Source organism: Malaya genurostris, chromosome 3 (genome assembly GCF_030247185.1).
Source record: "Malaya genurostris strain Urasoe2022 chromosome 3, Malgen_1.1, whole genome shotgun sequence".
In the NCBI taxonomy this organism is placed as follows: domain Eukaryota; kingdom Metazoa; phylum Arthropoda; class Insecta; order Diptera; family Culicidae; genus Malaya; species Malaya genurostris.
In genome coordinates this window covers 94,706,059-94,778,147 of record NC_080572.1, presented here as the reverse complement: position 1 = coordinate 94,778,147, position 72,089 = coordinate 94,706,059, and the positions used below count along the sequence as shown (strand labels likewise).

The following is a 72,089-nucleotide window of genomic DNA, read 5'->3' as shown; positions in this document are numbered from 1 at the left end:
AAACAGGAAGCCGCAACTAGGTTAAAACAGGTTATAAATACACTAATATAAATAGATAAAGGCATCATTACACCACAGGTTTTTCTTCGATTTTTTAAAAACATTTTTTTTTCTGTTGGATCTCGTTGTCACCCTTTTTATAGGGAGAGAGGAGCTTCCATTTCCCTCCTGCGAGGATTGAGGGACACTTCGTTCGTGATTCGTTTCGTCATCCATTGTCGCATCGGTGATATTGTTGTTGATTTCCGTCTTGATTTCGTAGCTAGTGACTGTAGATGCGCCTTGTTGTACATTGGTTGCAGTTGCTGGTTGGTTGGCGGGTAAGTTGTTAACTGCAGCTTGTGTACTTTGTTCTATAGGGGATACTGATGGATTCGTTGAAGGGGATGCTTCATTGTTGCTGTCACAGGTGTACTGGGGTTGCTTGGGGTGGGTGTGGAGGAAGCACCGTTGTCCTTTGATGTAGTTGTCTCCTTGTCCAGTTTATCACATGGCTTACCGTAGTGAACAGCTTTTTGGCAATATTGACGTGTGGCTATCTGATTGTCATAGGTAACAAGTGATTTGCACGGGATTCTTGTATCCTGACCGAAAGTCACATAATAAGATATAGGCCTCTCCAAGCGCATGCGTAATAAACGTACGCCATTTAGGATACCGGGGAAAAAATTCTTCCACTTTTCTTTTTCGATAGAGAGAATCTCTCCGTATTGGGACATAGTTTTTCGAATATGGGGATCGATGACGCTTGAGAGAAGATCATGCACACGCACTTCTTTGGCATTATCTTCCATATATATTGGAATGTTGTACTTAATGTTTTCGTGCTCCACATAGTGCACATTGTTATTGTCTTTTGCGAATTGAATTGCATCGAAATCTTTATAAAACTGGATGTAAACAACGTTATTTGTCTTATTGCATTGAAGTAAATGTACACGTTTAATGCCAAGATGCATTTGCTCCTTAAGCAAACCTTCAAGTTCTCGTATCGAAGGTCGAATTTTGCACTGCCGCGAACTGAAACTGAATGCGAACTGAGTAAAACATTGCTGGGGTTGCCAGTTTTTCTTGATCTAATTTTCAGATTTAAGTGTTGAAACTGACATAAATTATGCATCTAGAACTAGCAAAGCAAAGTCTTGGCATTACATACATTCCTTTTGTGGAATTTTGCTTTGCTGTTTCAACAGACTTCGCAGCCGATTCTTAGTGTACAGAATCATTGCATGGCTAGTACTATGGATACTACTGACACTAAGAATACTTCCAGGTCGGGGCTCGAGCATACGACAACTGGCTTGTAAGGCCAGCGTCCTATGCATTAAACCGTCAACCCGAGACACTAGAACACTCCTAAATATCCCCTTATGTTTGATCAGAGCCGTAAATCGCCGCAGGAAGATATGCAGTTTCATACCACGATTTTGATGCCACAATGTTTTCCCGTTTTAATGGTGTGTAATGATTGTTTGATAAACTGAAGCTTGTCATCTGAGTCAAATAATCCCACTTTCCGACTGTTCAATGATGTGAGATAGAATCATCCTTTGCATTGATACAAAAAAAAACATTCGTGCGGTCATTGAATTCTTTGAAATACGACTTATGAATTATATTGGGGTAAAACGGATTAAACAGGCTAGTACTGTCATTCTCATTGTTTTTAATTGGATCACACATGTTTTGAACGTAATATGAACCAATATTAGTAGTCATATTGGATCTGCTTCGGGATTGTAAATCTGAATACAACATAAAATTATACTTCTCGGAAAATTGTGGTAAAACGATGTAACACGAAGCATGCGATCATGAACACTATCTGGAAATTATTATTTGAGGTTATATGCGAAACATAGAACTGTCTTGTTTAACCAAAATTGGTCCAAACACCGATCAATAGAACTTTTTTTTCTGTAAATTCACGGAAGAAGATGACTGGGGTAAAACAAAATACAGTTGTTTGCGGTCAATCTTATTAAAAACAATCCATTTATCTAACTTATGAGCATGTCAGGAATACCTTCCTATTGGTGGAATTGAATTTTTCCTGAATTTCACAGTTAGTTTTCAAAGTAAAGTCGGAACAAAGAGGAATTGGAGCAAAACGGGCATGATAGCGAATTTCGCAGATCTTCTAACTATCATAAATCGATTCTACCGAAAAATTCGCATAAGAAATACTAATTTGGAAAATATTTACTCATGTTTTTATAAAGTTATTGAGCAAAGTCGCGTTTTTGATCGATTTTTTCCCATTGTGCAATGAAACATTTTTGTGAAATTTTGACGATCACGAATTGATCGTGGTGTGAGTAGAGAAATGCGTGGCAAAAGACTTTTTTCATACATTGTCGAAAAAAAACTATTTATTCACAAATTTTTAGGTTTTCTTATATAGATAAATCTAATAGTACCAAATATAGCTGATGTGGTTCGGCCCTGTTTAGGTTAGGTAAATGTAAGGCAAGTTAGGTTATAATTTGTCACAGAAAAAGATGTTTGAATCTCTCCGATTTGGTCCTCTCCACTTTACCTCAAATGCACGTTTGCAATTAAATATTTATTATTCAGTGAGGAATTCACTTCGTCACCATATTAATAGTTTAAGTGCAAACAATAATACGATTGCTTAATTGTGTTTTACTAGCCTGCTAAAGCGGGAATAAAGGCTAGAATCTTGGTTAGCTTTCCACAAAGAAACAACGAAGTTCACACTGTCTGTGGTAGATAGCACAGTATAAATCGGGAGTAACTCATTGCTCTGTTGATGAGGAAATGGTAGGCTCCAAACATATAACAAATTCTCGTGTACTAATCTAATGATGTTATTTTGCAAGATAATAATATGCTCTACCGTTATTGAGCTAGGTCATACATGTTGAACAAAACACAGCTAAGCATTTTGATTTTTTCATATTACAGCTCATTTAATAATTAAAATGGCCAAATTTAACATATATTATTCAACCCAGCAGTATGCCGCCAAGATTTGGAATGTTTTCTCATTGGAACGTAAATCCTATTAGTTTGAACGGACCCGATTAGGAAACGCGGTATATACGGTTTTCATCTTTCTCACATTTAATGATTGTTCCAAAATTGCACTATGACACTTCAAAGCACAACTAGTTCAAACAGACTCGTACAGTTCGACAAGTTGCTTGTGTCGATGTGTGTGTGTGTTTTTATTAGTGATACCGGGAAATCCCTCACAGCATCGCTATTTCTTGCTATGCCAAGTGTGGGATTTCCATCCACCAACGTTCAACTCCGGATACGAGTTTTCTGGTTTTGGGAACAGTACCAGTTGCTATCGCTTCCAGACATTTTTGGAACGTTCTTCTGAACATATCACCATTCGTCTATATTGAAAACCGTACCATGTTGGGCATTCCATCAGATTATAGGGTTTTGTTCAATTTCTGTTTCCTTGCTGTCGCTATCAATTCGCCATTCGGGACTCTATCAGTATTTTCTCTCTGGTGCTCATATGGTGTAGGTGGCGAAAATATTGTATAATACTGTTGGAATAGACATTTTTTTTAGTTTTTAGTATCTACTAGCATGTTTCTTTGAAGTAACTCTTTCTTCGATTGAATATCTTGCATTGAATAGTAACGCCTACGTGATGAGACTTAATTCGTCAGCATTTCTTGTATGGCTTCTCCTGTTCATTCACACGGAACATGTTGTGTTATGGTAAGCATACACGTATCATCTAGGAGACGTACAAGATGATAACCAAATATCTTTATCACGTCAAAAAGAGTGATTCCCGCCGGCCCCTGACGAAGGTATGCTTTTTGCTATTTTCCCCACTTCTACTGGTACGCGATGTTGCACCTTAGAGAAATAGGTTTGCTTTTATGGATTGCTATCCAACGGGTTAGAGAATAGGAAAAATTGAGGATATATATTTTAGTGACAAAGGGTGATACTCTCCAGATAACTGAAATTTGGGTTTCGAGTTTACGAATGAGTGAGTTTTCAAAGGTTATTAATAATTTTTATGTGACTTTCATAGGTTCGATATGAAATATTCAAGGAAATATCATACCTAAAAGTCTATAGTACTCCACGTTAATTTCCAACAATTCACGGAATGCTTTACGAAACCCTATAAAGAAGTTTGCAATATCGCTGCTCATCATGTCCAGTCGTATGCAGTGTGGGGGAAATCATGATCAGAAAAAGTTCATTTGATTATCACTCGTAAAACATCAGTTCAAGAGATTTTCAGAAAAAAATCAGTGTCTGAAAAAATCACTTCAGAAATTTTCATTCATGAAACAAGCATCCACAAAACTCTGAATGTCGAAGTTCACAAGTGATTTTTGTATCAGCGAAATTTGATGACGAATTTTCACCAATAGAAATATCGCTGAAGAGATATTCGAATGAGAAAAGAGTCTCCGATTTCTACTATGTTTAAGTTCGACAGCGAAGTGATTCGTGCAAGACTTAATTGAACTTAATTTTTATTAATAAAACATCTCTACTGAATAAATTCGCAACTGAATCGCAGCTGAGAAATAATGACTGCGATGTTTTCGATGCACGTAGAGTGGTCAACATTACATTGATTACACTGCACTATTTAATAATAGTGCGCTAGTTAGAATGAATTGGATTTATAAAAGCCACAGGAGTGCAGCATTGTCCATGGTGGCGCGTTTGAATTGGCGAAAGGTGTTAATTATTAACCACAGCATTTGTTGTTCCTATTGATTATATTGCTCCGTCACTTGCCGAATAAATTAAAAAAAACAACACCACTATTCGGGTACGTACGCAGAGGGGAGCCCGAGGGGCCCTGACCCCTCTTGAAATCAGATTGTTCTGTTACAGACTATTTACACAGCCATTTGTTAAACCATATTATGAATTTCTTTATCTAACGGCGGAAGAAACAAAACAAAAAAAAAATAATAAATATTACACTAGTATAGATAGTGGTTTCGAGAGTTTCGTGATGGTCGAATCTCCAATTATTTCCTCATCCACCTTGTTCACCTGATTTGGTGTGAAAGCTACCTCGGACCATTTCTTTCCGTTCTACTCGCGAATCATCTATTTAGTAAATTGTCGTCATTTTAAGTAGGATTTTATGCTGGAGTTTGATTTGTGCTACTCTAACCATGATCAATTAAAATAATGAATACTCCATCTCCAGCACTTATCGTACAACAACTAGAAGAAACCGAATATATTGGCTTATAAGCGCCTATAGCGAACCATGGAAGGATTTTTTTAAATGTTTTAATCATTTAAATCCCACGAGTTGCGAAGAACGAAATTGTTCACTTTGCCAGAGCTTCGCTTAATCGCCACTTGTTTCAGAGCTTCGGCACGGAAATGCAACTTGACTTAGGAGTTCCTATTTTTGTGACCTTCTACGACATGGAACAGCGAACCAGTGGATCAATTCCAGTTGGAAAACCGCTACCGACACTACACGGCTATCTAGGCTGCTCAGGAAGGGAAGTTGACATTGATGGTCAACTTCCATGGGTTGCCGAGCAGCCGAAAAATAATGGTGACCATTAAGATTTCCTTAATGCGAATTTCACTTAACCAAAGAAGTAATAAATCGTATAGGCCACAGCAATTGTGTCATAAGTGTACTTTAGAACTATCAAATTTGTTCTGAGTGAAACATTCATCTAATGATCACGCACACACACAAAAGTAGATGTATGAATGAATTGAACTGACAATAATGTTTAATGAGACTGTTTGAAAGCGATATTAAGGGTGAACAAGGTTTTATTCTAGTGCTGGTTAGTTTATTTTTAGTTCAACTGTTATTCTGGGTAAAATGTTTTATAGAAACTTCAAAAACTATAATACTAACGGCTGATTTTTTAAGAATCGATAGAACGAACAATATAATTTAATGTTTGAAGATGATTTCATACAAATGTTGTCCACGGCTCCGCTTTAGATGGCCCATGTGCAAGGTCCAATTTTGGCAAACATTGACTTTTTGGGATACATAGAATGCTTCTGGCTAATCTTTACTCCAGATGTGGTAATTTTGCTTGTTGACATATCCATGCAACCAGAAGTGAGCTTCGTCGCTAAACACAATTTTTCGATAAAAAAGTGGATCTTCCTCCCACTTGGCCAGCGCCCATTCATGATGAAAGTATAGACCAAACGACGATTCATGATTAAATTGTAGACCAAACTGAAGAAGTTTGACAATGACACAAGACACGATTCAGGCGTGATCTGTCAAAAACAGTGTTGCCGAAAAGATACCAGCGAAAAAATCACTTGTCAAAAAAGGCACTATTTATAGTTATCAAAAAACTGGTAATTATTGTCGAATCAATTTCAAAACTCTTACAAATTATAATCAGAACCATAAGGCATTCGAATTGTTACTTGGGCTATCTAATGCCAGGATGTGTTTTCACCAAATAGGTTGCTGTCGGGTGGAGGATGCATCTGAGGTGGTATCCCAAAAACAAACCGACTTCTACTGCAGCGGCTTCCAGTTGCCGGCTCCAAAACGGAACTCACTTCATATCTCAGAGTTGACTTAGCCAATAAAAATGAAAGATCTCATAGTTCCATAGATTACTGTTGAATTTCATCCGACTCAGGCTGAAAATATCATATGGAAAAAAGGCTTGTGAGTTTATATGATTTGGTTATCTTACTGATATATTTCTCCACAGCGTTCAGTTTGGGGTTTACTGTATACGAGATTGTGCAAACGTAACGTAAACGTTGTGAATTCACAAGAAGGATAAACCGAATTGGCTCAATCATGAAGTCGTTTTTTGAACAGCAGAATATTCCTGAAACAATACAGTGGATAGATAAGTTGATTGGGGAAGAATAAATTACACTGCATGCTATCGAGGATGTTCCGAAATCGGAAAGAAAGTACGGTGAAAGAGTAAATTGCCCCAGACGTGAATTATTCCATGGATTCAAATTTTCCTGCCACGGAAGTTCCGAATCACGATAGAATCAGTAGCACAATAACGCAATTGGACTAGTTTATGGATCCGGCTGTTGCACAATCGTACATGGCTTTGTACCGTACCTACTTGCTTGTTCAATTGTGGCCAAATTCTTGATTGTAGTTATTGTCTACTTTGGTATTCGAATGCAGAGTAGATTAGAGTCGAGAAAGGAATGTATATTTTCCCAGAAAACCAGTATTCGATCGGAACATATGTTGGCTATTGATTGAATATTTCGACAAAGCCAACATAAGGTGAACTTTTTCTGTTTCCGGTTGTTGTTGAATGGTGAATCGGAGTGCTTTTTCGGGTAAGTTAATGAATGAATGTACCAATTATACTTTGTTTATTTTTTCTTGCTATCCTGGTATTATATATCGAAGACGTTTCAAACATGCTCTCGTATTTATCGTATTGGGTCTCGACTTTATGCAAGCACTTTATTTTTAAGTTGGAAAGTGCCTTGGCATTAATGTCAATCTAGCTAATGGTAAATACAATGCAAATACGAGGTAAATAAACCAAGGGGAAAACGGGAGAAGAGAAAAAAAAATATCACTGTCCAGACTTCTGTTCCCCTTATTCAATAATGCAACTCAAATACACCCTCTCTGGTCTCTGGGACATCAGACAGTCAAAATACTTGGCATCAGAAATGTATCACGTTTCGTCAGACTCGGTGACTAGACACTGTGACAACAAATGTGTCGTGTTCAATTGCGAGATATCCGAAAACGAACAGTAACCTACAGTCCTCATGATGGGGAGATTAAATTGAAGGTATTAAAACCATACTTTATTTCGCTTTAGCTGAATTACGGTTCGAGGCGAATTTCTTTTTTTGCAAAAACACACGTCGCCTTAATCAAAATAGATGCACCATAAGTAAATGTCTTTTTGATAGATTGGGCACTCGAATGATTGTAGATATACTTTCACTAACGGGAAACAGTTGTGTCATTCAGTTGTGTCGAATTTTGCGTTTTCCATAGTTTGCTTCATATTGCAAACAAATAGTATTGCAGACGCCTTTACCAAACGTTCTCAGCTGTTGCAAATTTTATGTTTAACACGTACAAAAAATTGCTTTGAGAATTCTGAAGCAATTCTCAGTGGTTTAAAATGTACGTGCTACGCTGTGGCCGTGACGGAGGATTGATTGCAATCTTTCATCCAGTACTCGAACGGAGTACAATCCTGTTTGATTGGCGTGTATAGAAATAAAGATTCGTTGAAAGCCTGAATTTCAATATTTTATTTCAATTCAAATTTTTTCAGGGTTATATTAAATATTATCTCAGAAAATGCTCACAAGCAAACCAGAAGCATAAATAAAATAAACCTAGATTCCCCAGTGTAATAGTAGTGTAGTTGAGCAACTCGTGACACCAAAAGCGCCGTCTGATGTAGAATGGGTGCGTAAATGCTCCTAAAATGCATGTACAAAGTTGCCTGCGCATTTAACACAACCACAGGAGCATAAATCAAATAAACCTAGATCAGTTCGCTTTGACATCTCATCCAAGTCAGTCGATAAAACAAAACCGCTTACGTTCGGGACAGAAGAAACCAAGTACAGTATTGTGTAGTGAACAATAGAACGACCTCGAAATGAGTGTACCAAACGAACAAAAGCTACCGCCGACACGAAAGAATACAATTGTTGTTGACATCAGGCAGTGCAAAATTCGACCTGCGATACGAGAACTTCAAGGTTTGCTTAAAGGGGCAAATGCATCTTGACATTTTAAATGCAATAAGACAAATAATGTTATTTACATCCAGTTTTATAAAGAGTTGGATGCAATGCAATTCTCAAAAGACAATAACAATGTGCACTATGTGGAGCACGAGAACATTAAGTACAACATTCCAGTATTATGGAAGATAGTGCTATAGAAGTGCGTGTGCATGATCTTCCCTCAAGCGTCACCAATTTATATATTCGCAAAACTATGTCCTAATACGGAGAGATTCTCTCTATCGAAAAATAAAAGTGCAAGAATTTTTCCCCGGTATTCTAAATGGCGTACGTTTATTTCGCATACACTTGAGAAGGCTATACCTTCTTATGTGATTTTCGGTCAAGATACAAGAATTCCGTGCAAATCACTTGTTACCTATGACAATCAGATGGTCACATGTCAATATTGCCAAAAAGCTGTTCAGTACGGTAAGCCATGTGATAAACCGGACAAGGAGACAACTACACCAAAGGACAACGGTGCTTCCTTCACACCAACCCCAAGCAACCCTAGTACACCTGTGACAGCCACCAACAACAATGAAGCAACCCCTCAAACGAATCCATCATCATCCCCTATAGAACAAAGTGCACCAGCTGCAGTTAACGACTTACCCTCCAACCAACCAGCAATTGCAACCAATGTACAACAAGGTGCATCTACAGCAACTAGCAACGAAAAGAAGACGGAAATCGACAACAATACCATCGATGCGGCAATGGATGACGAGACGAACCACGAACGAAGTGCTGCTCAATCTTCGCAGGAGGGAAATGGAAGATCCCCTCCCCCTAGAAAAGGGTGACAGCGAGATCAAACTCAGAAAAAAACATTTAAAAAATCGGCTCAATCGGCCACGTTAAGCTTGTACGCAAATAGGCCTGAATAAAAATATCTTTTAAATAAAAAAATAAACCTAGATTTCCCACTGTACGGTGACACTGACAGCGCTTCAAGTGAGAAACGGGTGTACTTTTTTCCATTAGCAACTGTGGTTGTGGTAAATGCGCAGGCAACTTTATACATGCATTTTAGGAGCATTTACGCACCCATTCTACACCAGACGGCGCCTTTGGTGTCACGGGATGCTGAATTACATTAATATTACACTGGGGAATCTAGATGTGTTTTAGTTATGACAGTAGCTAATGGGAAAAGTACATCCGTTTTTCATTTGAAGCGCTGTCAGTGTCACCGTACAGTGGGAAATCTAGGTTTACTTAGAGTGACTATAATCAGAGTGGCGACAGCTGTTCGTTTGGAATGACAGCTACCAGTTCCAAACGAGCAAACGACCTGTCAATTCAATGTAAAGCTAATGGAATGTTTTTAATTGTTGCCAGCATTACGGATGAGATGTCGTCACTCTGGTTATAGGCACTCTAGGTTTACTTAATTTATGCCTAAAGTAAACGTGAGGTACGCTGCACGCGAAAAGTGCAATCATAAGTTAATTATCACTAAAATTTAATTATTAACAAAACCATTTCAAATGAATGAAATCATCATTTCCCTTATTCATATTTAATAGGTGCGATAGACAGCTTTGATTGAAAATTTTAGCAAACTTTTCCAATACAAATTTTAGCAAACTTTTCCAATACAAATAATAATACCCCTAGGTCTCATATAACCGAATTGTCAATGTTTGGTTCAAAGAATGAACTAGTAAGCCTAGCCCATATAATTTCATTGCGATAGAAAAATTCTGGCAACGCTGCTAACTATTTGCTACGGAGTAAAACAAGTTGTTTATTTATGTGTATTCTTGTTCTATAAAATTTCAACTGTTGTATGAAATTTGCTACGTAGGTTTGAGTAAGTAATTAGTAATTAAAATTACCGATATGAGTTTACGTTTCTATTTGAATTGGTTTTCAGATGGAATAGGCTTTTCAGACTTCGTATATAATCACATCACACAATAAAAGAAGTTTTACACTTTGTGTTGGCAATCCATATCCACAATTATTGCATCGAAATATTTTGATTATTAAGCTACGCACCGATTTCGGATTTTTTGTGTAACGTTTTTGTATATCACACCCTACCAGTTGTATACTATTTCTTGGAAATTATCTTCTAGCCAAACACTGCAGATATAGAAGATACTGTTAATACTCAAATTTTGTATAATAGGATGTCAACAATTCGTTCCCTATAATTGAATGTATTCCCTTTCTAATACAGATCAATCGAAATCGAAAAAATAATTTTGATGTCAAAAGGCTTAGAATTGCATGAAACGTCGAGATTTAGTGTCATCTCGAAAAAATTATTTTTTGAAAAAATCGACTTTTTGGGACTCAGAAAGTTGATTTAAAAAAAAAAATTTTTTTTGAGATGACACTAAATTTCGACGTTTAATGCAATTTTAAGATTTTCGGCCTCAAAATAAATTTTCGATTTCGGAAATTTCATTTCCCTATGGTGCTTTTTCAAGATCGAAAATTTTCAAACTTTAACCGCTGGGCAGCACCCCCTACCCATGTCCGATTTAGCTCAAATTTTGCATGAGGACATTTTTCGATGTACTTAAACTTTTGAGCACTAGCGCTTTACGAAATTAGAGGTGACGCCAAAATACTGGCACCCTTATATGTATAAGAGTGGCAACAATGAACGTGTTTTGTCGGTTACGTCACTTATACCATCATATCTCTGGAACCAAAAGTCACAGCCATCTGATCTTTGAACTTGATTAATGGCCCGACAGTAGCTTTTAAACTAGCCCAAGTTTGTTAAAATCGGTTCAGCCATCTCTAAGTAAATTGAACGCGTATAAACAAAACGCGTTTTGTCGGTTACGTCACTTATATCATCATATCTCCGGAACAAAAACTCACAGCCGTTTGGTCTTTGAACTTGATTAATGGCCCAACAGTAGCATTCAAACGAGCCCAATTTTGTTAAAATCGGTTCAGCCATCTCTGAGAAAATTGATCTAATCTTCTAAAAGTGCACACACACACACACACACACACAGAGAGAGAGAGAGAGAGAGAGAGAGAGAGAGAAAGAGAGAGAATTTTCCGATCTCGTCGAACTGAGTCAAATGGTATATAACACTATGGGTCTCCGAGGCTCCGTTCGAAGGTCGGTTTTTCCAGCAATTCTAATACCTTGCTATAGAGAAAGTCAAAAATCAATTTGATGAGTGTTTTTTCAATTCTTTAAAATTAGTGAATTTTGAGGTACTACTAGTTCTCCATTTTGGTTCTGCAAGCTATGGAAGTAGATGTAGTGGTAGTGGGAGTAAGCTCATCGACCTAAGTATTTGGGTAGAGAATATGAACTGTTTTAAGCATATACAATCTCTCAATTATTTGCAATCGGCTCAATATTTAGTGATAGCATTCTGAAAACTTAATTCATTCTCACTTAGTTTGGAGATGCTGAAACGATTCTCATTTTGTAGTGATTATGACAAGGTTGTTGTGCTCAACTGGACAGATTATTGTATAAAACTAGAACGATGTCGATGTTTGCGTAATTCTGCCGATTGTTGTAGTACATTTTTCTGTTGAGCGGCCAGTTCTAGTGATACTTGGAAAATGCTAATGACATTACTCCCTTCGGCGAATCCTAGCCGGGGAAAATTGAACTAACGCAGATTATAGATTCGGTTTAGGGTTAAACCGTGCGGCATCACAAAACCTTTAACATAGATTCCAATAACGCATTTTTCTGTCTTTTGACCATTGCTCCTGAATGTCTGAAAACAGATTCAAAATATTTAATAATGTACACCAACCGCAGAAGTTTTTTTGGCATTATTACAAAACAATCGACAGTATCCATGGAAATACTGCTTTCGAGTATTTTTTTATAAAGCGTTGTTAGTTGTATAAAAATTACAGTACACTGTCACTTTGGTAGTTTACCTAGACAGTGTACTACGTATCGTAAAATGTGTCCTCGAAAGCACTCCGTATTATTATTTGTATTTGGCAGTACTGCAGACTTTTAATAGCATCGAATGAATATTTGACCTCTTACTGATTGTGCTCCTTTTATCGTTGCTCTAGTCGAAAAACGTGCCTGATAAGAAAACATAGCACGAAAATAGATAGAGTGATAGCCTCAGTCTAGTTTAAAGCATTTGAAAAGCAACTGATAGCCTCAGTCTAGTTTAAAGCATTAAAATTTGATGGAATAAAAACATTTGACCACCTGCCGAAATATCAAGCGGGACATTATTTAACTCTGATCAAGGGGGCCAATATTAATACCGAATGCTTTTTTACCCAACAAGAACTTTACATCCGAATTGGTCCGCTACAAATCTGTTATATTACCTTCAGGACTTGTTTAAATTCTGGAAAATACCTCCACCTCTCTTGAATTTTTAAAAACAATTGTTATTACAATCTTATGCACAAAAATGATGTTTAAATTAGACATTCCAAAAATTGTATAAACTGAAAATAATTCAACATTTCTTTACGTTTCGTCTTCGACTTGTCAGTGCAGAGCAGTTCAAATTGAACTGCTTAATGCAAAATTCGATAGCTCAATTTTAACCGCTAGGCAGACGTAAAGTTAACACTACTTGCGAAACACTTTTCTTAATTGCGCCGAATGTCTAATCTGACGTCTTGACGGAAAACGCATTTGGTGACCTTACTGGCCGGATCACCTATAAAGACGAGACATTTTTTCGGGGTGGAATCCGAAAATTGCCTGAGAGGTGGGAAAATGTTGTAACTTAAATGATGCACAGTGGGGAAAAACGATCAAAAACGCAACTTTACTCAATACTTCCATAAAAACCTAAACAAATATTTTCAATGTTGGTGTTTCTTATGCAAAAATTTCATCTTTCAATACTCTTTTTTAGGTAAATTTAATAATTTCGCACTCGCCCCTCCGGGCACTTTTGCTGATTAAAAACGTTTTTCTACATCAGTCATTTCCGATCGAATCAGAAGTATTTTTTTGTAAATTTAGATCTTTACTGATCTCGACTTGACATGATCATGAAAATAAAACAAATAAAACCGTTTTATTTTTCAACTAACAGAATTTTGTTTCAATAACAACACCAGTTATTCCGACTAAAATATTTGTTGAAATTGAAAGGTATGTGTCCTCACTAATTGACAGCATTTTTTTTTTCAAACAGTTAAATTAGTTGATTCAACCATCGTTTCTGCTAATCGAAAAACAAAAATGACAGTTTAGTTAAAACAACAATCGATTAGTTGTACCAAATTTTAACCAATCGAATTCAGAAAATCAACTAATATTCTGGTTGAAATGGGATCGTGAGTGGTTCCGTGCAGATAGTTTCCATGATCGCATGCTTCGTGCTACATCGTTTTACCCCAATTTTCCCTCAAACATAATTTTGTTTTGAATTCAGATTTACAATCCCGAAGCAGGTCCAATATGACCAATCAATATTGGTCCATATTACGTGGAAAACTTCAGTGATCCAAATACACATAATGGGAATGACAGTACTAGCCTGTTTATTCCTCTTTACCTCAATTTTCACTTGTGTTACCCTCTTGTCTAATATTTAATGAAAATAGGAACCATATTTATGCTGCCGATTGAAGAAACAGCATAGGCATTTCATTTTATTCTTAGTCACATTCGAACCATTTTTTAAATGTGGAGCGAAATCTGAAGACTCGGTTAAAGAATAAATTGGGGTTAAACGGTATAACATGATTCGTGCGGCCATCGAATCTATTTGTAATCATATTTTTAGGTCTTTCTTCGAAATATCAATCAATCAATCGATCATCAACCGCAATCAGCCTGCTTTCGGTATGCGAAAAAAACTTTAACCTGAAATACGACTTTTGATATAAATTGGGGTAAAACCGGTTTAATAGGCTAGTACTGGCATTCCCATCGTGTTTAATTGGATCACAAATGTTTCGTACGTAATATGAACAAATATTGATAGATCGTATTGGATCTGCTTTTGGATTGTAGATCATATTTCAACTGAATATTATAACCAGACAATAAATGGGGTAACACGGTACAACGAGTTTGCAATATGCAATCGATTGCATATCGATTTGTTAGACTTTTTTTACATCATAAACATTCTATCCGGCCTTCTGTAAGTGCTTCGGTTAAATACAATCCTGTACAAAAATTTATCATGGTCAGCTGTATCATACCTTCAAAAAAATCGATGCGGTTTTGGTCCATTTTTCCCCACTGGACGATACTTTCATTAATCTTTAAATTCTTTTTTATATTAAAATAAATGCAATTTTGACCCCATAGAAACGAACCGAATTAATTTGTTCTCCCAAAACTTATTTGTTTATTCAACCAAGTCTAATGGACTGACGTTTAAATGGACTAACAGAGTGGGAGAAAGCCCATCTGAGTTGAAACATATTCATGCCATTCTCCGGTAAAAGTAAGATCCACTATCATTTGAAAAAAACAATCACAATCAATTACATGATAACCACAGAACATTAGTACAAACAAATTGTCTATTGTTAAATTATTGTAGATCACTTGCTTCTTTCAGCACAACGACGGGAAGGCTCGTTTCCGAGAATTGGGCGGACAAGTGAGCAATACAAAGCCTTCAGGCAATGCGTGTCCTTAAAGTTCCTTGCAATCTTAGCGATGAACCCCAATTAACGTGTAGTTTTCGAAACGATTTGTGATCGATGAAGCATCCAACTGTACTCCAAGATAATATCAATGGAATGGAATGGAATGGTGGAATGTGATAACTTGGCACTTGGCTACATTAGCGATGAGTTTATTTTTTTCTGCACCAATCGAAGAACAATGTAAGCAGACATTGTAGTCGCCGGTAATCATCTACTCTACGAACAACAAGGTACACTTTTAAATCATCAGCGTAGACAAACTTATATCCGGAGTAGAACAACTCGAGAGAACTCCAGCAAAGAAACTCCCAAAAAGGGGGACGGGTATAGTGTGATGGGTAAGCCGATGCTTTTCACGCAGCCCGCCTGGGTACGATTCCCAACCCCCGCACATAGGGTCAGAATGTTTTTCTGGTCCGAAGAGGCGAATGACTTTAAGGTTAAAACCTCTGTAATTGAAACAAAAAAAAACTCATAAAAAGTTCACATGATTCAGGAATTGAAGCAGAAACCGCATTGTCTAAAAATACATCTGAGGGGATTGCCAAAAATTTCCCCTTTCAATTAATGAATGGCCAGAAATTACGAGGGTTTCGTCGAAGATGGGACTGTACTTTAAGTATGATCTATTCAATGTCGCATTCAATGTGCGATATGCATTTGCATCGTTTTCGCCGTAGCTTACATTGACAGGAGTTCCGCTCTCGTTTCAGTTGATGTAATTTTGATGTACTCCATGCAATACAGCCCAATTGATATTTCTCAGATGATCAGAAAGCGCTGTGTAATCCAATAATTTATAATTCAGTGGCCATACACTGCTACTGTATGTAAATCGATGAGTGAACGCTAGCAATACTCGTTGGAAGATAAATAACAAGCGGTGGGTGAGCAGCGGGTTTTCATTCGGATGGGTAAAACACCAGATCAAGTTCGCAACCGAGTTGATTTCGCACGAATTCTTTTGTTCAAATCGTACGAAATCTATTCTATCAATCAATGCATGGCTAGCCGATGGCAATTGTGCGTTACTGTGCGTTGCATCAGTATCATCAATTATTACATTATTTTAGATTTAGTATTAGATATTCAAATTTTATTCGATATACTGATAATATTAGACTACAATAACAGAATATTATTCTCAACATTTGCTACTTAGCCATTGTAGACTAGCTGGCGCACCTTCTTGCGAACGTTCCTCATTAAATTCCGTACAGACTTCTTGGCGACAAGTTTTGACACTTTTTTCCAATCTTTTTCGAACTGTTGAATGGTTTCGGCTGCCGAGACATGTTTCCTAAGATGAGCCTTCGTTAATGCCCAAAATTCCTCAATTGGTCGAAATTGTGGGCAATTTGATGGATTCATGTCATTTGGGACGAAAGTGACATTTTTCTTAGTATACCATTCTACCGTTGATTTCGAGTAGTGGCAAGAAGCAAGATCTCGAAGACAACAGGATCCTTGTGGCTTCGAATCATGGGTAGAAGTCGTTTTTGTAAACATTTCTTGATGTATATTTCGCTGTTTATTGAAGCAGTGGTGATGAAGGGTTACGAAATCTTACCGCAGCTACAAATTGCTTGCCAGACCATAGCTTTCTTACTAAATTTTTCGACTTCAATCGATGTCTCGGACTGGTTTAACACTTGCCCTTATCGCACCGTATAATATTGTGGTCCCGGCAAGGATTTGTAATCAAGTTTCACGTAAGTTTTGTCGTCCATGATTATGCAGTTCAAATTTCCAGCAAGAATCGTATTGTACAGCTTTCGAACCCTCGGCCTGATCGATGCTTCTTGTTTCAGACTACGTTTTGGTTGTTTCTGTTTCTTATAGCTTCGAAGATTCAAAGTTGTATAAAGTGTGCACGCATCATGAGTACGTTTGTTTATTTCCTTTTACCTCCTGCACTGAATCGCACCAAAGTGCTAGAGTAGAGCTAATAAATTCTCTGAGGTGGATGCAGATACTTTCACAGAGGTGTGCTCGCCGGTGAGCACTCTTGTGTATGGTTTGCGTATAAGTAACGTGAGGCACGCAAAATCAGCTAAATAAAACAATGTATCGTGGAATTTTCGTTTTTCCTTGCAAATTTATCATAGCAAGGCCGGATCTACTCTCTATTAATTGAAGTTCACAGAAGTGTTCGCTCACCATCACGCGCCAGTGATCACTGGGGTGTATTTAGGCGAGAGCACGTGAGAGCGATTCAGGCGAAGAGAATGTGATTCTCTCGCACCAGCTTCATTCAACACAAGCACGCACTCAAAGTCTGTTTAATAGACACTGGGAAGAAGTGCGCTTTCTTCTTTGTGTGGAGCAAACAAAATATATCCGCAGTGTACAGTTGATTCCTACGCCCTGGTGTATCACTCTAGTGAAATGCCATCTCTGGTTAGCAGGACCCTTTTTTCGACCCGTTTTCGGTTTATCCTCAAAGGTGTTATCCTCACCGAACTTCCTGATTGCATTTCGCACGGCTTTTTCACTTACTCCTTCCATTTTTGCTATCTTTCTCAGTGACAGTCCGCGTTCTGTGCACCATTTGTACACAATTTTTCGACGTTTTTCTGCTGAAAGTCCACGCATTTCGAAACAAACTAATGAAAACGAATAAACAACTGCACAAGTGGTTAGAGAAGAGTGTAAACAGCGGAATGCAGCCATAAAAATTGACAGATTCTGAACCATTGCGAAATGGCAGCGGTTTCAGGTTGCGTCCATACTTTTCTACTTTGACATTCCAGGAAACTGCCTCAAGTCTTCCAGATAAAAGGAAATCTATTCCTTCAATCAATGCAGGGCTAGCCGATGGCAGTTGTGCGTTACTGTACGTTGCATCAGTATCATTTTCAGTCCAACTTATACGAGGTTGATTGTAGTCTCCACACACAAGAACAGTCTCATCGGAACAATTATTACATTATTTTTGCACGGATCCTATATGCTCATTGATTACGTTGGTGTCCCGACTTCTATCAGGTGGAATATAAACAATACATATTTTTTGAATGTTTATCCTTAATTCAAGCGGAGACAGAAATTTGTTCCACATTTTGCCCACGTTTAACCATTTTACTAGAAAAGGTTCCGAGATTTGCTGCTATTTCGGGAACAGCGTTCACAAGGGAAAACACAAATGTCTCCAACTTTCGGATATACTGTAATGATAAACAGAATGTGACGACTAAAAAGATCTGAAAGACTTGAAGTAGTTTCCCGGAATGTCTTTTTATACTGCCATTCAACGGCACAGCGTGGAACAGCATTTCAGGACGAAGAAGAAGGCCAAGTTTCCCAATAAAAATTTGGTTTGACTGGCAATATGCAGCTGAGGTCGAACAAGTCAAAGGTTCGTCACTACCAGAACGGTAAACAAGGATATACCGTGAAGAATGTCTTAAGAAGCCATAGTTATCATTATTGGTGCTTGTTGTGACGAAAATACTTCATTTTACACATGTGCAGATAGCTTGCCAAAAGAAGCAATTTAAAGCGAATTTCGTCGTTTCCTTCTTTTTAGAACAAACATTTACTTCAAATGTATCTTTTTCTATCTTAAACTCCTGTCTTGGCATTTGTTGGATATCAGCTTTGATGTATGTTTCGCCATCTTTAAAATAGCTACTTTGTTTGACCAATATTTTAGCATGGGCCTTGACAGCAATTTGCTGCCGTGTATCACTATTTGAGAAGTTACAAGTTACTCTTGCCTCGATCTTCTGGACATAACTTTGCGAAACGCTGGTATAGCTATAAATGTGGACATTGTGTGATAATTTTTCATCTATCGAACAGTGGCCAAGAGCTCGTGGCTGGGCGTACCGGACTCACGCTTAAAAATGCCGAGATTTGCACAGTCGAGAGATCGGTAATCATCTCGGGAAAATAATAATTACTGAGAATCTCGGCAACACCAAATGTGTTAACTGTCAAATATTGTCGAAATTGTCAGCAGCAATTTTGCTGTTAGCTCGGCAAAAGCGATTATGATCGAATAATGAATTACCGAGTCATCAGTAATAGAACGTAGAAAGGATATCACAAAAGCTAAGGTTGGGGAAAGGGGGTGTTTTATTATTGTCCATTTTAATGGAGTGTACAAAAAAGCAAACCTCAAAAGTAAACATCACGGTGAAGACAATTATTTCCAGTGCTCCTCAACGCATCTACCAGGAAATAAGAAGACTTTTGTAAGTTTATATGAACAGCAGAGTTTTTTTATTTCCCTTATCTTTTCAAGAAATATAAGAATTTCTGACCTTCATCCAATATATATTATTTTTCCGCTCCACCAGCAATGGCTACGCGATGTTTTGCACATTCGACAAGAGACATTAAATGATAAGTGTTTCACTGAATTTCTGTAAAAGCTAACACAGAGTTCGAAATCTCGGCAAACGGATTTGCTGATTTCGGTATATTTGTTGTTTACTGACAAGCTCAACTTAATATTTTTCCAAACTTCGGCAAAAGAAGGCGCTTTACCGAGATATCAGAATATTACCAAAGACATCATATTAACACTCACTTGTGTCAAGGATCTTGGAGTTTATCTAGACGAACAAATGAATTACAAGCAGCATATTGGTTGCATAGTTACGAAGGCTTCTCGTTGTTTGGGATTTGTTATGAGAATTGCTAAGCGCTTCACAGATATATACTGCCGAGCTACGAAAGCCGTGGGATGCTTATCGGGCTCGATACTTTGCAAGTGCGTCGTGACCTGTTCCGTACAATGCTGATTGTCGATGTCTTGACGAACAATATCGATTGCCCAGCACTTCTTAGTCAAATCAACATCAATGTTCGTTCCAGAGCTCTCCGCAACAACAACCTCCTCAGATTGCCTCTACGTCGTACTAACTACGGAATCAACGGTGCCGTCATTGGATTGCAACGAACCTTCAACGGTGTTTCGACGGGATTCGATTTTCATTTTTCCCGCAGCCGAATGAGAGAATTTTTTTAAATATTCTTAGAAACAATCATAAGGACTTAAATTTGTCTGTTGATTAAATGAATAAATAAATAAAACAAGATATCCAGCTCTCACATTTCCCGAACAAATCATTGGCAACATCCTTTTTTGCGAGCATGTCGCCCACAGGTGAGTCCGCATCGAATCTCATACATAGAAGTAGGGGAGAGAAATGTCAAATTGGTGCGCGCCAAAATAGCAGGGCTGCGCACCCATACAATTGACATGATATGTTGAATGTGATGCCGTGCGATGGCGTTGTTGAACTGAAGATTGATTTCGCTCCAAGCGGACAGGGTGATATTGTATTACCGAATTTCGGAAAGAGCATATGAATTACTGAACAATCAGTAAAATGACGTGTTGCCGATCTAGTTCGGTATTTCATTATGCCGAGCTCAAGAATCTGTTTTAAGTGTGTGAACTTTGTTTAATGTTATTGACAATTCATAGCTTTATTTCATCTTTGACACTTTAGATACAATCCCAAAATATGCATTTAAACTCTAGAATATTTTTTCTTTTAATTTTTAGGTTTCGTCATCGAATCATCAGTGCATAGCAGTTCATGTTGAATTGCTATTGCACTCAGCTGTTCAACTCAAACCGCTAAGCAGACGTAAAGTTGTATTTTCTTGAGACACTTAAGTTGTACCAAGGTCGATGTATTTACTGATGAGGTCCCAAACCTAAATTAGTTTGCAGGCACCAAAATAATAACAGCAAAATTATATTGCCCATAATTCAACAAAACAGATGTTTTTCTTCTGAGAACAATAGAATTTTAACTACAGTAGAAACAAATGATGATGATGTTAATCCTTCAATCTGTGAAATTCGTGAGCTTTATATGGTTCCGTACGGTATTCTCAGATACACCCGCGGTGACGAACCTTCATCTTCTCTTGAAATCGTCGGTATCATTTGCTCACTTTTTAGTTTCAAAGAGCTTCCGCTTAAGGCCAGGTACCTCTAAACAATTTTAAATTTCATTCCGTAAATTACTAGAAAATACACTTATGAATGATATAGAAATAGTCCAGAGCCGTATGCGCGACCGTGAAGTTAGTAGAAAAAGGGGTCACGGTGAGTGTCTAGGCACGATTAGTCAGGAATAAAAACTTTGATCGACTTTTTCTCGAAACCATGTTTTTCCACTGGGTGTCACTCGTATTCCATAACTGTTGCACTGATTAAGGCATATCATACGATAGGCCCTTTCGAAAGTTATAAAAATATTGATCTTTACCCATGTTTTAAGCACGCGATCGTATCGGTTCTTATGTACATGAAAGTTGTACAGGCGAACAATTAGCATTATATTTTATAACATTTACTATCGTACGATATGCCCTAGTCACACGTTGGTACTGAATAGTAGCTAATAGATGCTGAGGACCATACCGTAAAGTGGTAGGTTTTATGTTATTTTCTCGTTTCAAATTAAATTTTCTTGGAAACGGTGCAGAATATAGAAAAACCCACCTGACAATGTCTTCGAAATTTAGTTGAGAATATTCTGTGGAATTTTCAGAATGTTTCATTATTTTTCTGTGAAACAAAGTCAGTTTCAATGCATCCGCCATTTTTTTCGCTTCGGTTTCCTGATAGCATTTTGAAAAAGGAGAGAGAAATAAAATTGGCTCAACAAGGCTGCAAAACACACAGACATTCAATCTTTGTGAAAGTTGAATATTTTTTCATTGTTAATTGGAATCCATGTAATGTCCAACCCATTCGATAGATTAATGTGAAAAAACTTCTCATCAAAATAATACAATGTATACTGGCAACCCGGTACAGTTTGCGCTTATACGAGAGAGTACTAGAGAAATACAATGCTCAAAGGGAATTGAGCGAGCCACGTGGTCGATTTAAAACTCAACACGTGACCCTCTGTCCTCAAACCTTAAATGTAAACGGCTTAAGGGGGGTAGGGTCTAAAAGATTTTTTATTTCTTTAATTTTTGGTGGTGGTTCAAAGTGAAAACTACGATTTTTCACGAAAAAATCCGCCATTTTGTAGCTGTAAATCCTCCCCACAGTAACAAACAACGAAAAGGAAAACGTTGGGGTCTGGCTTTTCATGTGTAGAAAGAGTTTGTAAAATTTTAAAAAATGGTTCAGTAGTTTTTGAATGACGATGGACACGGACTTTCAAAACCTGCTTTCGAGAAAAACGCGTTTACAGTTTTGTGTCTATAAAATCAATGGACACAATTTATTACTCGAGGGAGCCCATAGGGTCTAATATTTTCAAAAAATCATATTTTTTCTTTCGTAATTTGTTATAATGATACATTTCAAAAATGTTTTGTCAAGTTTTTAAGTCGATCGAAACAGAAATCTTGGGCCTGTATGTCGAGCTCTTACTTCTTCGCAGTATGAGATAAGCAAAGGTAAAGGCCCCTAACTTGCTGAGTTTTGTTCCGATAGGCTTGAAAATTTTACAAAATATTCTTGAATTGTTTTACTATAAGAAAATACAAAGAAAATAAAAAATGATTTTTCAAAAGTGTTAGACCCTAGCCGCCTCTTAACTATCTCTTGGAAAATTTAGCAACAGTAGCTAAGTATGACTAAAACGGTTTGGTTATATCCGAATTGAGCAGCAAGTGTCAGCCATTTGATCTTCAAACTTGATTATTAAATCAGAAGTAGTTTTCAAACGACTTTCAACAATTAACGAATATTTCCCGAATGTCTTCGAGTCGAATGATATTTAGCACTATGGTCCTCCGGGGCCATCTATTCTGTCTATATAGGCAAAAATATTAACTTCTAAAAAGAGCAGGGGGTACGTTTTATTCCATATTCCCTTATTTAATTCAGTTTCTCTATATGAAAAGCTGCTGACAATTTTCCTAGAACAAAAGTGGAACAAGATGAAAGGAGGAAAAATACAATAAAATGGAACAATTGTACAAGTGCGGTCACACAAAATGAATTCATGGAGAATTGCACACATTTCATTCTGAAAAATGAAGGTATTTAAAAAAAAGGTTGAACACAGGCTCTGCAAAAGTATTCATCTATTGAAATAAGAGTTCCTCAACGCCGACATCGGTGCAAGCGTAAACCGGAACTTTTGACAGACAATTAAACATCTACAATGGTCATTATTCATTCAGTCAATATGCCCATTCCAACCCCTTGCATGTCAATGAACTAGAACGGCACTGTATCCAGCAATGTATCGATGGAAAGGGAGAGAAAACGCTTCTTTGTCGGTGCATTGTATTCAGTTATACCCCTGTCTGCTGCCATGGAAACTTCATTTACCAGCCATCTTTGAACGATAGCAAAGTGCACCATTCTTTCGGCATTTGCAACCTAAGCTTCTTGCCAAATAGCTCTTGGCTGTCGATGGCTTCAATATAGACGACATTTGAAATCTTTATTGGACTTCCAGTTTCCTCTCGTTTGCACGTGTTGAATTTGTGGTTATGCCAAAAAATACCCGAAAAAAACAGAGATTTTTTTTTGCTACGGTTTGTTCTTCTATCAAGCCAAACAATTCGCAGTGTATAGCAAAAGTCTGAAGATCTATCTCACAACGCGTAAGCACGTTTACGTTAATGCACGAACATAGAGCAGCAAACGTCTTTTGAAGGTTTCAAGTACAATGTACAGAAGCAGTTTCCACGCCAAAAAATAAGAAAGTGGAAAGAATTCTACCTCCCAATGTTGTCCCATAGATATTGGCTCTTGAATGTTTTCTGTTTGTCCCAGATGGGGAGCCAGTTGAGTTAGCTTCGTTTGTTGATATTTACCTACACTCCGACGCCTACAGTAGGTACATCAGCGACTTCCAAAGCAGAAATATCTGTAGGCTGATTCTGGGAAAAATGAGGCTTCTGAATCGTATTATGTTCGAATCATTTCATGGCCCGGCGTTTTCTTTCTTTAAATGAGGCAATATTTTTCAAGAAGTGAGCCCCTCGACTGCAAAATACAACGTCTTCTATGAGCAGTTGATTGAATGTGCATACTATACGGTACTCTACAGCACATATTCTACAATAAAATAAACCTACTGGCGATACCAATAACAACCCGGATTTGGAGAAAAGTAAGGCAACGGTTTTTGTCTGATGGAATCGAGTTGTCTTACTCGTTTCTTATTCTACGTGTTGATCGCTTAGGGAGGCAACGATAAAGACTTTTGTCGTCTTGAGAAAATGAGGATAATTTCAAAGGTGGTATAGATATGAAAGGAAACCCAATTTGTGTATTTTCGCAGTCAGTAGAATCAACAAAACATCGTTCGAAACGACGAGTTTCTCCTGTAAACGGGGCTTTTTGCTTCTAAATTTCGAGAATTTAATTAAAATATAAACTTTGGCTAGCCTAATCTTGAAACTTTATACAGATTTTTTTTTCATTTATTGGAGACTGCTGCAGTTTTAATTTTATGTTAGAATATCGAGTAATTGTAGCTATGTAGATTTAGAATCCGGAATAATAAAATCTTTTGTATCTCGGTAACGAATTGATTTATGAATAAGGTTAATACATCAAAACAAAAGTAATTCACTGTACTTTAAGGGCAAAAAATCAATGCAAACTATTTCTCTTCGTTTCTAATGAAAATTCACACTTGTTTCATGATTCTTTCCCTCAAACGCTGCACACCTGCGGAGTCAACTTCCTTATTATTTATGTTTTTATTGATGAAATCTACGTTATTACCGCGGTACCACTGGATGACTTCCCGGCTGTCGTGGCAACTCAACAACACTTCACAGTGCCTTTATGGGCTTTAATGAAAGGTAGTATGCAATTTTTTAGGCATTCTTCCTAGTACAGCTTCGAGTCCATCGTCTTATTCGTCACGAACACTTTGGTCTTTGCTCCGCATCTGCATATCCTTTGTCGAATCATGAGTTTTTGGGCAAATTTAAACTTAAACTTAAATTTAAACTTCGCAGGAACATCTTGCGTTCAGCTTGCGGTCATATGTCTTACTACGACGCTTACCTTGAGGCACTCGATCCACACTCTTGGGCTCCCTAAACCGTTTGAGCACATCATAAACGGTTGATTTGGCGATTTTCAACGTTTTTGCGATTTTTATTGCAGACCACGTTGGATTATCAAAGTGGGTGTACAACAATTTTTCCCTCCTCTCTGCTTCCATCTGAAAAAACATTTGACTCACACACGAAACACCGTGAAATTTAAACCACAGAAAGTGGGCTTCTAGGTAAACAAACCGCTGTAAAATAATTCTTGCAGCGATCACTTTTCGTGCCGCTGCAACACAATAAGTTATTCCGGATTCTAACTGGACAGAGCTTTACTTCTAATTCAAAGTGGTGACTTAAATTGACGTGCACGACAACTAAAGAACAGCTCTCGTGTTTTTTGTGATAACGGCAAATGTTTTTCTATTAGATTTAACTATAACAAATTTGAAATTTTTAAACGAATTTGACAAAAAAACGACTTATTAGTATATTAGTCGATTATATTGAACTACTAATGCCACCTCGCGGAACAACATAATTCGCTAAGCAAACGTAAATATAAAGCAATTTGCTAAACATATAAGGCTATTGTGACAATAGTCATCTCATAAGTAGAGTCGCCATTTTATTTTACCGTCTACTCGATTTTCAATCAACGAATTGTGACAAAATCGGATACAACATCTTTGCTTTGTCACTAATAAGCAATACCGCAGAAAAAATAGTTCGGAAATTGTTCAATACTGCAAGAATTCGAAGCGATTACATCTATTTTCATCTTACCCTTAAGGTCAATACTACCTTGATCAAGTTCCCGGAATTTATTCAGAAAACTAAAAATACAACGTTATTCATCAACATCGATATTGTCCCCTTCAAAGTATTCCCCATCGACTGCAACACACTTATGCCAGCGCTTGATCCAAACCTCGAAACATTTTATATATTTAGTTTTCGGTACGCGATTTTTACATAATCTCACCTCGGGTGCTGAAATGCGTTCCACGGAGCGATTTCTTGAGTCGACCGAATAGAAAAAAGTCGCTGGGAGCCAAATCAGGTGAATTCGGTGGTTGCTGAAAGGTAATTGTTTCATTCTTAGCCAAATGTTCACGGATAACGATGGCATTGTGTAGCGGTTCAAGATTCACGTGTTCTTTGCCCACAAATCTTGTTTTTTTTGGCGAATTGCGTCACGCAAATGGCTCATAACGCCCAAATAATACTCCTTGTTAATGTTCATGATACACAACACCCTTGTAATCAATGAAAACTGTGAGCATCGCCTTTTTTCGACTGAAAAAGACGTGGCTACTTCTGAAACGTTCGTGTCACTGATAAACGCAGTTTTCTTCAGAGTATCGTTGTCGAAACACTCTTCTAACATTTGCAATGTCACCGCACCGTTGAAATCTTTTTTAACGTTGTTGCAAATGCAATACCATTTTGAAAATTGTATGAAATCGAGGACACGCACAATCGCAGATGTACTTAATACAGCGTAACTTTTACAAATGTCCAGGTATCAAACTGAAAATTGGATAGAATATTAATGACAGATGTTGCAATCTAAAAAAATCTAATCGGGTCACCGTGTGGATGACTTCGGGAACTTTTTGATCAAGGTAGTATATCGAACACAGACAGCTGATCTCATTCTGATTGATGGGTTTCGCATATGAGATGACTACTGGAGTCGTTACTCTATTTACACCGAAGTGCAATATCTTGTCCTCAGCTTGTACGTTTTGACGGTGTGTCTGAAGATGCTCAAGCTTGTAATAATTATTGATCGTATAATCGCTATATCTACTCTACGCACGTAACTACAAAAAACTTAATCCAACTTGAACCGAAATCCGCAGAAATGTTGGTCTGTTTCTTGAAAATGAAACATCGAACACCCCAAGTGGCACTTGCAACTTATTCGCATAACACTTCTCGACAGTATTCAATACAGATTCGGCTAATTCAACGCAGGTGGAACGATATGCCTTCAAAATATTCCATATAATGTGATAAATATTGCGAACATTTGTTTTTTTTCTGGTTATGGTGACAATAAGTAAAAGTCCTTAACATCAGCTGGACCAGATGGAACCCTTTCTAACATATAGAATTGAAGAGATGTTCAAGAGCATTGTGGTTACTCTTCAAATTAATTTTTAACCAATTATTATCGCAGTCACGGTTTTCTGCGAGCTGGAAAGAATCTGATATGTTCCTGATTTTCAGAAAAGGTGACAAACAAAATGTTTTATTCCGTGAACTTCATTAATGAATCAGGCGTTCCCCAAGGAAACAATCTCGGACCATTGCTGTTTTCATTATTTTTTAATGACATTTCTTTTGTCATTCCACCAGTATGCTTGTATATGCGGATGATTTGAAATTGTTTCTTGTTGTGCGATCGACAGTAGAATGCATGGAATTTCAACAGCACTTAAACAATTTTTGTGATTGGTGCAACCTCCACCTCTTAATTATAAATGTGTCTAAATGCGCTGTGATTTCTTTTTCAGTTAACAAAAAACCCGATAGTCTGAAACTACACTATCTCTGGAGTAACTGTTTTCAAAGATCTTGGCGTGCTGCTTGATTTTCAGCTCCCCTTCAGATATCATTACTGCCACATAATTGCTCAGGCTAATAGTAATCTAGGTTTCGTTATGAGGATCGCCAAAGAGTTTACTGATCGATACTGCTTGCAAGCGTTATATTACGCAATAGTACGGTCTATCTTTGAAGACTCAGTACACATTTGGTGTCCTTACGTAAGCTTTTGGATCAATAGAATTGAAGCAGTACAATCACGATTCCTACGATTTGCTCTTAGATCTCTGCCATGACGTATTCCGACGGAACTTCCACCATACATTGAGCGGTGTCGTTTGCTCGCAATGGACACACTAAACAAACGACGAAATATGCTCAGAGCTGTATTTATAGCCAAATTACTGAATGGACAAACTGATGCCCCATAGATACTCTCACAATTACGTATGAATGTCCCACCAAGAACGCTTAGAGCGCGGAATTTCTTGCGACTCGACTTTCAAAGAACGAAGTATGGTCAAAATGAACCGATTAGGGCGATGTGTAATGTGTGCAACAGTGTATACTACCTTTTAGACTTGTCTGTTTTTAGTTTCGATTTCAAGAATAGACCTAAAAGACTAATATAGATTATAGGTAGTTCTTAATAATTTTTTAGCACTGAACAATGTATGCGGTAAAAATAAATAAACAAATAAATAAATAAAAAAATAAACAAATAAATAAATGAAAAAATAAATAAATAAATAAATAAATAAATAAATAAATAAATAAATAAATAAATAAATAAATAAATAAGTAAATAAATAAATAAATAAATAAATAAATAATAAATAAATTAATGAATATATAACTAAATGAATAAATGAATAAATAAATAAATGAATAAATAAATAAATAAATAAATAAGTAAATGAATGAATAAATTAAAAAAGTAAATAAAAAATAAATTAAATGAAATGCAACATAATAAAATTGCAATATTCGTATCCATTATTTCTTGTAGATGATTTGACGAAAAGTTGTCAGTCAGTTCGGTTTCACATCTCAACCAAGTCAGTCGATAAACCAAAACCGCTTACGTTCGGGACAAAAGAAATGAAGTACAGTATTGTGTAGTGAACAATAGAACGATCTCGAAATGAGTGAACCAAAAGAATAAAAGCTACCGCCGGTACGAAAGAATACAATTATTGTGGACTTCAGACAGTGCAAAATTCGACCTTCGATACGAGAACTTGAAGGTTTGCTTAAGGAGCAAATGCATCTTGACATTAAACGTGTGCATTTACTTCAATGCAATAAGACCAATAATGTTGTTTATATCCAGTTCTATAAAGAGTTGGATGCAATTCAATTCGCTAAAGACAATAATAATGTGCACTACGTGGAGCATGAAAATATCAAGTACAACATTCCAGTATATATGGAAGATAGTGCTATAGAAGTGCGTGTGCATGATCTTCCCTCAAGCGTCAACGATTCTTATATTCGAGCAACTATGTCCCAATACGGAGAGATTCTCTCTATCGAAAAAGAAAAGTGGAAGAATTTTTTCCCCGGTATTCTAAATGGCGTACGTTTATTACGCATGCGCTTGAGGAGGCCTATACCTTCTTATGTGACACTCGGTCTGGATTCAAGAATACCGTGCAAATCACTTGTTACCTATGACAATCAGATGGCCACATGTCAATATTGCCAAAAAGCTGTTCACTACGGTAAGCCATGTGATAAACCGGACAAGGAGACAGCTATACCAAAGGACAACGGTGCTTCCTTTACACCAACCCCAAGCAACCCCAGTACACCTGTGACAGTCACCAACAACAGGGAAGTATCCCCTTGAACGAAACCATCCAACGTAACCCCTATAGAACAAAGTACACCAGCTGCAGTTAACAGCTTACCATCCAACTAACCAGCAACTGCAAACAATGTACAACAAGGCGCATCTACAGTAACTAGCAACGAAATCAACAACAATACCACGGCAATGGATGACGAGACGAACCACGAACAAACTGCCCCTCAATCCTCGCAGAAGGAAAATGGATGCTCCTCTCCCCCTAGAAAAAGGGTGACAACGAGATCCAATACCAAAAAAATTTTTATCTAAAAGCTCAGCTAAATCGGCCACGTAAAGCTTGTACGCAAATAGGCCTGAATAAAATATCTTTTAAGTAAAAAAAAATAGTTGTCAGTCAGAAATCAATGTTTGAACTCGATTCAGAACCCAAGATAGCTTCTTCCAGTTCATCAAAATTCTTAGTTCGAGACAGATTTGATATTTAGATGCCGGAAAACGTTGTTTAAGGTCAATTTAAAATTTCCAATATGACGCTTCTTTCGCTGAATACCTTTATTATGTTCCCTTTCAACCGTCCACGTATTGTAAGACGGGCATTATTTGGAAAAAAGTTTTTCTAACTAAATCTTTTTTTGTCCATTACTGATAAGTTTTGCAAATATTTGGCAACTAGCGATAGAGTGTTCTGTGAAATTTTCTCACAAGCATAGTTTCGTTGGATTCTTGAATAATTAATTTCAGTTTAGTTCAATTTTTGATAAAAAGACACTCAATAGTTCAGTTTGGACAAGAAAAAGCTTTTGCTAGAAAAATTTGTTTTCCTTGACAGTGCTCATCTTGCAATGTATGAACCGTTAGTAGGGAACATGTTCACCTATATTGGGACATTATTTTATCAAAGTTTTTGAATTCAATTTTTTCAGTGTAGGATTCGATTAGTGATTTTTTCGGTACTTTTTATTCTAAATCTAGACTTATTTTATGAACATTACTTGCACATCAATTTTTTGGAGGATTTGTCATTTTTCAACTACAATTATTTGCAATGAAATGGTTAGCAAGCCAAGTCATTTTCAAAAGACAGTCTAGATCAATTTTGAAAAATAAAAAAACAAAGTAAGCAAAGTAATTGTGCGAATAGCGAATACAATTCGGCGCATAACCGGTCTAATGAGCGTTTTGTAGATGGTCAATTTCGTGCGGTGGCGTACTTTTCTCGATCGGAGGGTTTTTATGAGTCCAAAGTACGCACGATTCCCTGCCAAAATACGTCTATGAATTTCTCAGCTGGTGTCATTATCGGCGGTCACCAGTGAGCCCGAATACACAAACTCGTCAACCACCTCGATATCGTCACCTTCTATCAATATTCGTGGTGGGAGGCGTAGTGTTCCGATACGCCTAGCTTCAGCTTTCAGTCTGAAGTAGGTTTTCGTCATCTTCTCAAGGTTACGTGTCACAATATCAATATCGTCAGCGAAGCCAAAAAGTTGTACGGACTTCCGGAAGATCGTGCCACTCGTGTCGATCCTCGCTCTTCGAATCACACCTTCCAGGCCAATATAAAGGGTGATTTTTTAATAGCTTGAGAACTTTAAAGACTTTCTAAGACGCAGCCGCGGTCAACATTTAAATGAAATTATCTTCAAAAAGTAAATGTCATGTACCAATCTAACGTTTAAAATAAAGAACCGATGAGATTTTGCAAATTTTATGCGTTTTATTGTTTAAAAAAGTTCTCAAGCTCTTAAAAAATCACCCTTTAGAACAAGATACAAGAAAGTCCATCACCCTGACATAGCCTTCTCCGAGATTCGAAGGGACTCGAAAGCGTCCCAGATACTCGGACGTAGCACATCACCCTATCTATCGTAGTTTTGACCAATCGCGTCAGTTTATCCGGGAAACCGTATTCGTGCATTATCTGCCATAACTGTTCTCGATCGATTGTGTCGTATGCCGCTTTGAAGTCAATGAATAGGTGATGCGTGGGTACGTCGTATTCACGACACTTCTGGAGTACTTGTCTTATCGCGAATATGTGATCCGTAGTGGCGCGGGCTCCAGTAAATTCCGCTTGGTACGGTCCTACGAATTCCTTAGCTATTGGTGATAGACGACGGCAAAGGATTTTGGAGAGTACCTTGCAGGCGGCGTCCAGCAATGTGATTGCGCGGTAATTGCAACAGTCTAGCTTATCGCCCTTTTTGTAGACGGGACATACCACTCCATCCATCCATTCCTGCGGTAGAATCTCCTCCTTCCAAATCTTAGAAATCATCCAGTGCAGCGCTCTAGCCAGTGCCTCTCCTCCATGTTTGAGCAGCTCGCCTGGCAACTGGTCATTGCCCGCAGCTTTGTTGTTCCTCAGCTTGCCGATCTCCTCACTTATCTCCGACAGATCAAGGGCTGGGAATCTGTCGTCGGCAGAGCGTCCACCCAGATTGATTCCTGTACCGTTATCGGTATCTTGTGCTTCGCCATTCAGATGCTCGTCATAGTACTGCTTCCACCTGTCGATCACCTCACGTTCGTTCGTGAGAAGGTTACCACTGGCACATTTCGGCCTGTGGCGTGAGCCTCTACGTGAGCGGTTCACCTTCCGTGTGTCATTTGCGCGGTACAGCTGTTCCATCGCTTCGTGATCTTGGTTTTCCTGGTGGCGCTTTTTCACCCGGAAAACCGTTTTCTGTCTGTTCCGCGCCTGTCTGTATCGTTCCTCGTTCGCTCTAGTGCGGTGTTGCAGCATCCTCGCCCTTGCTGCATTCTTCTCTTCGACCAACTGCTGACATTCAACCCAGTCATTTCCTCGATTCGATAACCTCGTACCTAGAGCAACCGTCCTACTCACGGCGGACCTGATGTTCCTCCAGCCGTCTTCAAGAGTCACCGCGCCAAGCTGCTCTTCCGTTGGTAGCACTAGCTCCAGTTGTTGTAGCGCTTATAAGAAAAACGACATAAGCAAAAATTGTTTATTTATTCTGGGAGTGCATTCCCTTTTGGAAAAAAATTGTTTTTTTCGGTAATTACATATATGTACATGAGTACGTTTTTCAATTTTGAACGACACATAACAAGTTCTCAGTTATAAACAGGTTTATAAACGTGAAGTACTACATTGAAAATCAACAAACAAAATTAGGGACCGTTCACAAACCCCGTAGGCTCACTAGAGGTAAGGGGGGGATGGTTATAACAAAAGTCTATGTTAGTCTACGAGGAGGGAGGAGGGGTTTAACTAAAGTCTACGTAGTCTCATAATTATTTGTAAAAGTTTAAGACATTTAGATTAACTTAGTTAACCTTCCGCGCGTTTTCTTCGATTGATTAAGAAACAATAATAAACAGTTGAACCAACCTAAACCGACTTAGAACATGAAATTTGTAATAACTTAGATGACCACTCTTGTTCACAAGTGTCACAGGACCAATGTTAGTAGGGTGAGAAAATAATCAGAATTTATCACTCATGTATAACCGATCACAATTGAAATATTCTGACGTGAACCCGTTATCAGTGTAGTTTTATCCAACGAAAAACAGAATTGAAAAATCGAAATGATTATAATTGTGAAAGTAAACATTTACCAAAACATACACTTCGAAGGTTGAAATCGAACCTGCTAACTATTTCCACCCATGAAATTTTGATTTTAATCGCTCTACAAAGAAACACATTTTCTTTCTTATCGTTCATCCCGCCACTTGAGATATATTGTATATCTTTATTTCGTAAATAACTGGGACTTTATGACAACGCTTCATAATAGCGAGATTATCATTACTTGAAAACAGATACCGGTATGGTATTCAAATTCCCCAAATTTAATTTAAATTGAAGTTCGTCGCTTCAAATCCATGTAACTCTTGGTTGACTTTATTACAGGACTGCGCAAAACCAACTGCATCGAGTCGATGGATAAATTCAATATCATTTTCTCAATTCTCAATAGAATAAAATCATTTATTAAAATTATCAATTTGCTTTCATTTTCAAATAGTCTATTGTTGCGTTCGCTGTGTGTCATTAAGTGTCTTCTTGTTGTAACAAACCTTTTGTAAGTATTTTCGCCAACAAAAATTGCCCAACCACCTTTGATTATATCAATGTTTCTGCTGAAAATGAACTAAGGATTTCAGCAAGTACTAGTACTAGTTAGTTTCAGCAAGTACATATTAACTATGAACAGCAACGTGCTAATTGCGCACATTGCAACCATCCGCTAGCAGCTAGAATTCGATATGCGGTTACTTGTGGCGATGAATACAGGCTTCCTCTATCATTATCGATTGACTATAAATCTCGTCCGATCACACGCTAGAAACGGCTTGCTTTGTTATGCTAATAAACGAGTTTGGGCCTACATCATAATGAAGCATAATCGCCCATCAGTTCAGTGATGCAAGAAGTTTGTTTACCAAATTATCAACATAAAAAGCACATCACCGTATCAAAGGACAACATTTGCTAGGTAACACGGCATCATCGGTAAATATTGACTAGAGCATGGGAAGAGTCATTTCCCTGTTGCCCTTTTGATGTGGTGTGTTTAGAGATTCATGTGTTTAATTTGCTGTAGTTTAGCAGACCTGTTACCAAAGAACGGGTATCAGTGTTTGCAGTGCTAAGCAACAGCATTGAACCTACACATTAAAGTTCGTCTAAGCATTGAAAAATTATTCTCCGCAACATGCCGCCCATCCATTCAATTAGATCAAAATTTGTTTCCTTCTCAATCCGCCAATATGTAGATATCAATCTACCTGTTTCAAATGGCTTAAGACACTGATCTACAAAAATCCATGTTCTCCAATTCTACAATTATTTTATGCTTAAAATATTCCAGTGTGCTTCACTACTCTACAATATCTCAGGCAGAACATGAAGTTCAAAGTTCAGGATATTACGAAAGTCGCCCCGAGGATGAATTCAACAAGTTTCTTCTGGTCATTCGGGTCAACTTTGTCGACTCTATGTACCAAGATAAACATTTTCTTGGCACAGCAAAAAAATAGCTCCTATCCTGCCATGCGATACGACTGCTCACAAACAACCAGGAAAAAGTAGAAATCTGTTGACCACAGCACTTTGACCGAGCAAATACTTTTGACATTTTGATTCCGCTTCGTAGCACGTCTCTCGTTCATAAGCTCAACTGCCTAATTTAGTTCGCAAAGCCCTTGGGTAGTGTTGAATAAGTTTAAGCCATCCGGAACCCGACTCAAAACGAATACATTTATATTTTTTACTAGCAGTATTTATTATTATTATTATTATTATTATTATTATTATTTTTATTATTATTATTATTATTATTATTATTATTATTATTATTATTATTATTATTATTATTATTATTATTATTATTATTATTATTATTATTATTATTATTATTATTATTATTATTATTATTATTATTATTATTATTATTATTATTATTATTATTACTATTATTATTATTATTATTATTGTTATTACTAACATGTATATAATTCTCTCGAGTTTTAGTTATGAGGTCGTTCGCCGGAGAGGCTATTATTAGTTATTCTTCAACGGCTGCAGCTGAGAAAGCATGAAAAATCTGTCCCCGAAAATAATTTTAACTGTTAATTCATATTTGAAAACGTTCAGATTGAGGATAAATTTCCTTTTAACTCCTTAATGACTTTCATTTTATATATCTTGACTATGTCATCGAATAAATTTTAATTAATTCATAATTAAGATTGAATTTTTCTACATAAACATTTCTTACAATAAAAAAATTTTTTGAACATGTTTTTATACTTTTTCTTATTACGAACAACTCTGTGTTTTTAATAATAAATGAATAATTCAACGGCGCATTGAACTTTTTTAATAAATATATTTGAATTTAACTGAAAAAAGGCCTGGGGTCCATAATGAGACCAATAGTCCTTATTATTTTTCTTCGTACAGGACCAACCTAGAAACCGATTTGGATTATTATTCAAATCTAACATGTCAGAGGAATTCTCTTCCATTTGAAAACACTCTAAAGACCTTGAGAATTATTAACAATTATACCCGAGCAAGGAAGACAAGAAATATTACTAAAACTTATGGTATGAGCTTTCCAATCGCTGAAGCCCAGGAAGAGCCACTAAAAAGAAGAAAGGAAACGGGACCCGGAGTCCAAGGAACGGAAAATGGTATTCGGAAAAGGAGCTGTCGCGCACTCTAAGACCATCTAAGAGTAAAGTTAGGAAAAGTAATAGAACATAAGCACTAAGATCATCAAGCTCAGTATGTAAGAGACCAGGAAAAACCACCTATGCTAAGTACAAGTGATGTTACGAATCAAACAATTAGCCCATGAATGTGAATGTAAATTATTCAGAACTGTTTTGCGTAATGCGCTTATTTATGTTTTTATGCCAAGTGTCATATACCATTCAACTCAGTTCATCGAGCTGAGCAATGTCTGTGTGTGTATGTATATGTGTATGTGTCAAATAATCTCACTAGGTTCCGGAATTCCTGAATTTCATCCGGATCCGACTTCCTGTTCCGGAGTTATAGGGTAAAGTGTGATCAATATTGTACACCGTCACTTAAACCGGCGTAACAAAACAGTTAAAAAATTTTCTAAACTGGTTTCAAAACTACACACAAATCGATAGTCATTATCAGTAGGCAACTAAACAAACCGATTTAGGCTATCCTGGTTCCCGGTATCCGGTTCCGGAAGCACCAGAAATAGTGATCATATATATCAAAATCAAATATTCTCACTCACGTTTTTCAGCGATGGTTTGACCGATTTCCACAAACTTAAATTCAAATGAAAGGTCTCACGGTCCCATACGGAATTCCTGAATTTCATCCGGATCCGACTTCCGGTTCCGAAGTTATAGGGTAAGGAGTGTATCGAAAATAAGCTAACCACATACATTTGTGTTGTACACATGGATTTGTGGACCAGAAAGTGGTATTTCTAATCACGAAGAACAAATCATTGTCAATACGTGATTTGGCTAAAAAAGCAGGAACGAGTGTCGGAATGATCCAGCGTATCAAGAGGCGAAATCACCTGAAGACCTACAAGAAGCAGAAAATCTCGAAACAAAGTGTAGAACAGAAGAAGCGAGCAGCAACAAGAGCCCGGAAATTGTATTCGCGTCTTTTGCAGTGTCCGGATGCATACGTTTTGATGGACGATGAGACTTATGTAAAGGAGGACTCAAAAACCCCTCCAGGTCCACAATGCTTTACTGTCGTCGTTAGGGAGGATGTGAGCGTCAATTCAAGTGGAGAAATCCAGTCGAAAGTTCAAGCTCAAAACGTGCCCTATCTTCATTCATGCGGCACCTGCAACGCGAATCGGATATTGAGAACTTCAACTTTAGCGAGTCATAACTTTGTTGTTAGTCAACCGATCTTCAAAATTTGTTCACCATTGGAAAGGTGATACTTCCAGAAATAAAATGCAAAAAACGAAAAATAGGGTTGTCTACCCAAAGTTATAATGAAAACTGTATATAGATAACTTAAGAAAAGGTGAGACTTTTACAATGATCGTAAATATCTCGAAATTCAAAGCGATGACCTATATATTTTTACACATCATTCGATTGCTAGTGATACCAGCTACAATTTTCGCTAAACTACCATTCCTGCACAATCAAAAGAAAACATAAAAAAATCGATGAATTTATAAATATATATGAATTTTTCATTTTTTTTCACATGTTTGTATATAACTCAAAAATTAAAGCGATGACATGTACATTTTTTTGATTCAGAATATTGGAATCATTACCAGATACAATGTATTGATGATCAAAATTAAATATCCGTTCAAAGAATTTCAAGAAATTTGGTACAAATACAGAGAATTTGTATTATTGGGAAAATTTTGACAAACAACATGAAATTAAAACATTTAAATTTTATGACATATATTTTTTTATTATTTTAGTTGGAAATTTATTATAAACAAAATTTACAAAAAAAAACTGAAACTTGGATTTCACTGAAAATTTTAAAAATTTTAGTAAATAACCTAAATCTCTAAAAATAGTTATATTTTTGTATTGGACAAACGATCTAAACAATTTTTATGCACAACCCAAACGCAATTGATAACTACTAAAATTCTGATTTTGTTGTAGGTTTGCCGTATAATCTCAAAAAATAGGTAAAAGATCGGAAATTTTAAAATTCCCAAGTTAAATTGCATTGCACAGTGGTCCGGATCCACAATTTAGGGGGACAAAAACATTTGTGGCTTAACCTTATACTTTAGAGCTATGATGTCTTCAAAACGAATGATCAGTGAGGATAAGCCATATGTCGATGTACATGGTATTAGGGTGGCTATTATTATTAAGGTTATCCAAAACTTATTTTCCGGATGTGTTGAGTTAGAGGACTGCATTCTTCGGCAAAATTTTTAGCATTAGCATTAGAGACCGCCCGTGTGTTGCTACTCCGTTATTGATCTGGACCAATTGAGATTGCAAAATGATTTTTTGAAGTAACATGTTTGGGAATAACACATTGTTTCACACTGTGCAAACTGTATTGAACCATGCATGCTGATCAATACCGACGCCGGCCACGTCCGAATGCAGATCTACTTGGGAGGGAAAGGATTGTTAGTTCGATGCATGTTGCTACTAGGAAACGAGGAATCCTCTGCATTCCCACATGCATCACAGGAGAGGATACTTTGTTAGTAAATGTTTTAATAATGTTATCATGTGTTTATTGCTCTGGGTAGCCGGCTACCAAGAATGTTTTAAAGTATTATCGTTTCATGTGTTACTTTGTGCTGGCAATATAATGCACGAAACAGTCAATCTCCTAAATTGACAAAACTCCGGACAGCCGGCTGTCGAGTATGCAGTCACTCGTTAATGCATCTACCTTTCGCGTTTTTTTATAGTCATGCAAAAAAACACATGCGGATTGATAAAAAAAGGTATCATCTCACTGCTAGGTGGATTAAGCACGTTTTTATAAATGAAACTACGTGATACAAAATAAACGAGCGAATAGGATTTAGACAAAAAAGTTGATTCATTGCATTGAAATATTCTAAACAGTTATTATAAAATCATTTTAAATCACCAAACAAAGGTCAACAGATTTCACACGCGTCTTGATTCTTTATTATTTCCGCTTAATTATTTTAATTATTTATTAAAATTATTAATTGGTTATATTGGTTGATCTGGGCAGCGGGCTACCAAGTGTTTTTTACTATGTATTCAATATACCGATATATGTTATCTCTGTTATTAACTTTGTAATATAAACGGATTTTCGCAATGGTTGATTTTTATCATTCATTTTATAATCCTGAAAGACAATCAATAACATGGAAGAAGAAATCATTCCTAAAAAACTTTTCTCCGAAGCTAGACGGAAATTGATAGGTTGAATAAAGAGATCATTTAGTAAAATAGAGTAATCAGAAGTTAAACATTGAAAATATCTGATAACTGAAAGGAAAAAGAAACTCCTGCAATTGTCGCCTTTTACGACATGGAAGCAGGAACCCAGTGGATCTATTCTTGGTTCATTTTTTTCCGCCGGATTCCACACGGCATCTAGGCTGGTACAGTCCGGAGAGAGCTAATAGGTACTATCAATCTCCTAGTGGACCCCAGCCCCTAGGACTGCATTCTTCGGCAAAATTGTAGATAAACTTATATCGAGCAGCTTTGCTGAGGACACCATAGTAGTATCTGCAACGGTTTTAGTGTTACAGCTATTTTTAAAGAACAACTTAGGGTGTTCCTCAAAAAATCACATTTTTTGCTCTAGCATTTATATTTTTCTCTTTTCGTATAGGTATCTTTGAACATCTTTTAGAGTTTGTTAAAACCAATGTTTTAATGACTGGCGTATTCAGGTAGCGTTTAAACTGCTATATCTAACATTGAGGCAAACGAAAAAAAAATCCGTTTCTTGTATTTGACAGAAAATATTTTCGAGCAAATATTTTTAAAACTTTTTTAAATCATGTTCATACATTGGGTTTTTTTCATTGAAAAATATTCGTATCATGTAAGTCATTTATTAGCTATATATGAAAATAAGGTATTTTTGTCTTCTAAAGTGTCAAATTAATTCAAGTGCATATTCGGGAAGAAATCGTTCTGCATTCTTCTGGGAATGCAGAATGGTGTCGCTTTTGTAGAATCTCTAAGGCCTCTCGGTGGTTGGAGGTCTTATCAACCGTGCATTTTGGCACCTGCAGATCGTTCAGCATCCTTTCGGGGATGCAGGACGATTTATTTCTTTATGTTTTGTGTTGTTTTCCCACCTTATCCAATTCCCAATTTCCTTCCATGTTCCTTTTATCCTTCTCTTCCCATCAGGAAGTTGATGAGAAGCTACGCAAGGCACGAATCTCCAAATAACTAGGGGAACATGCCACTTGAGCCAATTAGTTCTGATAACATAGGTGCAGAGCTTCATTCAGTAAAAAGAGGTTGTTTTTCGAGACAAAGACAACTGTAAGCTGCAAATAGATTGGTTGGTTGGTGCTAATCGCAAAGGCTGCTGCAAAGCCAATATTCGGGGCGATTCCAGTTTCATAAGTACCTGAAATAGTGGAACTCACTTCACTGAGAAAGATGGCCTAACCGATTTGAGAACTGTTTCATTTTGTAGGTTACACTAGTTCATGCACTAGCTTTCATGTTTTTCAAAAATCAAACAAAACTGTTTGAAGAATACATTTTTTATATGAGAATAAGAGAGATATGAGAAAGGCATAATTACACAACTAGGTGGATAAAAACAAGTTTTTATTTATCACCAACAATGGAAAGCAAGTAAATGAGACAAAAAAATAACTGGTCAGAACAGTAATTGCAAATCTGTTTTACCTTCCGGCAGTATTTATTGGGTAGGTCTCTGTATTCAGCTCCTATGAATTATGTTTCGTATATATCTGAGTGTATTGAAATATATTCAATTTAGGTCGAGTTATGATTCTGTGCCGAAAATTATAAGCGGCGTTGTCTAGTCGAAATATTTGATTATTCGATTTAAAAATTTATTCGAATTGAAATAATCTCTCTTCGAAGTAGAATGAGCTGGGGTGATAATAGAAATGCTTTTTTTCCCCATTTCATAAATTTGGTAGAGCTGTTATTTGTTTTAACCGTTGTGTTTTTCTTCAATATTTTATATTACAAGGTATAATGAGACGTCTTTTCCTGTTATGTTTTCGTTAGGAAAACTGAGCTGTCGAGATTTTCCAGAAAAAAAGTTAGCAATATATCAGTACTCGTACATATTATTCAAGCATTTTATAATCATATCTAGCTAATGACGATACTTCGCAACTACAGAGTGTGTAAGCATCAAAATTTCGAATATGTGGCTTAAACATAATGTTGAGGTAACAATACTACACTAATGTTATATTAGTTTTGATTTCATAACATTCAAAATTACGATGTATTTTTAAAATGCCTAATCATCATTATTATGATAGTTATTATCATTATAAGAAACAAAAATGCAATTTATCCTTAAAAAAATAATGGACAATAATATTAAGATTTTTGTTGAATTTTGCATCCATCGCAACGTAAGATATTTCCATTTCATATCGTAGATGGTCTTATACTTATCATGATTGAAATCGTATCATTGTCGGGTAATTCCTATCCTTCTCGTCCAAATCCTACGCAATTTGCTTGGCTGATTTATGTCCGTTCTTTCCACAATAACTGCTATGTTATACAAGATAAAGTTGCGTGTCAAATGCCATTGAAAACAGTGTGACTGGTGAAATTGTGCTTTCTAATAATGATATTTTGCAAAAGACCAGTAAAATTAATTTAAATAAAATGGTTTCCAGTATTGTGACTGGAGTTTTTTTCAATAAATTTTCTTATTCCATACATAATGCAAAACAACACTGTCTGAATTAGCTATCGCTGGAGGGGCCACGAATCCAAATACAAACGAATGAGCAAACAACAACAATGATGCGGAAAAGTTACGCCTAAGCTGTTGTGATAAAATAAGATGCGGATAAGGTTACTTTGTGAATTGGGTTGGGAAGGGAATTAATTAGACTCCATGGCACTGGGCTTGGACATTGTATGTTAGCGCAGGAGGCACTCTGCTGGACGGAAATGAAGTGGGTTCGTGTCGGCATCATCATCTGTGTTTTTGACATCGATAAGATTGGTTGCCTCATCCTGGACGAAGTTATTGGATTTTCTGTTGCTGTTTGGCTTTCTTACGCCCAATCAACGTGGGGTGGTGTATTAGAACTGTTTCAAAGTAGAATGAGCATCGTAGTTCGCGGAATTATTCGAGATTTTTTTTTACTGCGTACCGTCCTCGTTTGGGCGGATCGTGTAGTCTGACTTCCACTGTAAACAATTTTTGTTTTTTTTCGAGTGAGCAACAAATAGTATTTATAGCAATTCCGAATCATATCCGATTCATCCGGATCATCCGTTCTGTCGTGAAGCGGGATTGTAGTACTATGCTCTATTGCATAAAATCATAAACTATGTACATCAAAAGACTCGACTTTAGTAGAGATTTGAGCTATAAATGGTATAAAAATGTACACACAAACAAGGTTAGTATTAGATAAAGTTCACTCATTTCTTCAATTTGCCTCAATACTAAATGTTGGAGAGCTGCAACAACATGTAGCGATTTCAAGTTTGATAGTTAAAAAAGAAAAATGTCTCCACTAGAGTGCCTGTAAACAGAGTAATATATTTGATCCGTAATGCTAACAAAAACACACAAAAATTAGTCCTTTTGCATGCTTTATACCGTATTTGATTAGTCGTTTGTTCGCTTCGAACAATACTGTTAAAAATATGTCTTCAGTCACTGATAGATTTTTATAGTTTTCATTCTGTAATAAGATTAAATATCATCTGATCCAGTACCGTTGTCATAAAGTCTTAGTTATTCAAGATATTCAAGAGGTAAAGATATACAATAAATCTCAAACAGCTTCACTGGATGAACGATAAGCAAATGTGAGTAAAATCACATATTATGTAAATAACCAATCGTAGGCATACGATGTTTAGACGAGAAACGATAAGATATTGAGCTATCACACAGTTTTAAAGTTTTAGTAATATCTTTCATAACCAATAAACTTGCAGTTTCCTTTGAAAAAGACCATAACCAGTGGGCAAAACATTATATAAGTATATAACAGCCGTTCTTATTCAACAGACCGGTAAAACCGAAACCATAAATTAAAATCAACAATTTTATGGGTGGAAATAGTTGATTGGTTCGATTTCAATCTCGTGGATGTATTTTTAGGTAAATGTTTACTTTCGCGATCATTTTGATTTTTCAAATCCTTTTTTGGTTGGAAGAAACTACACTAACAACTACTTCACGTCAGAACAAAAATATGAATAACTGTTTAGACTTCCTCGCGATTTGGTATTTTCATAATTAATTTCTTTTTCTTATTCGTGGTCGGCTATAGATGAGTGATAAGTTTTTATCACTTTATCACCCTACTAACATCGGTCCTTTACCGATTTCTAAAGTTCTCTGGACATTTCACTCGTCAGAACGCTCATGGATTGCAGAAGCAATTGACATTCTCTTCATTTCTCCTTTCATTGCTTGATTACGATGTGACTAAATAATAATCGGAAAACATAAAAATTAAAATTTATTCATTTACTCCAATAAACTTCAAGTCCGATGACATTTTGCAAAGAATAATGAGATTTTTCAATTTATGTTTGTACTTACTTTTATTTTTTCACTTTGATAGGGAATAGAAAAATGAAAGAAAAAACAATAGAGTAGCCTGTATTTGAGTATACTTCTGCTTGGTCATAGAACTACGGAGTATCTCATTTGATAATCACTTTCACACACGGAACCACCCGCGATCCCATTTCAACCAGAATATTAGTTGATTTTCTGAATTCGATTGGTTAAAATTTGGTACAACTAATCGATTGTTGTTTTAACTAAACTGTCATTTTTGTTTTTCGATTAGCAGAAACGATGGTTGAAACAACTAATTTAACTGCTTGAAAAAAAATGCTGTCAATTAGTAAGGACACATACCTTTCGATTTCAACAAATATTTTAGTTGAAATAACTGGTGTTGTTATTGAAACAAAATTCTGTTAGTTGAAAAATAAATCGGTTTTATTTGTTTGTTTGTTTTGAGATCAGTAAAGATCTAAATTCTAAAAAAAAATACTTCTGATTCGATCGGAAATGATTGATGTAGAAAAACGTTTTTAATCAGCAAAAGTGCCCGGAGGGGCGAGTAAATTAGCGAAATTATTAAATTTACCTAAAATGATGCCTTCAAACGGTTGAACTGAAGTTATGCACTGATAATTTTAGTCAATTTATATGAGCTTGTGTGTATCAACCGCTGGGAATTGGAATTTTGCGACGGCAATTCAAACGCGCCATTCAATCGCAGCGCGTTCTGTGCGTTTGAAACCCTTCGCTCCTGTTACTTTTATAAATTAAATTCATGTCAAAAAGCGTTTTATTGCTAATGCATGAACATCATCATCGGTAACAAACAGCTGGAAGTAAAACAGTCTGCTGGAAGTAAATAATGATCGAATTTGAAGCATAAAATTTTTGCGCATACCTGAAAGATTAAGAGATGATCATTCATTAACATTTTCTAATTTGTCTTCAAATCTTTTTCATCTCAAACGAGGTTAACTTTATCACAACATCGCTGTTAGATAAACACTTGTTATCATAAAATTCTCAAATCGAATGAACACAATTTCACCAAACGCTTTAACCATCGATGTTGTTTTCATTGACATTTTGAAGCGACGCGAACAGACATTTGACAGCATTCAAAACAACAAATTTTTCAACTACTTGAATATACGCAAATCAAAAACCATTTTGGTTGAATCAAAAAGAAATTAGTTAAATCAACTATCGCAAAAATCAAAAACTGCGATATCGCAATTTTATGATCGAAGGGTTCTCCGTGCAGTACAGATTACTGTCGACGATGTTTTTAGTCAGTCTGTCAATGTCATTCGACGTGACAAATTGCAATTCTGCTCTCAAGTATTATGTATTTGGTTGAATACGCAATTTCAACTGTCTTTTTAATCAATCGAAGGAAACGCGCGGCCGACAAATCGAATTAAGTAAATTGTTTGAAACATTAAAAAAAATTATGAGACTACGTAGACTTTAGGCAAAACCCCCCCTCCCCCCTCGTAGACAAACGTAGACTTTTGTCAGAATACCCTCCCCCCTCCACCCAGTGAGTCTACGTGGTTTATGAACGGTCCCAATAGGCACTCAAAATATTCGTCATAAATATTCGCTTCCAAAAAAAATATAAGTGAAAATTTTTGTAAAAAATATGGAGGATTTTTTTTGGTTTTTATTTACCATTCTTACTAAAAATGTACTATTTTTGTCTTTCTCTATAGAAAAGTAATAGAATTGCTGGAGAAACCTGGGGATGAAAAATGAATATTCTATGATAACCCTAGAAGAAAAAATACTACGCTTTGACCGGTCAATTGTTACCATCGACCTAAACATCAACACCAAAGCCTAATATTCTTGGGTCGAAGGTCATGTTGTACATCTGGTGGGACCGAAAGGGTGTTGTGTACTATGAGCTGTCGTGATTTCTGACCGGTGCTACAACAAAATTGCGCTGTTCCATGACTGCTGCTTGCTGCTGGTTTGACTGGGTACGCCTACACGTTTTGTTGTCAGTTGTTGGACTGAGTCCGTGGACGATTGGGCTGCTCCCTTTATTCTTGCGAGCAGCTAGTGAGAGAAGGTGAGAGAGACTGCTGCTGGTCTTCCTGGACACGTCTACACGCTTCGCCATCTGAATATCGAATGAGCCAGTGAACGCTGGGACTGCTTCCTTTATACTAGCGTGCCGCCAGAGAGAGGAAGAGAGAGAGACTGCTGCTTGCTGCTGGTCTGATCAGATGCGTCTACACGCTTCGCCGTCTGAATATCGAATGAGCCAGTGAACGCGGGGACTGCTTCCTTTATACTAGCGTGCCGCCAGAGAGAGGAAGAGAGAGAGAGACTGCTGCTTGCTGCTGGTCTGATCAGATGCGTCTACACGCTTCGCCGTCTGAATATCGAATGAGCCAGTGAACGCGGGGACTGCTTCCTTTATACTAGCGTGCCGCCAGAGAGAGGAAGAGAGAGAGAGACTGCTGCTTGCTGCTGGTCTGATCAGATGCGTCTACACGCTTCGCCGTCTGAATATCGAATGAGCCAGTGAACGCGGGGACTGCTTCCTTTATACTAGCGTGCCGCCAGAGAGAGGAAGAGAGAGAGAGACTGCTGCTTGCTGCTGGTCTGATCAGATGCGTCTACACGCTTCGCCGTCTGAATATCGAATGAGCCCGAGAACGCTGGGGCTGCTTCCTTTATACTAGCGTGCTGACAGAGAGAGGAAGAGAGAGACTGCTACTTGTTGCTGGTCTGACGAGGCGCGTCTGTACCCTTCACCGTCTGATTTTAGAAACAGTCCAGTGCAGTATATTAGTTATAGGTTGCAATTGAACGTACGAAGCTTTGAGTGCTGGATAATTTCTTTCAGTTAATTTATTAATACTTTTCTTGAAGTTACGCAATTTTTTTTTATTATTCTGTAACACCACATCCCTACAATACCCTTTTCTCCTACTCCTCATTCAAAAATTGAATATAGTATCATATCCTTAAATCTATTTGGTTTTTGAATCGCTCTCTGTGGTCTCGTGTTTTCGTGTGTATCACTTAGATTCTCGTCCAGTATTATGGGGTATGTTTCCTTATTTTCTGATAGATTCATCTCTAGCTGTTTCGGCACTCTTTTAATATCCTGAACATTACGTGAGTATTGAACACCTCGATCACTTTGAACGACCACCTTAGCACCATCTCTAGCAATGACAGTAAACTTATCTGCTGAAAAAGTCGGATCTGATTTTCGTTTTTTCTGCTGTGCGATCAGCACTCTGTCGCCGATAGTGATATCAGAGAATTTTGCACCTCTTTGTGAATCGGCATATATCTTGCTTTTTAGTTTTGAAACTGCATCTCTTTCCTTGATATCCGTCCGATCCAATGGTTCTGTAGCATTTGAGTTCCAAAGGCTCGGGAACGTGCCTCTGAACTTCCATCCTACTAACATTTCGAATGGTGTTATACCCAGCCGGGACAGTGGCCTCACCTTATTATGCATATGCACGTATTTGTCAAGTGCCGTTCTCCAGTTTTCGTTATCCAGTCTAGCCGCTGCCAGAGCGTCTTTAATTCCCTTGTTCTGTCTTTCAACTGCTCCATTTGACTGCGCGCTCAACGGAATAGATTTGTAAATCTTGACACCTCTGTCTTCCCATGATTTAACGAATGTGTCGCTTTGGAAAGGTGGGCCGTTGTCAGATTGGATTGCCAAAGGATAACCCCAAACCTCGAAAATTCGCATTAGGGCTTGATTTGTGGCACAGGCATCCATACTTCTCATCTCGATAACATGTAGGTACCGGGAGTAAGTATCAACGACGACTAGAAACTCTCCATATCCGAAATCTTGGTCAGTGAAAAAATCTATTTGTAATATCTCCCATGGTCCCCCTGGTAGTGTTCTGCTTATCAAAGGTAATGGTGGGTTTTTTCGGGATAGTCTCAAACATGTTTCGCAGAGCTTCACGTAGTTATCTATGTCTTTGCCTAGACCTGGCCACCAAAAATGATTTCTCAGAATACGTTTCATTGATGCAGCACCCATATGACCTTGGTGAGCAATTTGGAGAGCTCGTCCACGTAATTTACTTGGTAAGACCACCCGATCCATCTTGAATATTAATGCTCCTAAAGTTTGGAGATACTTTACTTGGCATTCGTAATGGCGATGCTCAGTTTTCCAAACACCTGTTTTGAGTGATTGTCTGACGTCCTGTTGCTCCTCATCGCTCTCGGCATATGTCTCTATTTCGTGCCATGAGAAATCTAGTGCTCCTGCATCCAGTAAATACAAAAGGTGGCGATCATCTGACTCGTCAAATGACTCTGATGACTCTGGGTTCTGGATTAATCTGGACAGTGCGTCTGCCAAATTTTGATTTCCGGGCACTCGTTCCACTTTGAAGTTGTATGGTTGTAATCTAAGAGCCCATGCCTCTGCGCGCGAAACTGCTCTTTTCCCAATGCGATGCATACCACCGAATATAAATTCGTTTGATTCCGCATCTGATCTTATAGTGAATGGGATACTCATGAGGTAAGCAGAAAACTTTTCTACGCCCCACACCATTGCGAGCGCTTCTTTTTGGGTCTGGGGATATTTCATCTCGGTAACTGAAAGTGCCTTAGAAGCGCACGCAATCACTCTAGGTTTCGAATTTAGATCAAACTGAACAAGAACTGCTCCCAGTCCAAAAGGAGAAGCGTCCACGAACAACTCTGTTACATCTTCTCTGTTATAGTAACCCAATGTTTGTATTACTCTCCAGGCATTTTGCGTTAGATATTGAAATTCTCTATCGTGTTCTTGTGACCAATAGAAGCGATCTGCTTTTGCAAGTTCTCTAAGGTATCGTGTTCTATCGGCTCGTTGTGGTATAAATTTCTCTATGAAATTGATCAAGCCTAAAAAACTTTTGACTTCGGCCTGAGTTTCTGGTTTCCGGAAATTCTTGATAGCTTGAATTTTTGCGTTTTCTATACTCCATCCTTCTTCCGACAACTTGAAGCCCAGAAATATTACTGATTGTTGACGGAATGCACATTTATCCATGTTGATGTTGACGTTGTGGTTTTGGAATCGCTTTAAAACTTCATTCAGGTTATCGTCATGCTCTTCTTCCGTTTTCCCCATAACAAGAACATCGTCCAAGTAGTTAACTACGCCTTTACAACCCGATAGAATAGTTGATTGCATAATTTCCTGAAAAATATCAGGGGCATTGCAAAGTCCGAAAGGCAATCGGCAGCATCTATACATGGCTTCACCGAAAAAAAAATTGGTGAGGTGGCGACAGCTCTCGTCTAAAACAACATGGAAGAAGGCGCTTTTCAGGTCAATGGTGGAAAACCATTTTGCACCATGCAGATCTCTCAATATTTCTTCAAATGTCGGCATACTGAACGGAGTTCGATGGATGCATTTATTAGGGCCTCTGAGGTCAACAACAAGTCTTATATCGTCTCGTCCTTTAGGTACTACCAAGAGTGATGAACAGAATGAACGGTCCATATCTTCAGTTACAAGTTCTATTATACCAGATGATAGCAATTCATTTAGCTTACGTTTTGTTAGATCCTTGTAAGCAACAGGGATGTGAGTAAATACGTTCCTGGCCGGAGGCATATCCTTGTCGTAGTACAAAACAACTGGTGGTACATTAAATTTGGGAAATTCATCTGTAGTTGACTTTCGAACGGTATTTACTGCTGCAAGTTCGCATGACCAATTAGTGCTTGTGTAAAAATTTCCGACTGGAATTTTCAAACCGACAACGAGAACACTGTACCTTGTTGCCGTATTAAACCCTAATAGGGCTCTGTTCTCATTTACAACGTAGAATTTTTCAATGCATACAGGACGGTCATTAGCTATGTACAGTTCAGCCGAAAACGTAGCTATTATCTTAATATTAGTTTTCGTAGCGTAAGCTCTAAGTGACTTATCTGATGTATAACTCAAGTCAATTAGTTTCTTTCGTGACTTCTCCTTTTGAAGAAGTTTGTTGAAAATAGGTTCAGTTACTGTATTAACCTGTGCTCCGGAATCTATGAAGAATATAATACGCATTCCCGCCACATGTGCGACAACGAAAGCGTCCTCTTCATTTTGCGTCGCAAAAGCATCATTATTGATTTCCACTGAATCACTTGTTGATGCAGTCTGTGCCTGAAAATTTTTTTTTTCTATTAGAAACTTATTTTATTTGAAACATATATTTGAGGAACTTCATCTTAGGTTAATTTCATTTTAGTTTTTCTTTTATTTTCATTTCTTTTAATCATTCATATCAATTGATTTAACCAAAAAAACTTTTCATTACGTTAATTATTTATTTATTTAAGAAAATCGCATTTCCAACATATAAAATTAATCGATTTCACTTACATCTACTGGAATAGTATCGTTTTCTTCTTTTTCTTTTATAGCTGCGATTTTACGAGGAGGAGACCCATCATCTGATTCGTTTTGACGTTTCCCTGTGGTTTGACGATTCCGGTCGACGCAGCATCGAGAGAGGTGTCCTCTTCTATTGCAGTTGTGGCAAACTTTGTCGATGCATGGACATTGAGCTGGTCCATGGTAAATGCTTGCACAGCGCCAGCAAGAATTTCTTGGCGTTTCAAACCTACCACGATTAAATGTTCGTTTACCACGATTTCCATTGTTGACTCTACCCATAATATTTCGATTAAATTGCCCGTGTCCTTGTATATTGCTAGTGATTGCTGCAATCGAAACCGCCTCTTGCGGTTGGCGCAATTTTTTAAATTCTATTTCATTGGACAATTCTGTTTCATAATCACGCACCATATCTATAAGGTCATTTAATGAACCTTGTTTGACTCAATTACGATGTGCCAAGGTACGCACGCGTTTATCGGTTGAACTTTTGATTAGTGTACGTGCTACTGCTTCCATCTCATCATCCTCTTTATCGTAACCGCACAGCTTTGCAGACGCCGCCACACGCCGAACAAATTGTATGTTTGTTTCTCCAGACTGTTGTATCGTGTTGAGAAGTTTGCTTCGTTGTGAAAGCATATAGGCTCTCGATCCGAAGTAACAATCAAGCCGAGCAAGTGCATTGCCAAACGGATGACTGCTTTCGTCAGGCATTTCCGCCGAAGAACTGGTTCCATGCAAAAGCTCCAACAGCTTAGGTCCCGCTTTGATTCTAAAAACATCAATTTTGGTTCTTTCATCAGTGGCTTGAATAAGATTCAGCGAAGCAACCAGAATATTCTTCCAATATTCGTAGCCTTTCTTATCGATGTCCACTTCTCCTTCTGATGGCACACATTCTGGAATGCTCATTGTGCTGAGTGACATGTTGTTCACACTTGCTAGTAGTGTTTCGTTGACTGTTCCGGTTAAATCCTCATGTGGGGCACTTGAACAAGTAGCTTGATCCTTATTATGTACTGTCGTTTTGGATATATTGAGTAGAAGAGCGTCTTTCTCGTTTCGAATTTTAGTTAACTCTTCTTTAACAGCTGATAGTTCCTCCATGAGCATCTTTTTTGTTACCTCTTTGTTTCGTTTCCTGTCGAAAATAAATAAAAACTCGGTTACTTTTCATGTTGTTGAAACTAGGTTTCTACATGAGTTGACTACTTTGAGTTTTCTTGTGCTCTTATTAATGCAAACATGGATTTCTGTCTACACACCAGAACCCTGATTTTTTTTTTTTTTTTTTTTTTTTTTTTTTTTTAATATATGATGATATTGATCAACCTAAGCCTACTCATCAAAGGTTGCATCATAAAAACTTTACCTCCGCCTACTCATCGGAGGTATTTCACTTTAGACTCTCCGTCTTCTCATCGGAGGCCTCACCGTACAAAAAAGCGGTAATTACCTTTTGGGTTTTTCGTTCGTAGTACCAACTGCGCCATTGTCGTGATTTCTGACCGGTGCTACAACAAAATTGCGCTGTTCCATGACTGCTGCTTGCTGCTGGTTTGACTGGGTACGCCTACACGTTTTGTTGTCAGTTGTTGGACTGAGTCCGTGGACGATTGGGCTGCTCCCTTTATTCTTGCGAGCAGCTAGTGAGAGAAGGTGAGAGAGACTGCTGCTGGTCTTCCTGGACACGTCTACACGCTTCGCCATCTGAATATCGAATGAGCCAGTGAACGCTGGGACTGCTTCCTTTATACTAGCGTGCCGCCAGAGAGAGGAAGAGAGAGAGACTGCTGCTTGCTGCTGGTCTGATCAGATGCGTCTACACGCTTCGCCGTCTGAATATCGAATGAGCCAGTGAACGCGGGGACTGCTTCCTTTATACTAGCGTGCCGCCAGAGAGAGGAAGAGAGAGAGAGACTGCTGCTTGCTGCTGGTCTGATCAGATGCGTCTACACGCTTCGCCGTCTGAATATCGAATGAGCCAGTGAACGCGGGGACTGCTTCCTTTATACTAGCGTGCCGCCAGAGAGAGGAAGAGAGAGAGAGACTGCTGCTTGCTGCTGGTCTGATCAGATGCGTCTACACGCTTCGCCGTCTGAATATCGAATGAGCCAGTGAACGCGGGGACTGCTTCCTTTATACTAGCGTGCCGCCAGAGAGAGGAAGAGAGAGAGAGACTGCTGCTTGCTGCTGGTCTGATCAGATGCGTCTACACGCTTCGCCGTCTGAATATCGAATGAGCCCGAGAACGCTGGGGCTGCTTCCTTTATACTAGCGTGCTGACAGAGAGAGGAAGAGAGAGACTGCTACTTGTTGCTGGTCTGACGAGGCGCGTCTGTACCCTTCACCGTCTGATTTTAGAAACAGTCCAGTGCAGTATATTAGTTATAGGTTGCAATTGAACGTACGAAGCTTTGAGTGCTGGATAATTTCTTTCAGTTAATTTATTAATACTTTTCTTGAAGTTACGCAATTTTTTTTTTATTATTCTGTAACACCACATCCCTACATGAGCTACTACAACGGACGATCGGTATAGGCTGTAATTGATGCATCTGAACCGTGCGACGTTAGTTCGAAATAGTGGCTCGAGCTGTTATTGAAATGTAAAATGGGAGAACTAATTCAAAATACCATTGAATTCCATTAATTTTACATACGTCAATATAAGTCAGACTTCTAAATTGTATCACTGAAGAAGGATGTAATTAACATTCGAAATATGTATCTGTATTATTACGTCTGTTATACTTCGTCTATTGACGTATGTAAAATTAATGGAATTGAATGGTATTTCGAATTAGTTCTTTCATGATAAAGTTATTCTTCTGCATGACAACGCTCGGCCTCATGACGCAAAAGTTGTGAAAATTTTTTGAAAACGCTAAAGTGGGACATTTTGCCGCATCTGCCGTATTCTCCTGACATCGATTCTTCTGATGACTGGTTGTTCCGATGGATGCAGCACGATCTGGCAGGTCATCGATTTACTTTTTTAACTAAAATCGTAAATTGGCTTCAAATTTGTTTATTTTTTAATTTGTACCCCCAATATAAATAATATGGCGAACTAGGGGCTGGGGTCCACTAGGAGATTGATAGTACCTATTAGCTCTCTCCGGACAGTACCAGCCTAGATGCCGTGTGGAATCTGGTGGAAAAAAAATGAACCAAGAATAGATCCACTGGGTTCCTGCTTTCATGTCGTAAAAGGCGACAATTGCAGGAGTTTCTTTTTCCTTTCAGTTATCAGATATTTTCAATGTTTCACTTCTGATTACTCTTTTTTACTAAATTATCTCTTCATTCAACCTATCAATTTTCGTCTAGCTTCGGAGAAAAGGTTAATTTTTATTTTTTTTTTCTTCCACGTTATTGATTTTCGTTTAGGATTATAAATTTAATTATAAAAATCAACTATTGCGCAAATCCGTTGACTTTTACAAAGTGAATAACAGAGATAACATATATCGGTATATTGAATGCATAGTAAAAACCTATTTTAATCCACCTAGTGGTGTAATGATGCCTTTCTCATATTACTTATCACATCATAAATATAACCGTGAAATTCGCAAAACAACTGTTTATTGAATAAAAAGAGGATAATTTGTTCGGATCTAATCTCACAAACTCTATAAATCCTGTTTAACCTGTAGTTCCGGAACCAAAAGTTGTATCCACAACAAATTAAGGAATTCCGTATGAAACTGTAAGACTTTTCTTTTGAACCTATAAATTTATGAAAATCGATTCAAGAAAAGAATTCGCTCAAACTTTAGAAAATTTTTCCGAGGCTGGAGGGCCGAATGACATATACCAATCGATTCAGCTCGACGAACTGAGCAAATGTCCGTGTGTGTGTGTGTATGTGTGTGTGTCTGTATGTGTGTTGTCAACTAAGAGGTCGAGATCTCAGAGATGGCTGGACCGATTTTGATCAAACTAGTCGCAAATGAAAGGTCTCCCCGTCACCCAGAACGCTATTGAATGGTTTTGAGATCGGATGTTTACTTTTTGAGTTATACGAAGTTTTATGTCAAAATTTTCAGTTTTTTTACAGTATCTGTCACAATTGACCTTGAAAACAGAATATGTTTCCAGACTTAGATTCCGCACGGTAATAGCTATCCAACAAGCCATAGATTGTTAAAATCCGTCCATTTTTAACGGAGATATCGAAATTTTTGTGTAAACGACTTTTCCCCCTATTCCAGCAGTAGAAGTTTTGAGCACTGTATGACAAAGAAATGCTTGGGAGCAACTGAAAACACGATTTTTCATACTGTTACATACAATTGTTTCTAAGTACCAAAAAGACTGTGTACAGCATCCTTTTTCGTGACATTTAGCCTCGGACCGATTTTAGCACGGCTCGTTTTTGGCAACATAATCGTTCGAATATGACATATATAAACCAGATGATGGCAGAATTTTTTTTAATTATATTGTTTTAAACTATTTACAGCCATAAATGCTGGTAGAACATAACATCTATATACCATTCGAATCAGTTCGTCGAGATCAGCAAATGCGTGTGTGACAAATAATTTCACTCAATTTTCTCGGAAAATTTCTTTTCTACAAATTTAGATTCATACGAAAAGTCGTATGCTCCCAAACAAAGTTCCTGAATCATGTTTGGTTCCGACCTGGTTCTGGAACTACAGGATGATATGTGAAACGAAATCAAAATTGTGTAACTCATTCTTCTCGTAGATGGCTGAACCGATCTAAGATTCAAATGAAAAGTTTCAAGATTCTATAAAACATCTTGCTCTTCAGTCAGATCCAACTTCTGGTTTCTGGGATACAGGGTGATTGGTATAAAAATGTCTATTCCACATAAATTAATCAGGTTTATCGGGTTAGCAGATTTGGATAGTCGATAAAATATTAACTTTTTTCAGTTTTAGTGGTATTCAGTTTTCGATTCAGAAGGCACCTAAAAATTTAATTCGTGCTATGATTTTTCAAAGATGTCTTCACTGATTTTCAAATATTTTGAAACAAATGTAAACAATACAGCTACTCAGGTGAATTTATCTGACTTCGGCCATACCGATTTTAGAATTCCGGTTCCAGTATAAAATCGTTTCTCAAAGCTCAATCGTTTTCTAAAAAAAAGGCCTGAACCAATTTCAGAAACAAAAATTCAAATTCATATAAACTTATATACAAAATTAATTATTTTTATACATACATACAAAAATTAAATAATTTTATCCAATTATGACTTCCGGTTCTCGAATTACATGATGATTAAATTTTTTAATTTTTAAATTCAAACCGATATAGAAGATGACAATCCCGAAAAGCTTCAAAGTTGGACTCAAAACCGTTGTAATTTATTCGTCATATGGCCATACGAATCGGTTTGGGTTATGCTGGTTCCTGAATACCGGCTCTGGACGCACCTTAAATTACCTTAAACTCTAAAGTGGAACTTACATATCATGGCATGTTTAATCGATTATCACAATTTTAGATTCAAATTCGATCCGATTTGCAGTTTCGACATTACAGAGTAATGAGAGATTAAAATCTCAAATTGTCGCTTAAAACGACGGTCATTAAAATAATGTTATGAAAACTTAAACACCAAAGAATATTCATGCAAAAACACATGCGGATTGATAAAAAAAGGTATCATCTCACTGCTAGGTGGATTAAACACGTTTTTTATCACTATTTCCAATTCTTCCGAAACCGGATTCAGATAAACGGAATAGCCGAAGTTGGTTCGCTTGCTATCAACAAATATGACCTACAAATTGGAACAGTTTTGAACGTAGTTAAACCTATATTTACTATCTCATGCTCTATTTCGATTAAACCAATTAAACGAAATCTAACAAACGAAACGAATTATTATTGACATCACTACACAACACAATAGAAAAATTAAATGAAGTGGCATTTTTGCAGCAGTAAGTACGTTTCTTGCTTTGTGCATACTTATTTATGCTTTTCCGGCTCCAATTCGATACGGCATGCAATAAATGCTCAAATTCAAAGGCAGAATTAACTACATGTTCGAACTTGTTTTTTTATTCATATCAAACGCGTTTTACTTTGTCAACTTTGTTTTTTTTTCTTTTTTTTTTATTTAAATGCCCTCCACACTCCCCCGCACCAATGTACTAACAAAGAAGGGAACATACTATTTATTTATTATTACACACATATATATATATATATATATATATATATATATATATATATATATATATATATATATATATATATATATATATATATATATATATATATATATATATATATATATATATATATATATATATATATATATATATATATATATATATATATATATATAAATATATATATATAGTTTTTTTAAATTATCATTTTTTTTTCTTGTTGAATTTTCTCACCGCTTTGTAACTAGTTTTTTTTTTGTTTGTTTTTTTTTCTCAATTGTGTTGTCACTGCAGCAAGCTACAGTCTAACTGTGATATTGACCAGAAAGTTCTCTGTGTAAGCTTTTTGGTGTGAGTATCTGCGGTGGGTTAACGTTCGTTATATCGTTATACGTGTAGCGATGTCATGCTGTATTAACTGTTTGCATGCTTCTATCTAACATACAATAGTCAACTTCAGTTTCATTAACTCGTTCACTTATTCAATTATTCAAGCTTTCATTTTTTAACTCACTCACTCGTTCCATTCTTCTATCCATTCATCTACGCATCTACTCATCCATTCATTTATTCATCCACTCATTCATAACACCATTCACAAACTCATTTTATTCATTTTAAGTTTTTGCTATTAATTATGATATTAAAAGGAGGAGGTTTTTGTGCCCTCTTGAGCGAGAACTGGTGGCACAGTCAGCTCAAGAGGGTTTTTTTCCTTCTCCGATAGATAATTTATTAGATTTTGCTTTAAAAAATTTTGTTAATTGATTAATTTTATTTTATTAAGAGCCCCTTAAAAGGAATCTTACATTCCACTGGGTGCTCTCTCATATTGTAAATAGTATGTTCCCTTCTTTGTTAGTACATAATCGTTAAATGTAAATACCTCAGCTGTCAACGTCGCGATTTTTTGTTTATCTTTCCTGATAGAACTTTTCTTTCTGAGCCGAGGTATGTATGTGTCCGTGACCAGGAAGCTCCGATTGAGTGAGCTTGTATTTTTTTCCTCGTAGAATGGAATATCATATACTTTGTTTTGGAAAGATTCAATGACAGAAAATTTGAATTAAAATAATTCATTAGGACACTTATATCCTGTTCTATTGAAGCTACAATCGTCCTTGCATCTATACATGGATAAAACAGAGCAGTATCGTCTGCGAAGAGTCGAGGTATTCCTTTTAACTTCAAGTTTCCAATATCATTGATAAATATTAGAAACAGAAGTGGACCAATATTACTACCTTGTGGCACTCCTATGTTGATTGATCGATACGAACTATGTACTCCCCCGACCGCCACGTATTGTGTTCTATTTTTTAAGTAGCTGGCTAGTAAATCATTGGCAATTCCTCTTATGCCACATCTATCCAGTTTTCGTAGGAGAATATTGTGATTTAAGGTGTCAAACGCTTTTCGCAAATCAAGAAATAACGATCCAACAAGTTTCTTAGAGTCAATATCTTTAATAAGACAGTCCATCAACTCTACAACAGCAGTCGTAGTACTGCATCCTTCCCGAAAACCATACTGAAAATCGTACAAAATTCTGTTGGATTTGAAAAAATATAGTAACCTCGCAACAAGAAGCTTTTCTATTACTTTGCTAAATACAGACAACGTTGAAATTGGACGATAGTTACTGGGATCATAAGGATTTCCAGATTTGAATACTGGAACGACTCGAGCTACTTTCAGACAGGCGGGGAAAATTCCTGAAGTTATAATTTTATTGAATGCTTGATAAATGATTGATGCAAACGATCGGGCATTGCTTTTCAATAATGTTGCAGGTATATTATCTGGGCCACTACTTTTATTGCTGTCTAAGTCGTTTATTGCCAGAATTACTTCATTCAAGCAAGCTGGACGTAGATAAATTGAGTTTGAAATACAAGTTGTGGTATTCACAGGATCAATGTTACCACTAGTTGGAATACTGTTAGCTAGTGTGTTACCAATACCAGAAAAATAATTATTAAAAGCTTCACAAACTTCTAGATCATTGGATGTTTGAACTCCATCGACTGTAAGGTTAATTTGTCCCTTTTCTTTTGTTCGTCCCATAATGGAGTTGATATTCCTCCACAGTTTAGAATGGCAGGTGGTAGAGAGTAGATTAGCGTAGTAAGATTTTTTAAGAAATTTTTTCATGTTTTCAACCTTTTTCGAGACATGTTTGAGCATTTCTAGCGCGTGAGAGTCATCCGGCCTGTTTTCACTTTTTTAAGATAATTGGCTTTAATTTGCATAAATTTCCATAGATCAAAAGACATCCAGGGACAGTATTCGTTTTTGACTGTCACTTGTTTCGTATAGGTTGTGGTACACTGTGAAAGAGTTTCGTTATATTTAGATATAATGTTGGAAAAACATTCATCGACATCATTAACATTGATTATGCTATTGATATAAGGATTAAATATTCTCTTTAGTTTGTTGTGGTCAATAACTTTTTTAGTAAGAACATGTTTATGTCTCTCTTTCTTTAGCCATATGGTAGATACAATTTGAAGGTGATCGCTTATGTCAGTGTAGATTGTATCGTTTCTCATGCAGGGCGCCTCGCTCAGTTTACATATGAAATGATCAATTATGTTATTACTAGAGGGACGTGTGGGGAAAGTATTTGTGCACGCAAATCCATATGATTCTAGAAGATTACGATATCTTAGAACAACATTATTGTTAGAGAGATTAATTGGCACATTAACATCTCCGACTATGTAGCACGGTTTGTTTTTTTAGAGCTGGATATCCATGATTCTAGAATATCATGAAACTTTGAAAAATCAAAGGAAGGTGGTCTATACACACATATGACATCATATAAACGCGCATCAACGTTTAGCTCGACATGAATAGTATGAAGTCCATCTATTTGTTCATTTCTTACTATTCTTTGTCCTAGTTTATCGCTGATTTAAACAGCTAATCCTCCATGAGAGCTTTCTCTGCATGAAAAAGTTGCATTATATCCAGGAATATTATAGATAGATGTACGGCCCTGCTTTATCCATGTTTCGCCAATTACAATTACATCAATAGCTGCTTCACAATGATTCAAAAAATATTTGATACTGTCGAATTTATCTAAATCGTTCATACCTCGTATGTTCCATTGAGCTATTCTGAGACATTTCGATGATTTTGCTGTATATTTAGAATTAAAATCAAATAAATTTTCATGAGATTCGTTTACAACTCTATTTATAGTTCTTGTAAGAAAATAAACATATTAACATTAATAAAACAATCAGTTATTCTTTTTACGTTTGGGGGAAGGAGAAGAGACTGCAGTTGAGTTGTTTAAAAAGCGAGAAAATAATTTACTCAGGTCTTCTCTGCTCTTAATAGATTCTGGCTTAGAGTGTTCATTCTTCTTTACAAGAATAACTCCTCCTCTGCCAGACCAAATGTATTTTAAATTGAGAACTTCCTGTGCTTCTATTAATTCCTTCATAAGTTCCAAGGAGAGTGGGGTCAGCTCATCACGAATTGATACGTTGGTCGGTTTTCCATTAAGCAATAGAGATTCGTTTATAGACGTGGACAACATATTCTTAAAAAGTTTTTTTTGTTCAGAACTTCATCCTTGGATTCTTCATTTTTGAAAATTATTTTAATGGGAATAAATGAACTACCAGGTTTATTAGTGTTAAATATTCTTGACGAATATTCTTGTTTATGAGAAGATACTACAAACAACAGACTTTACTACATTTTATTCATGCGGCCCAATGTCTGTCACAATTGGATTTACCTAGATACCTTTAGAAATACTTATCAAACGAGATTGTTAGAATCCGTCAACAATTCACGGAAATATCGATATTTTTGTGTTGTCGATTCTTTCCCCATATCCCAATAGTTGGGGTTTTGAACGAATTCAAAGTTATAAGTCATACATTTTTATAACTAAATAGATTGTAACTGTCTTTAACTACAACCGACGAAAAAACGAAATTTTCGGGTCACTCAAATAAAAGGTGATTTTTTTGAGGTTAGGATTTTCATGCATTAGTATTTGCTCAGATTTTTTGAGGTTATGATTTTCATGCATTATTATTTGCTCAGTATGCTCTGACAATTCATCATGAATAGACTTACTAACGAGCAACGCTTGCAAATCAGTGAATGGGCCCTAGAAAAGTTGGCAGAAAATCCGCTTTTTTATCGACAAATTTTGTTCAGCGATGAGGCTCATTTCTGGTTGAATGGCTACGTAAATAAGCAAAATTGCCGCATTTGGAGTGAAGAGCAACCAGAAGCCGTTCAAGAACTGCCCATGCATCCCGAAAAATGCACTGTTTGGTGTGGTTTGTACGCTGGTGGAATCATTGGACCGTATTTTTTCAAAGATGCTGTTGGACGCAACGTTACAGTGAATGGCGATCGCTATCGTTCGATGCTAACAAACTTTTTGTTGCCAAAAATGGAAGAACTGAACTTGGTTGACATGTGGTTTCAACAAGATGGCGCTACATGCCACACAGCTCGCGATTCTATGGCCATTTTGAGGGAAAACTTCGGAGAACAATTCATCTCAAGAAATGGACCGGTAAGTTGGCCACCAAGATCATGCGATTTGACGCCTTCAGACTATTTTTTGTGGGGCTACGTCAAGTCTAAAGTCTACAGAAATAAGCCAGTAACTATTCCAGCTTTGGAAGACAACATTTCCGAAGAAATTCGGGCTATTCCGGCCGAAATGCTCGAAAAAGTTGCCCAAAATTGGACTTTCCGAATGGACCACCTAAGACGCAGCCGCGGTCAACATTTAAATGAAATTATCTTCAAAAAGTAAATGTCATGTACCAATCTAACGTTTAAAATAAAGAACCGATGAGATTTTGCAAATTTTATGCGTTTTATTGTTTAAAAAAGTTCTCAAGCTCTTAAAAAATCATATATTTATTGAAATTCTCCTGATTATTTCTAGTAGTTCAAAACGAACTGCCATCTCGCGTCTAGTAGCTCAATTCAAATCGCTAGCTTAGCACTAATGATTCGAAGGCTAAACGCGAAGAAATACAAACAAAGTATGGGATTTTGCACAAACCGACAAAATCCCTAAATGTTCAATAGGAATTGGCTTATAGCGTAGCATCCAAGCGTCTCCATGAAGATTATGACATGAACATTTTTGAGAAAATGAGTGAAATGTGAAAGCATCATGGCACCAACAAAAAGCGGTTGCGGAAATTCTTTCCGTTGCTGTTATAAAAGAAGATGTTAAAATATTTTTCTAGTACACAAGTCTTGTAAGTAATCTCAAACTCACATCGGATTTACCGAATCCCGGATTCCGGAACCGAAATTTATTTTATTTATTTCGTTTATTTATACTTGGCTTTCCCCGGAAATAATTGTCAAAAACAGCAAAACGTAACTCATTCCATTTTCACAGAGATGACTCAACTGATTTTCTCAAATTTTGATTCAAATGAAATGTCTAATAGTCCCCTGCATAATTTCTGAATTTGATCCAGTCACGATTTCCGGTTCCGGAATCGCCGGGTAATAAGTATTTAAAGTTTCATACCGGCAATGATGCAAAACCGTAAGAAATCTTCTGAATTGAATTGTGCTCAAAACTGCTCAAATTAGTCGATGACCAAACGAACCGACTTCCGCTACACAGATTAGCGAATTCCTGTGCCGAAAGTATCGGTAATATTGGTCAAAAACTGAGAAATGGAACTCTCTCACATTTCTCAGAGATGAAGGGACAGAATTTCTCAAACTGTGTTCCATAGGCTGCTATTGAATTTTTTTTGTTTTCTGTCAGTAGTCAAAGTAAAGTATTTTGAAAAACACCAAAGTGTCATATATGATAAAATGAGTGATATTAGGAAGTCATCATCACTCTACTACATGGATTAAAACAGGTTTTTCTCCCACTACTAGTCTTTAGTTTGTTGAATCTTTTCATTAAAAAAATGGACATGTTTTAGATGATGATACATTTATTTGCACTACATCACATTTAAGATTTAAGATTTGCACTACATCACATTTAAGATAAGGATGGCAAGTTAAGCAGGGTTGTTGTCTGGCATTCTTGCAACATGCCCTGCCCACCGCATTCTTCCGGCTTTGGCCACCTTCTGGATGCTGGGTTCGCCGTAGAGTGCAGCGAGCTCGTGGCACATTCTTCGCCTCCACACGCCGTTCTCCTGCACACCGCCGAAGATCGTCCTTAGCACGCGTCGCTTGAAAACTCCAAGTGCTTGCAGGACCTCCTCGAGCATGATCCATGCTTCGTGTCCGTAGAGGATCACCGGTTTTTTATAAGCTTTTTGTACATGGTACATTTCGTGCGGGGGTGAATCTTTTTTGACCGCAGATTCTTTTGGAGCCCGTAGTAGGCACGACTTCCACTGATGATGCGTCTTCGTATTTCACGATTCACATTGTTGTCAGCCGTTAGTAAGGATTCGAGGTAAACAAATTCTTCCACTACCTCGATGGTATCCTCGTCCGTCTATCGTGACATTACTTCCTAGATGAATCTTGTCGTGTTCGGTTCCGCCTATTAGCATGTACTTTGTTTTCGACGCATTCACGACCACTCCAACCTTTGCTGCTTCGCGTTTCAGGCGAGTGTACAACTCTGCCACCGTTCCAAACTTTCTCACGATAATGTCCATGTTATCCGCAAAGCACACAAATTGACTGGATTTCGTGAAAATCGTACCCCGGCTGTTAGGCCCGGCTCGTCCGTCACCTTGTCGCAGTCCCCGGCGAGATCCGAATGAACTGGATAGTTCACGCGAGACCCTTACGCAGTTTAGCACACCGTCCATCGTCGCTTTGATCATTCTAGTCAGTTTCACAGGAAACTGTTCTCGTCCATAATTTTCCATAGCTATATACGGTCGATACTATCGTATACTGCCTTGAAGTCGATGAACAGGTGATGCGTTGGGACCTGGTATTCACGGCATTTTCGGAAGATTTACCGCACGGTGAAAATCTGGTCTGTTGTCGATTGGCCATCGATGAAGCCGGCTTGATAACTTCCCACGAACTCATTTGTTTTAGGTGACAGACGACGGAAGATGATCTGGGATAGCACTTTGTAGGCGGCATTCAGAATTGTGATCGCTCGGAAGTTTTCGCACTCCAAATGGTCCCCTTTTTTGTGAATGGGGCAAATTACCCCTTCCTTCCACTCCACCGATAGCTGTTCGGCTTCCCAGATCCTGACTATTAATCGGTGCAAACACGTGGCCAACTTTTCTGGGCCCATTTTGATGAGTTCAACTGCGCTGCCATCCTTACCAGCTGCTTTGTTGGTTTTGCGCTGGTGCATGGCATCCTTAACTTCCCTCAGTGTGGGAGCTGGATCATTTCCGTCTTCTGCTGCACTGACGTAGTCGTTTCCTCAGTCATCTTGAACCCCCATGCCTACGTTCTCCGCGCCTTTCAGGTGCTTATCGATGTGCTGCTTCCACCTTTTAATCACCTCACGTCCATCCGTTAAAAGGCTTCCGTCCTTATCCCTGCACATTTCGGCTCGCGGCACAGGGCCGTTGCGGGATTTGTTGAGCTTCTTGTAGAATTTCCGCGTTTCTTCGGAGCGGTACAGCAGTTCCATTTCCTCGTACTCCGCTTCTTCCAGGTGGCGTTTCCGTTCCCGACGCAGACACACAGACAGTTTGCGTACTCAACGAACTGAGTCGACTGGTATAAGACACTCGGCCCTCTGAGCCTCGGTTCAAAAGTCGGTTTTCACAATGATTGCATAACCTTTCTATATGAGAAAGGCAAAAACTGATAAGACCTACAAATTTAGAACATGTTTTCCGTTCCCCACGAATCGGAGTAAGGGAGCTATCTCAGACACAAGTATTATAGAGTTTTGTGCTCTAGAAATGGACATTTAGAAGATCTTGTGCGACTGCAATAGCATGAAAAATGTAACAAAATCACCTTCTCTCCGTCACAGTTACAAATCTAATTTGAATATTAAAAATGATAGTTCCAGTGGCTGTTGAAAAAACCGGTGAATAAAAAAAACTAATCGGGTGACTGAGAGCGCCAAACGGTGGTGGTTACGGGAAATTTTTGGTTAAGATAGTATGAGTACGTAATTTACTTCGCTAAAACATGTGTATTTTCAAACAGAAAATTCTATCAATACATCTATCCATTGAAGTCGCTGTATTAGAGTAAATAAAACATCTAGTTTCTATCTATTTCAACACTGCCGGCAAACTCAATTTGCATTGCTCGCTAAAAAGAACAAACATACAAGAAAGATGAAGCCATAGTCATATTGCTTATTGTTTGTTCTTTTCTGTGAGCAATGGAAATCGAAATGGCCGGCAGTGGTGTTCATCATGTATTATTGTTCGATTCAAGTTCTTATAGATTTGTCTTTACTCGAAGTTTCAGGTCGAACTTTTTTAGTTCAGTCTGAAAATTCTCTTGCTATGATAACAGAAATCGTATTCTATAATCTGTGGAACTCGTTTCCACCGTACTAAGAACAGAAGCACAGCTATGCAGTAATAAATTTTATCGTATCAGGGCCTCCACGGATTAAATTTGAACTCAACTGCACTGCCAATTACCATAGCGTTGGGTCACTTAGTTACATACGTCAGGAAATTATCACCTAGCGTTTATAGTTCAAAACTTTGTTGTTCGGTTAACCCTGAAAATCGACGCGGTAAGAGCGTGGTTTGATGATGGTATCCACCCAATTCTCACCTGAAATTGGAATTCAACCAGTCATAATATTATTACTACCTTCCCTCAATACAACCCGCAAAACGAAAATGGATTCCGACAGATTTAATTCGATTTGAAAGGTTATGTAATTAAATTTCATAAAACCAAATTAACCGAAGCTGTTTTGTTTTTCTAGCGTATCTGTGATATTCATGAGTGTAGCGTAGGGCAATGATGAAGTTAGGATGAAAACTATTTAAACTGAAATTTGAACGAACCCGTAGATTTTTTTTTACACCGAAGTGTTTTTTTTCCGTTTTGACAGTTATGATTTTTTTTATTTTGGTTTATCGAGATTGCTGTGTGATGATACTACGAAATGTTTGATTGTCATAATTTTCCGCTTCGCATCACGTACACCAAAACCTCTCGCTATTAAAATTTCATTATTGAGTGGAACCAAGCGTTGCACACTCACCATCCTTTGGGAATCCACAAAAGCAATTATTTATATTAAGCATTTGCGGATGTGTTATCATGAGAAAACGTGTACTTCGTATTCGAGAAGGAAAAAGAATCAGAGATCTCTAGTGTGCAATTGATATACCTGAAGCTGTTTTACTCAAGGCCCGATCATTTATGATATCGTCAAATAGAAGACATTATGATTTATTGCGGATTCCATTTATAAACATTTATCTGCATTGTATAGATTTTTACAAGCACATACAGAATACAGATTTCACAAAAAGTAAAAAAGAAAAAAAACTTTGATGATCAACACTAAGGTACATTTTTAATCAAATTTAGAATCAATTTGAACTGGTTAACATTTTCAAGCTAGATATGTAAATGAATAACTTCAAGTTCAATTGATGTTAAATTTTTTTCGATTTCTTTGTTGTATACTATTGTGAACACGGCAGTGAACTACAAAGATTCTATAATCATAATTTGTTGGAATGAGATATTTTATTTATTTATTTATTTTGGGGAGCAGGAAAAAGCCCGATGAAGATGAAATATAGCAATCTCTCTCTCTCCAGCAGGCATAAAACCTCCTCATCTTTTGTATCAACATATTACAATGATCCAACAGATACAGTTATGTTTAAAATTAACAATTAAAACTAACAGTTAAAGCTAAACCACTAACCCTATAACTAGTTGATGACACAATATTACAGCATTACAGAGCAGTTGAGGGAGCAGTGAGTGAGCGTGGACGAACGACGGGGTTAGAACCGGCATGTAGATCTAATAAGTGATCAAAAAGATGGTGGAATACGGAGAAAATGAGAGGGAGGACGAACAGGTTAGTTTCGGCGAATCTGATTACCGATTTATTAATTTTAGTTGGTTAGACGTAAAGCCGCCATAACTAAGTTTAGTTTTGGCAATGACTGAGCGAAAACAAATATTGAAGAAGCCAAATGAATGAAATACTAACAGAAAAGATGATTTTTTCGAAAAAGATATGCTCAGAGACAGGACTCGAACCTGCATTCTTATGCATTCCGTGCATACGCGTCACCATTTCGCCACTCTGAATCTTGTATTAGTCACTCTAAAACGCCAGACAGACATAGTAGAACGTACATCGAACATGGAGATCCGAAAAATTACAGGGAGGCAAATCAGGTGAATTCGGTTGTTGCTGAATGACATTCGTTTCGTTTTAGCCAAATGTTCACGAATAATGAAGGCATTGTGTGACGGTGCGTTATAGTGGTACAAGATCCACGAGTGGTTTGCCCACAAACTTCACGCACATTTACGCCTCATAACTCCTCCTCCATCTCTCTAATAGTCATTCGTGCCGCGACTATCGGATCGAATAGACTTTCTCCAATCGTGTATTGAGTTGATTTATTCAGATATCAAGGTCATTCCATATTCAATTGTGTCTGCATTGGTGCGGTCGAGTGAAAGTTCTAATTAATCCGTTCTCAAGGCCAACGGTGAGCTTGTGTAAAGCAGCACTGCTGATGATCCCCTTGAAGGTACATCTTCGGCGGTCCCTCATAGCTTCAGAAAGAGAAGAAATACATCTTCTAGTAAGCTCCCTAGTAAGGGTTCGAAGGTATCTTCTGGTGGGTCTCAAAAAATTAAAACAACTGGAAGTGATGACAAAAAACCGGAGAAAAAAGCTCCAGGCTTTGGAAAATTAATTTCCGAGCAAGAATTTCCCTCACTTCCTGGGACTTCAAAACCCCCGAAAGTCCCTAAAGATAAGTCAGAAAATTTATCAAATACTGCATTTGTTAAATTCTCTGATATTGTGGACTGGATCATGTCTACTTTCAACATTTCTGAACCTCTTAAAAACCTGATAATGGCTTTTATTCCTACAGTTAAAACATTCTTGAAGCAGCTGACTGCAAAATGGCCCCTTATTTCAGCGATCGTATCCTTCGATGGCTAAGTCACCCCCCGAGGTCACGGATACAATCACTGTTATTCAGTGGAATTGCAGAAGTATCATCCCAAAAATAGACCCTTTCAAACTATTAGTAAACAATCTAAAATGTGATACATTTGCATTGTGCGAAACTTGGCTAATATCTGAAACACTCTTAAACTTCCACGATTTTAACATTATTCGCCTGGATCGAGATGATCCCTTGGCTAACTTCCGAAGCACCCTTAAACTTCCACGATTTTAACATTATTCGCCTGGATCGAGATGATTCCTATGGAGGAGTACTTTTGGGGATCAAAAAGTGCTATTCTTTCTATCGCATTAACCTCCCCTCGATACCAGGTATTGAAGTTGTCGCATGTCATGTAACAATCAAAGGCAAGGACCTTTGCATTGCTTCCATCTATATTCCCCCAAGAGCCTCGGTTGGGCATCAGCGGCTCAGTGATATCATTGAACTCCTTCCTGCACCGACGTTGGTTTTCAGAGACTTTAACTCACACGGTACGGGATGGGGCTGTCTTCACGACGATAACAGATCTGCTATGATCCATGATACTTGCGACAACTTCAATATGACAATCTTGAATACGGGAGAAATGACATGAATTCCTGCACCACCAGCAAGACATTTATCCCTTTGCTCGACATCGCTACGGTTGGAGTGCACGTGGAAGGTGATCCCTGATCCCCACGGTAGCGATCATCTACCTATCGTGATTTCAATCGCCTACGGATTGAGACCATCGGAGACAATCAATGTTTCGAATGACCTCACACGAAATATTGATTGGAAATGCTACGCAAATTCGATATCTGAGAAACTAGAAACAACACAAGAACTTCCTCCGGAGGAAGAGTACAGGTTTTTGGCTGGCTTGATTCTCGACACCGCGACTCAAGCTCAGACGAAACGTGTACCCGGCGCGAAAACTCGAATCCGTCCTCCCAACACGTGGTGGGACAAAAAGTGCTCAAAATTAAACGCGGAGAGAGCTTCATCATTTATCAAGTTCAGGAAAAACGGAACACCTGATAATTTTAGATACTACGCGGCATTAAACGCTAAAATGAAAAGCTTGATTAAAGGGAAGAAAAGCGGTTATTGGCGTCGATTCGTAGACGGAATATCGAAAGAAACATCAATGAGCACTCTTTGGAACACAGCCTGCATCCTGATCCGACTTCCCGTTCCGGAGTTATAGGGTAAAGTGTGTTCAATATTGTACACCGTCACTTAAACCGGCGCAAAAAAAATCTGTTTTAATCCACCTAGTGATGTAATGATGCATTTCTCATGTACATATAATACACTGTTATTCAATTCAAAATTCGATTTTCTCTTCGATTTTTGAAAGAAACCAAGAGATTGTTTGTGCATAACATACAGAATCAAACAGTGCTTTGATTGCGTAAGTCATCCTTAAAAAAACGAAGTGGGTTCTACTATCGATTTGTGTAGTTTTGAGACCAGTTTTTTTACGTTTTTTGTTTCGCCGGCTTAAGTGACGGTGTACAATATTGAACACACTTTACCCTATAACTCCGGAGCCGGAAGTCAGATCCGGGTGAAATTCAGGAATTCCGTATGGGACCACGAGACCTTTCATTTCAATCTAAGTTTGTCAAAATCGGTTAAGCCATCTCCGAGAAAACCTAGTAAGATTATTTGACACATACACACACACACACACACACACACACACACACACACACACACACACACACACACACACACACACACACACACACACACACACACACACACACACACACACACACACACACACACACACACACACACACACACACACACACACACACACACACACACACACACACACACGCACATACAGACATTGCTCAGCTCGATGAACTGAGTCGAATGGTATATGACGAGCCAATTTTCACTAGTCGGTTTTTCAAGTGATTGCATAACCTTTCTATATTGCACCACCAGCAAGACCAAGTGCGCTGGATTTATCCCTTTGCTCGACATCACTACGGCTGGATTGCAAGTGGAAGGTGATCCCTGATCCCCACGGTAGCGATCATCTACCTATCGTAATTTCAATCACCTGCGGATTACGACCATCGGAGACAATCAATGTTTCGTATGACCTCAGACGAAATATTGATTGGAAAGAATACGCTAATTCGATGTCTGAGAAACTCAAAATAACACAGGAACTTCCTCCGGAGGAAGAGTACACGTTTTTGGCTGGCTTGATTCTCGACTCCGCGATTCAAGCTCAGACGAAACGTGTACCCGGCGCGAAAACTAACATCCGTTCTCCCAATCCGTGGTGGGACAAAGAGTGCTCATCATTGAACGCGGAAAGATCTTTAGCATTCAAAAAGTTCAGAAAATATGGAACACCTGATAATTATCGCAATTACGCGGCGCTAGAAAAGCAAATGAAGAACTTAGTTAAAGCAAAAAAACTAGGTTACTGGCGACGGTTTGTTGACGGATTAACAAAAGAAACATCGATGAGCACTCTTTGGAACACAGTCCGACGAATGCGCAACAAAAACACCATGAACGAAAGCGAGGAATATTCTAACCGCTGGATATTCGATTTCGCTAAAAAAGTATGTCCTGACTCTGTTCCGGAACAGATGATCATGCGCGTCGCCTCATCAAACAGAAACGAAACACCTTTTTCGATGGTAGAGTTCTCACTTGCGCTCTTGTCGTGTAACAATAAAGCTCCGGGGTTAGACAAAATTAAATTCAACTTGTTGAAAAATTTGCCTGACTCTGCTAAAAGACGCTTATTGAATTTATTCAACAGGCTTCTTGAGGATAATATTGTCCCACATGACTGGAGACAAGTAAGAGTTATCGCCATTCAAAAACCAGGAAAACCAGCCTCCGATCACAATTCGTATCGGCCGATTGCCATGCTTTCTTGTATCCGGAAATTGTTCGAAAAAATGATTCTGTTTCGTCTAGACAATTGGGTCGAGACTAATGGCTTACTTTCAGATACACAATTTGGTTTCCGCAGGGGCAAAGGAACGAACGATTGTCTTGCGTTGCTCTCAACAGAAATTCAAATGACATTTGCTCGTAAAGAACAAATGGCATCAGTTTTCTTAGACATCAAGGGGGCTTTTGACTCAGTTTCAATAAACATCCTATCTGAGAAGTTGCATCAGGATGGTCTTTCACCAATTTTGAATAACTTTTTGTATAATCTATTGTCCGAGAAATACATGTATTTCGCGCATGGTGATTTGTCGACAATACGATTCAGTTACATGGGTCTTCCTCAGGGCTCATGCTTAAGCCCCCTTTTATACAATTTTTACGTAAACAACATTGATGAATGTATCAATACATCTTGCACGCTAAGACAACTTGCCGACGACAGCGTTGTGTCTATTATAGGACCCAAAGCAGCCGATCTTCAAGGACCTTTACAAGATACCCTCGATAACTTGTCAACATGGGCTCTTCAGATGGGTATCGAGTTCTCTACGGAGAAAACTGAGCTGGTTGTATTTTCAAGGAAGCGAGAACCAGCACAACTACAGCTTCAACTAGGGGGTGAAAACATAGCTCAGGTCTTCACATTTAAATATCTCGGGGTCTGGTTCGACTCCAAAGGCACCTGGGGATGTCATGTTAGGTATCTGAAACAGAAATGCCAGCAGAGAATCAACTTTCTTCGTACAATAACCGGAACTTGGTGGGGTGCCCACCCAGGAGACCTGATTAGGCTGTACCAAACAACGATATTGTCCGTAATGGAATATGGGTGTTTCTGCTTTCGCTCCGCCGCGAATACGCATTTCATTAAGCTGGAAAGAATACAGTATCGTTGCTTGCGTATTTCCTTAGGTTGCATGCAGTCGACTCATACGATGAGTCTCGAAGTGCTTGCGGGCGTCTTACCGTTGAAAAATCGATTTTGGGATCTCTCATATCGATTGCTAATCCGATGCGATATTTTGAATCCGATGGTGATTGAAAACTTCGAAAGGCTTGTCGAGCTCAATTCTCAGACCCGTTTTATGTCCTTGTATTTTGATTACATGGCTCAGAATATTAACCCTTCTTCGTTTGTTCCCAACCGTGCTCATTTCTTGGATACTTCTGATGCTACTGTGTTTTTCGACACTTCCATGAGAGAAGAGATTCGTGGATTTCCGGATCACGTACGCCCTCAAGTGGTCCCTAATATTTTTTATAATAAATTTAGAACAGTCAACTGTGAAAAGATGTTTTACACTGACGGATCAAACATCAACAGGTCCACAGGCTTCGGCATCTTCAATCAAAACATCACCGCTTCTTACAAACTCAGTGATCCGGCTTCAGTTTACGTCGCAGAATTAGCTGCTATTCAGTACACCCTCGAGATCATTGAAACCTTGTCCAAAGACCATTACTTCATTGTGACGGACAGTCTAAGCTCAATAGAAGCTCTCCGGGCAATGAAGCCAGGAAAGTATCCCCCATATTTCCTGGGGAAAATACGGGAACACTTGAGAACTTTATCTGGTCGGTCTTATTTAATATCCTTAGTCTGGGTCCCATCACATTGTTCCATTCCAGGCAATGAAGAGGCAGACGCGTTGGCTAAGGTGGGCGCATTAGAAGGTGAAATTTATGAAAGACCAATTTGCTTCAACGAATTTTTCAGTGTATCTCGTCAAAGGACGCTCGAAAGTTGGCAAACTTCATGGAGTAATGGGGAACTGGGACGATGGTTACACTCCATTATCCCAAAGGTATCGACGAAACCTTGGTTCAGAGGGATGAATGTGGGTCGGGATTTCATTCGTGTGATGTCCCGGCTCATGTCTAATCACCACATCTTGAATGCACACCTCCGGCGTATCGGCCTCGTGGAGAGCGGTCTCTGCACTTGCGGTAAGGGTTATCACGACATTGAACATGTTGTCTGGGTATGTACCGAGTATTGTGGCGCCAGATCACAGCTAATTGACTCCCTTCGGGCCCGAGGTATATCACCCATGGTCCCAGTACGAGACGTGTTGGCCCATCGAGACCTTCCCTATATGCTGCTATTATATCA

General features: G+C 37.8%; 1 protein-coding gene across 1 annotated transcript; it reads right to left on the bottom strand.

Annotated features, from left to right (window-relative positions):
* Positions 1-50,208: 50,208 nt before the first annotated feature.
* LOC131433880 (uncharacterized) lies at positions 50,209-52,196 on the bottom strand. The gene is made up of 2 exons (XM_058600488.1): positions 51,224-52,196; positions 50,209-50,908 (listed from the first exon to the last, which is right to left on the bottom strand). Exons 1-2 carry the CDS (start codon positions 51,475-51,477, stop codon positions 50,209-50,211), a joined length of 954 nt encoding a protein of 317 aa, XP_058456471.1. The 5' UTR covers positions 51,478-52,196.
* Positions 52,197-72,089: the final 19,893 nt, after the last annotated feature.

What these genes read in the sequence shown, in the direction of transcription:
- LOC131433880 (XM_058600488.1), bottom strand. Translation starts at nt 51,477, where the DNA reads ATGGCGAAGCGTGTAGACGTGTCCAGGAAGACCAGCAGCAGTCTCTCT. An exon ending in ACGAACGAAAAACCCAAAAG is followed by an intron (nt 50,909 to 51,223) that starts GTAATTACCGCT and finishes TATTTTCGACAG; the next exon opens with GAAACGAAACAAAGAGGTAA.